General features: G+C 37.4%; 2 protein-coding genes across 3 annotated transcripts; both read left to right on the top strand.

Annotated features, from left to right (window-relative positions):
* The first annotated feature begins 19006 nt into the window (after nt 1-19006).
* On the top strand, nt 19007-23214 carry LOC132037781 (uncharacterized). Of its 2 annotated transcripts, none has more exons than XM_059428395.1 (3): nt 19007-19163; nt 21638-21835; nt 22666-23214. In XM_059428395.1, the coding sequence occupies exons 2-3, from the start codon at nt 21654-21656 to the stop codon at nt 22850-22852; spliced, it is 369 nt and encodes a 122-aa protein (XP_059284378.1). In that variant the 5' UTR covers nt 19007-19163; nt 21638-21653; the 3' UTR covers nt 22853-23214. The 2 variants fall into 2 exon arrangements, with proteins under 2 accessions (XP_059284378.1, XP_059284379.1); XM_059428396.1 differs by lacking the exon at nt 19007-19163 and adding an exon at nt 19182-19291.
* A 16723-nt stretch (nt 23215-39937) lies between these two features.
* LOC132037785 (probable phospholipase A2 homolog 1) lies at nt 39938-45648 on the top strand. Its single transcript, XM_059428402.1, has 4 exons — nt 39938-40118; nt 40190-40229; nt 40313-40432; nt 45254-45648. The coding sequence occupies exons 1-4, from the start codon at nt 40020-40022 to the stop codon at nt 45430-45432; spliced, it is 438 nt and encodes a 145-aa protein (XP_059284385.1). The 5' UTR covers nt 39938-40019; the 3' UTR covers nt 45433-45648.
* The last annotated feature ends 26441 nt before the right edge of the window (nt 45649-72089 follow it).

Raw genomic sequence — 72089 nt, forward strand, 5'->3', positions numbered from 1 at the left:
GGTTAGCCTTACATACCTTTTTGTCGCACTATTCTATGCTCGTACGACTCCTTCCGATGATAGCGTTTAAACCTTCATTAATATCATAACAATGGCCATTAGTCATACACATTATGCTCTCTATCTAGGTTTCTCAATTTGCTTCTAATCTACCCATAATCATGGTCATAATGCCCAACTTCATCCATTCATCTAAAGTGTCTAGTTCATGTTCTTAACACCATTTATAACACATTTATATCACAACCCAACAACATTCATGATTCAATTCCAACTATGCCTCAAAAACGTCACTATTCATCATTCACAACCCAATTTGCTATTCTCTTATAATGACCAAGTATTTCAACTCCCAAATACCTTAAACAACATATAAATATCATGAATCTTACCTTAGATGCTTTAGGAATAAGCCTTGGTTGCTAATACTCCTCTTTGAGCAAAACCCTAGTTTTTCTCCATTTGGATTTCTTGGCTTGGGTGATCTTTGATGATTTCCTTTACTCTTGCTCCACTTATTTAGTGTTGTTGATCCTCAAATATCCTTGAAAACTTGTATAATAAATGTAGAGAGAGATTCTAGAGAGAAGTAGTGAAATGATGAAAATGAAATAAACAAGTCTTGGTCCTTATATTTAATGACTTGAAAATCTGTGCTGGGGGAAACAGTGGTCGTCCATGGAGGTTTACGGTCCGTATTCCACTTTACGGACCGTCCCTCGTGGTCGTCTTTAAGCTTAAGCTGAAACAGAAACCTTGGCAACATGCATGGTGATTTACGACCATGGTTTACGGGCCGTAAATCACTTCACGGTCCGTCCACCAGGTCGTATTTAACCATTTCTCGGCTGGGCAAGTTGAAGTTTTTCATGGCGGTTTACGACCTCCCGGTTTACGGACCGTATACCGCTTACGGTCCGTATTTGCACTTTACGACCACCGGGCGATTTCAAACCCGCAACTTTTCATTTTTCCAAGACTTTTCGTTCTAATCGTCCTCATCCATTTTCATGCATTACTAGCTCATTTACTTACATTGCCCATGAAACATTATACACTCGCACTCCTCGCACTCATCACTAGTTCGTCCGCTTGCGTACCAACGGGAAATTTTCCGAGGTGTAACATTCTACCCCCTTAGGAACATTCGTCCTCGAATGTTGAGAACACTCGGGGTTTTACAAAAATTTTGCCAGAGTTTCCCCTATAATATGGTACTATCAACCCGTCACAACAGACCCAAAATATCGATGCCACACGGGGCTACAACATAATAGCATTACGAATTGGCCACTCACGACCCAAAAGCATAAAAAGAAAGTACACATACCTTGTGATCTTGACGTTTCATCTTGCCCTCGTCCAAGGGCTGAAATAAATGCGGGTATTTGGATCGCATATTATCCTCCGCTTCCCATGTCATTTCCTCTCGACCGTCATTCCTCCACGAACTTTAACCGAGACTACCTTTTTGTTTCTAAGCCTCCGTACTTGCCTATCTAATATGGCAATGGGTATTTCATCATAAGTTAACCTTTCGTCACTTGAACATCATTTATCGGGACGATCCTCATAGGATCTCCAACACATTTTCGAAGCATTGAGACATGGAAAACTCGGATGAACCGACTCCAAATCAAGGTAGATTTAATTCATAGGCCACTTTGCCCACTTTGCGCACAATCTCATAAGGCCCTATATACCGGGGACTAAGCTTCCCCTTCTTTCCAAATCTCATGACGCCCTTCATTGGAGACACTTTCAAGAACACCCAATCTTTTACCTCGAACTCCAAGTCTCTTCGGCGATTATCCGCATAGGACTTTTGACGACTTTGAGCCGCTAGCAATCGATCTCTTATAAGCTTGACCTTTTCCACGGCTTGTTGGACCAAGTCTGGCCCCATTAATTTAGCTTCTCCAATTTCAAACCACCCTATTGGGGATCTACATTTCCGGCCATATAAAGCTTCATACGGAGCCATCTGAATGCTAGAATGGTAACTATTATTGTAAGCAAATTCAATGAGTGGCAAATGATCATCCCAATTTCCTCCAAAATCTATCATACATGCCCGTAACATATCTTCAAGAGTCTGGATAGTGCGTTCAGCCTGCCCATCCGTCTGTGGGTGAAACGCCGTGCTAAGGCTCACTTGGGTCCCTAGACCCTCCTGAAAAGATGTCCGTAAAATTTGCCGTAAACTGAGTTCCTCTATCTGAGATAATAGATACCGGAACACCATGGAGTCTCACTATCTCTTTAACATAGAGCCTAGCGTAATCTTCCGCCACATAAGTCGTTCTGACAGGTAAGAAATGGGCTGACTTGGTGAGTCTATCAACAATTACCCATATAGAATCAAACTTACGTCGAGTACGGGGTAAACCGGTAATGAAATCCATATTAATCACTTCCCACTTCCAAGTCGGGATCTCTATAGCTTGTAGCAATCCGCCCGGCTTTTGGTGCTCTATTTTCACTTGTTGACAGTTGGGGCATTCGGCTACGAATTCTGCTACATCTTTCTTCATCCCATTCCACCAATATAAGGACTTAAGATCATGATACATTTTTGTCGTTCCGGGGTGGATAGAATAACGGGAACAATGAACCTCCTTCAATATTTGTTGGCGTAGATCTGCCACATCGGGAACACATAGTCTACTCCGATATCGGAGAGCTCCGTCTCCTGAAATGCCAAATGATGATCCCCCTTTCTGAGCAAGCGTGTCTCTGCACTGCAGTAGCATGGGATCCTCATACTGTCGCTCTTTTACTTCCGCTACTAGCGATGAGACTGCTGAATTCTGAATAGTAGCTCCGCTGCTACCTGAGTCCACTACTCGGACTCCTAGGCTAGCTAACTGCTGAAGCTCACGGGCCATCCCTTTCTTTTCTGGCCGTACTTCACATAAGCTCCCCATAGATCTCGGCTAAGAGCATCGGCCACCACGTTAGCCTTTCCGGGGTGATACAAGATATCAACATCATAATCCTTCAAAGAACTCCAACCACCGTCGTTGCCGCAAATTCAACTCCTTCGCTTGAAGATGTATTGAAGACTCTTATGGTCGGTATAAATATCCACGTGGACACCATATAAGTAATGTCGCCATATCTTTAACGCATGGACCACCGCGGCCAATTCTAAATCATGGGTTGGATAATTCCGTTCGTGTTTCCGTAAATCGCCTTGAAGCATACGCAATCACCCTACCATGCCGCATTAATACACATCCTAGCCCAACGCCCGAAGCATCACAATATACGACATATCCCTCCAATCCCTCTCGGAAGTGTCAAGACCGGGGCGGAAGTCAATCTATCTTTCATCTCTTGAAAACTACGTTCACATGCATCCGTCCATTGAAACTTAGCCGACTTCGGGTCAACTTTGTGAGCGGTGCGAAATAGAAGAGAAACCCTCAACGAATCTCCCGTAATAACCTGCTAAGCCTAGAAAGCTACGAACCTCCGTAGGAGTCGTGGGCCTTGGCCAAGTCTTTACGGCCTCGATCTTTTGGCTATCCACGCGAATACCATCGGCCGCGACAACATGGCCCAGAAATGATACTGAGTTCAACCAAAACTCACATTTAGAAAATTTAGCATACAACTCTCGGGTTCGGAGAACTCCTAAGACAATGCGCAAATGATCCGCATGCTCGGCCTCGGATCTAGAATACACTAGAATATCGTCGATGAATACAATCACGAACGTATCCGAAAAAGGCCTGAATACATTATTCATTAAATCCATAAACACTGCCGGCGCGTTAGTTAGCCCAAACGACATTACTCGGAACTCGAAATGGCCATATCTCGTTCTGAAAGCTGTCTTAGGGATATCTTTCTCTCTCACTCTTACCTGGTGATATCCGGACCTTAAATCAATCTTTGAGAACCATTTGGCACCTTGCAATTGATCGAATAAATCATCGATCCTCGGAAGAGGATACTTGTTCTTAATCGTCGCTTTATTCAACTGCCGATAATCAATGCACATTCTTAAAGAGCCATCTTTCTTGCGGACAAACAATACGGGTGCTCCCCACGGGGATGAACTAGGCCTGATAAAGCCTTTTTCAAGCAAGTCTTTTAACTGCTCCTTTAACTCTTTCAATTCTGCGGGTGCCATCCTATAGGGAGGAATAGATATGGGCTTAGTGTCTGGCAACACATCAATTGCAAAATCGATCTCCCGCTCGGGAGGAAGGCCTGGGAGCTCTTCCGGGAATACATCCGGAAATTCGTTCACCACTGGAACCGACGGAGAGTCGGCGATTCAGCCTCTACATCTCGAACTCTCACCAAATGATAAATGCACCCTTTCGTGATCATCTTCCTTGCCTTCGATAGAAATAAACCTACCCTTTGGTGATGCCGTATTTCCTTCCCATTCCAAAACTCGGCTCTCCCGGAAATTGGAAACGAACCATTTTCATTCTACAATCAACGTTGGCATAACAAGAAGCCACCAATCCATGCCCATAATGACATCAAAATCTACCATCTCTAGTTCATGCAAGTCGGCTATAGTACGACGGTCACATATCACAACCATACATTCTCTATATACTCGGCTAACTATTACCGATTCACCAACGGGTGTGGACACCTCAAAAGGCTTGATCGATTCCGGCTCAACTATAAATCGACCCGCAATATATGGAGTAACATAAGACAATGTGGAGCCGGATCAAGCAAAGCATATACATCATGAGAGAATACCGATAATATACCCGTAACAACGTCGGAGAAGACTCAAGATCTTGGCGTCCGGCCAATGCATAAATACGGTGCGCCGAGGACCGCTAGAAGTGGAAGCTCTGCCTCTGCCTCTACCATGGACAGCCGGCACATGTGAACCTGGCCCCGTAGGGCGTGTAGATGCTGAAGACCCGGCTATTGACCCTGAGGGCTGGGTCATACCTCTACCATGAACTGAGGGGCACTCACGCATAATATGGCCGGCCGACCACATGAATAGCAAACATCGAACCCGATCGGCATCGACCCCAATGCATCTTCCCACACCGGGAACATCGTGGTACCGGTGGCCTTGACCGGCTTTGAATCATCTCTCGAATTGAGGTCCCGAATAACTCGGACTCGGCCCGAACGAGCGGATCTATCAAATCTCCGGCCCGAAGATCGTGGAGGTGTACGGTCATGGAATAGCCCGAGTGTCTGGGGAACTGCTGCCTGTGTCCACCTCTGAATTCACCCGTCGAACCCGACGATCTAGCTCTTTTGCTATGACCCCTATCCTGCCCATGCTCATTTCTCCGCTGCTGTAGGTGCTCCTCTAATTCCTGAGCATGTGCCTGAATGCGTGCAATATCCATGCCATCCTGTAGGGACGCAGTCAAGCATTTATCCATCAGGTGTGGCCCTAGGCCCTTCACAAACCGGTGCACCCGATCGCCCATATCCGCTACCATGGCGGAAGCATACCTAGCCAAGGAATTGAAGCGGAGACTATACTCTGTAGCACTCATGCTTCCTTGCTTCAAATTTAAGAACTTATCGGCCCTAGCTCGCCGAACTTCTGGAGGCATATAATGACGGAGGAAAGCATCAACAAACTCTTGCCATGCGGTGGCGGGGCATTGGCTCCCCGTGAAGCCACCCAAACCATATACCACTGGATCGAGACACCTCTTAACCTATATGACGCTAGCTCCACCGACTCGGTGTCTGAAGCATGCATCAATCGGAGCGTCCTCAACATACCATCAATAAAGTCCTGAGGGTCCTCCTCCGGCTTTGACCCAAAGAATTCCGGAGGGTTTAAAGCAATGAAGTCACGGGCCCTTGCACTGATAGCCCTATCACCATGCCCTGAACTTTGCCTCTGAGTCTGGGCCGCAACCAACTGGGTCAACAGATTAATGGCCTCTCTCACATCTTGGCCCGAAGCATCTGGTGGAGGAGCTGGAGCTGAGGCTCTCTCGGGCTCCTCAGTAATGGGTACTGATTGAGAGGATTGAGATTGAGCCGCATCCTGGGGCTCGCTTTCCTCTACCACTGTTTGCGGTGCTCTTTCGGCCCGCTTTTCGGCCGCTGTCTTGCCCTTCTGGGCCACTGTAGCCTTTCTCTTTATAGGCATTTCTGAAATACATAACATACGATTTAGGAACGAGAATTTCTTACATCATAGCTCTAGCGCACGATTCTTATAAAGAAAGAAGGTCATTCATTCCTAAGATGTCCGCAGCCTCTCGTTTATAAGTGTGGCGCGCAACACACCCATAACCAAGACTCTACTAGACACGGCTCGTAGACACACCCTAGGACTGAACTGCTTTGATACCACTTTTGTCACGACCCGACTAGGGGGCCGCGACGAGCCCGGTGCTACCCCACCCGGTACCCATCATCATATAATCACATAATACTTAGGTGAGCCATGATCGTTTCAAATATTATAATTATACACCGTAATAGTCCCATTGGACAACAGCCATCATATATCATATCACGGGCATCTGTGGTGCCACAACAACGTACATGGGCCGACGAGGCCAGCAAGATGATATACAAAAATATAGGCCGACAAGGCCAGACATATCTATCCACATACACGTGACTACGAGCCTCTAAGAGTTTGACATATCATATGAGCGGGACAGACCCCGCTATGCCCATAATTATGTACACAAAAGAATAAGTACCCAAAAGCTACGGCTCCGAATGAGATGGAGCTCGCTATGAAATCTCTCGAACAAGCGAGCTATGAGTCCAATCTGTCTCCCCGTGCACTGCGGGGCATGACGCGCGCGCAGCGTCCACAAACAAAAGGACGTCGCACGAAGAATGTACCGAGTATGTAAAGCATGATCAACATCAATATAGCAACATAATAGGCAACGTACGAAATAGCATATGAGGGGAGACAATAACATCATCGTCATATCACTTACCTGCACACATCGTCTTCCGTATCCCATAATGGTAACCGTACCCCTTTTTGTGTTCGTTCTCACATACATGCACTCATCTACATTCCTTTACAAAGTTTTGCACATTCGCATTCATATCACATACATAATCATATCATATACATCGCATTTACATAGCCCTTACTTAGCACTTACATAGCCTTAACATATTCGTACTCTAATTGATGTCATATACTTATAGCTTATTCTTACTCATATAGATATCGCATATATATAGCTTTCATATAGCGTGCCCGACCACGAAGGTTCGGTGTTTCATATCTACTTGGCCAACCAAGGCTCAAGGTGGTATCTACACAGCCCCCTACCGGGCTTCGTGGTTGTATCTACCCGGCCTTACCAAGGCTTCAGGGTTGTCCATACCATCTGCAGAGGCGTGCGTGCGTTTCGTAATCGTATACATACCCTATTCATACATATATTCATATACATATATTCTTATACATATGCTCTTATACACATATTTCTACCCGGCATCGCGAGCTCGGGGACTCATTATAGCCCTTCATAGGCACCCATACATATAATAGCTCGTAGGCATCTTTGACATCATTCTTCCTTTGTCATTATACTAACATCAACACTACCGTTACATCTACATTATAGACTTGCTAGTCATATGAGGAACTTTGGTCAAGCAATAGTACATATCAGGGATCGTGAGCTTATGAGCTCGGAATGTCAACCAAGTAGGCACAACATACTCATATAGAGGAATTAGGAATTTGGCCAAGAACCATGCCTTATGAAAGAAGGGTTAGCCTTACATACCTTTTTGTCGCACTATTCTATGCTCGTACGACTCCTTCCGATGATAGCGTTTAAACCTTCATTAATATCATAACAATGGCCATTAGTCATACACATTATGCTCTCTCTATCTAGGTTTCTCAATTTGCTTCTAATCTACCCATAATCATGGTCATAATGCCCAACTTCATCCATTCATCTAAAGTGTCTAGTTCATGTTCTTAACACCATTTATAACACATTTATATCACAACCCAACAACATTCATGATTCAATTCCAACTATGCCTCAAAAACGTCACTATTCATCATTCACAACCCAATTTGCTATTCTCTTATAATGACCAAGTATTTCAACTCCCAAATACCTTAAACAACATATAAATATCATGAATCTTACCTTAGATGCTTTAGGAATAAGCCTTGGTTGCTAATACTCCTCTTTGAGCAAAACCCTAGTTTTTCTCCATTTGGATTTCTTGGCTTGGGTGATCTTTGATGATTTCCTTTACTCTTGCTCCACTTATTTAGTGTTGTTGATCCTCAAATATCCTTGAAAACTTGTATAATAAATGTAGAGAGAGATTCTAGAGAGAAGTAGTGAAATGATGAAAATGAAATAAACAAGTCTTGGTCCTTATATTTAATGACTTGAAAATCATGGCTTTGGGGGGAACGGTGGTCGTCCATGGAGGTTTACGGTCCGTATTCCACTTTACGGACCGTCCCTCGCGGTCGTCTTTAAGCTTAAGCTGAAACGAAACCTTGGCAACATGCATGGTGATTTACGACCATGGTTTACGGGCCGTAAATCACTTCACGGTCCGTCCACCAGTCGTATTTAACCATTTCTCGGTGGGCGAGAAAGTTGAAGTTTTTCATGGCGCTTTACGACCTCCCGGTTTACGGACCGTATACCGGTTTACGGTCCGTATTTGCACTTTACGACCACTTTGGGCGGCAAACCTGCATTTCAAACCCGCAACTTTTCATTTTTCCAAGACTTTTCGTTCTAATCGTCCTCATCCATTTTCATGCATTACTAGCTCATTTACTTACATTGCCCATGAAACATTATACACTCGCACTCTATGACAATGATGATGATAATTCTATTTTCTTTATGATTTCATTGACGTTACTTCTTGTTATTGTCCTACCTCATGTTATTAGTTCTTCCAAGGTGAGGCATAGCGATGATGATTATTCCATAATGTAATCGGAGGTTCCCGACCTTACGTCACTCTGATAGAGTTACAGTTCTTACTTGAGCTCTTATGCATGCTTCATGTTAGGAATATAATGATGGTTACACCATGCCAAGATGGTCGGGCAGCACCGCTAAGGCGGGCGGCTTACTATACCATGTCTATATGGCATGGGTAGGCACCACTAGTGGGCGGCGTGACATGATTACCCTGGATGTCGGCTAATGATGCATTTGCTTCAGACAGTTTATGCATGTATATGTGATATGTTTTAAAGGTAAAAGTGAGCATGTATGATTCCGCCGCAAGAGGCAAGTAGTTATCTGTTCTTCCTACGCCTTCTATGTTTCCTTATTATGTTATCATATATGCCTTACATACTCAGTACATTATTCGTACTGACATCCTTTCTTTTATGGAAGTTGTGTTCATGCCCAGAGGTAGACAGGGAGACGGTGCAGACTCTTAGGAGCTTATTCAGCAAATCACAGGAGCACCCCACTACTCTGGAGGTGCAGCCCATTGGTATATTCTTTTGTGTACAGATATGGGGCATGGCGTAGTCCTGTCCCATCGCTATCATTCCAGTTTCCAGTTAGAGGCTCGTAGATGCATATGTGTGGGTTGTAAATGCTATGTGATCCCTTCATTGCAGATTTTGTACATCATTTTTGTAGCCTTATGGACCCAAGCTTATATATGTTTTGGGAGATTGTTTCATGATAAGTTTGTGTTGAGAATGATCTATGCCTAGGTTGAGTATGATAGTCAGTATAATAAGTGGTGCTCGGTAGCCAGCTCCGGATACCCGTCATGGCCCCTAGTTGGGTCGTGACAGTTTAGGACCTTGTCTTAAACAATTTAAAAGGTCTAGAGTGTAAATTCAGCTGAGGACTATATTGGATAAAAATATGAGAATGATCAGAGAAGCTTGGATTAAGAAAATCTGCTTCTACTTGTCCATAAGTCTAAAGCCACAAGAAGTTTCCAAAAGCCCAATCTATCTTAGTATATACCCTGTTATCTAGCTGTTGCTTATTACAAAATGTGTAGTGCCACCCCTTTGAAATTGAAGCTTGTCAATTCATTCTTGAAAATCCTTTGTTTCTACAGGGAGCACAGGAGATCCTAATCTGTCATTTGAAGACAGAACAACATTAAAGTCCCCACTCAGCATCTAAGTTTCTTGTACTGTCATATTGCATAGCTCAGACCATAAACCCTTCCTCAACATAGCATCATTATGGGCATAAACCACAGTGAAGAAAGAGGAGAAAGATGCAACCACATTTTCCACATGGCAATGAATGAACTGGTCTTTGGTATCAAGGAGCTGCAAATTTATATTGGACCTCCAAAACAACCATATTCTTCCATTAGGAGCCATGGGGTAATTGCACCAAGTATTACAACCACTAGCTACCTTCCTCAAAATATTTGGAGCCTTTTGTTCTTTTACTCTTGTTTCTATACACCCAAAAACATCCACCTTATTTTTATTTAGAAAGAGCACCAGCTCCTTCTGTTTGAGGGGTTGATTCAGAACCCTCACATTCCATGTCACAATAATCATGGGGGGTCTGGGACAGTCCCAGGGCCCCTGGAAGGTTCAACTCCAGAGTTAAAGGGTCTTTTTTGGCTGCCACAAGTATTAATAGTGTCCCCGGTATTTGGCTGTGATCCCTTAGCCTGAACCTGTGGTCTTGACTGTTGAGTTTCTATTGCGTGCTCACTTGGTGTTCCTTTTGGTACAATGTCACCTACTATAATAGGAACAGTCTCAGCTGGTGGCACAATAGTTTGCACATCTTCCCTAGCAACCCGGCCTTGTCTAATTTGCCTTCTTCTTCTTCTTCTTCTTTGCCTTCTTCTTCTTTTTGGAACATCTTTAAAAGTTTCCTCTTGTCCAGGTTCTTCTTCCCAAACCCAGCATTCCTCTATAATGTGCCCAAATCTCATATAACTTGTACAAAATCTAGGCTTCTAGTCCTAATCTACAGCCTGTGTGAAGTTTCCAGCAGGGGATACTATCTCAATTGATTCCAATAAAGGTTGAATCTACCTCTACCAAGATTCTAGCATATGAAATTTTCTCCATTACAGCTGTAAATTTGTCTGTGTAGAGAGGTCTGCAATCGCACTTGCCAATTTACTCAAGGCCTCAATAGACCAATACCCTATAGGTAATCCAGGGAACAACACCCACAATGGAATTGTGGTAATATGATCAGGGTCGAATTCAAATTCAATTTCCCATGTTTGAATTACAAAGGGTTTGTTGTGAAAAGTATAGGGTCCCCCCATTAAAATTTTATCATAATCCTCAGCTGTGTCAAACCTAAAAATAAAGTTACCTGCATCGTGTGCAAGAATTTGGGGTTTTACAACATGCTTCCAATTATGAGCAACATAACTCTCTATAGAATTTATATATGGTGTATCACCCAGCATTAACCCAATAAGTGCATTTTTCCAGTATTCAACTTGGGGTTTCAGGTCATCTTCCTCAATATTCATAGGATAGAGGTTTACCTTTTTGAGCTAGTTGATTACAATTAGGGTCAGCCTTAACAGCTGGTGTAGGTTGAGCCGACGTCGCCGCCTCTAAAAACTGTAGTCGACGGGTCACCGGTGTAATAGCAGAACCACCATAATTATATAGGTGCACAGACTTGTGCGAATCCGTATCAGAATCCAGTATCTCCTCCTCCTAGGGTATAGATAGAAATTGAGGAGGGAAAAAACTCCCAAATGTGAGCGATGGAAGAGTGTAGCTACTTCCATCCGCCTGCGTTACTTGCTTTCCCACCGTCGATGGTGATTTTCCAGTATGGGTCATGTTTAGTCTACAAGGTGTATGTTAGCAGCCTTACTAACGTGTCACCATAGGGTATGATTTGGCGATGAGTTTCCTGTACTTGTGATGCTATTCATGCACTGTGTCTTGTGGTATTGTTCGACCTCTTACTTAGAAGTTGGACCCCGAGTTGAATGTTGTGTACCCTTGTTGTGCGAAATGGCCTGGTTATCTTGTTAAGTGAGGTAAAAGTGAATACTGTGGAGGGTGGTCATAACTTGAGTAGTAGGTGTGAAATTGTTCTAAAATTGGTCTTAGCATGGTTATTTCTATGGATTACTTAGGTGGTACATGTTACACCCTGTACTTTTAGAGAAGTACTTATTAAGTTTGAACATAAGTATATTGAACTATGGCTAAGTAAAATAACTTTGGACTATAAGGAGCGAAGCATTATTAAGTATATTTTATGAGTGAAGGATACATATAAGGAATTCCGGAAGGTCCTATAAGGAAATGAGTGGAAGAAGCTGAGTTAGTATGACTTTGGAAGAAGATGAGTTCTACTTTGAACGACAAGAATGAGCCAACTTTGGGAAAGAATATCTTTTAGCATATGAAGAGTTTTGAAGTAAAGTAAAAGCCTAAAATGAATTTTATGAAGTCTAGTTTCCAACGCAACAAACCGTGCGTCGATCCGACATCGGAATCAAAAGTTATGAGCATTTTAATACGGACTGCCAGAACAGGGATTAACCTTTCATGAACACGACCAAAGTGGCGCGAACGCGAAGAGAAGCCCTGAGTAACCCTTCACAAACGCGACCAAGGCCCGCGAACGCGAAGAGCAATTTTTCAGTTGATTTTCACCGACTTCCACACACTATATAAAGGTCAAAACCCTCATTTTGGCCCCAAATTATTTCCTAAAAATCTCAGCAACATATAGGAGTGTGTGTGTATCATAAAAGTGAGGAATTGGAGTGATTTCGAGTGGCGGAGTATTAATCGAGGCTCGGATAGCGTATAGTTGTGATTATAGTATCGTATTGCGGTGGATCTTGGCTTGGATTCAAGGTGAATATTGAAGATATTGCAGTTCTAGTAAGAACATGGTATGAATCTCTCCTTATTGTTATTGCTTTAGGTTTACTTACTAAGATAGAACTATTAAATGGTCGTATAATGAATTTGTTGGTTAAGAAATCGGATAAACATCGTGTGGGATATTTATGGAATATTTTGGTATTGATGATGATGTTGTTGATGTCAGTGTTGTTGTTGTTGTTGGTTGTTGGTATTGTGATTTCGGGCTAGGGATATAAACAAGAGAGATGCTACCCGAATTTCAATGAGACTCTAAAAGGATTTAATTCGAAGGCTTAAGATAAGCATATGACAATAAGCCTAATGATCGTATGAATGGTTTTATATGTAGATTACGAGACTACGAATGATCCTATGTAGATTGTAAGACAGGAAGTAGGTTGGAAAGTCGAGAAGTAAGCTCCGGGTATGTTGAGGTAGTCCCTTCTTTCATTTTTGGCATGATCCTATGATATGAACGAACAAGCGAGTAAATGAGCTTCCATATTACTCTACTCTTAGAAGCACTAGGAGTACTTCAGTCTTTGATGATCCCGTACCCTTGTTATTATGTTCCTTCTGTTCATGGGTCTTGAGATTTCATGTATTAGTAATGTTAGCTCAGCAGTTGTCCACCAGAGTTAGTGTGACATCATATTATTCTGAGAGTTTATTATTTCATCTTACATAAGCATTGCATTCTATTCTTTTGTGTACAACATATGTAGCGGCCTAGTTGGCTTGTACTTTTCTTTTAGCATATATATATATATATATAGACGGATTGTATAGAGTTTACGATGTCATCCTTTCATAAGCCAGTATAAGTTCAGTTTGAGTTATTTATGGGCCCTTATTATCCAGATACGAGTATAGGGGTGTTTGGTCACTAGAGATCAGGCACCCGTCACGGCTCATCGATTTGGGTCGTGACAGTACAATTGTGAATCTTGACTTATATTATGTGGTTAGTGGATTGTGGAGTGGAAAGTCGTATCTAGGATTGAGTGTTGTATTATATATCGTGGTAGAACCCCTTTCCCTGTACTGATTATGTGGATTGACTGAGTAATTGCTTACGGTACTTATCTGTTGTTTGCTACTGTTATGATTTTCTAATCGTTGTCGGCCTATGATACTTACCAGTACGAGTGTTATACTAATACTACTCTTGCTACACCCTGTTCGGGGTGTAGAGTTGTCACATGTTGATTTAGTGGATTAGTAGCTTCTGAGGACTCTCCGATGCGTATCTTGAAGACTCTTGTTATTCTATTCCAAAACAAAGGTTGTACTTTTATCAGGACCAAATTTAGCTAAGTCGCGCGGGCACCTACCTTTTCCACCTCGGTAGGCGAACCCTTATTCCAACAATCTCAAATACATGAAACAACAAGTAAATAAGCGGAAGAAATAGAGATATGTAAGTCTGACATAATAATAATAGAATACGCGGAACTACATCAAACCACCCCAGAAATCTGTCTAATCATACAAGAGCAACTAGCTAACATCTAGGAGTCTGGAAATCTCAATAATACATCAAAAGTATGAATATGTCTCGGAATATCAAATAAGACATAAAATAAGGAAAAAATCTCCAAGGCGGCGGATGCACCCTGTAAGACTCTCAGCAGCAACTCTCGCACCGCAATCAGCCACGAGAATCAGAGGTCGACCCTACCTGGAACTTTGCATTCATAAAAGAATGTAGCAAGTGTAAGTCAGTACAAACAACAAGTACTGGTAGGTATCATAGGCCGACTAAGTTTACCTAACACATATTGAGTCAATAAAGTAAGATAAACAGGTAATCAATCAAGGTATAAGTCAAACACAAGCCAAAATCCAAGTACGCGTCATCACCTAAGTTTAGCATCTAAACACAATTGTGCCAAGTCTCTAATTACTCAGTCCAAATCCGAATGTCACAAGTACATCACAATAGAAGCCATAGTGCAATGCAATGCAATAATGTATGGAATGAGAATGCAATGCAATGCTGTGTACACATGTACTCCGGACGAAAATTTTCACGTCTCGGTAGCACAACCCATGGGGGACCCGTGAAGTCCACGTACCTCACGGCTCCGGCACAAACCTCGACAACCACTACCTCACAATTCTGGCAAGAACCTCAGCAATCGCTATGCACAAGCTCGATTCCGGGACAACCATCGAATATCGGTTCTCACGTCACTCTCATCCAACTAGCCCAACTCATAACAGTGTTTCCTCAAGTATCATCAATGTATTAACAGTATATCATGAAGGACGAGAATGCATGCAATGTATGTGTTCAATATCAATAATCAAGTCAATATCACAAGTACCACGCATAGGTACGCCAACAATATCATGAAAAGGCTACACAAGCCATGTAGAACACTATCCTCGTATCAAACGTTGACAAGTTAGATACTACAATATCATGAAAAGGCTACGGAAGCCATATAGAAAACTATCCTTGTATCAAACGTCAACAAGTAAGATACTACAATATTATGATCAAGATATATCAATAGTCTCTAATATCTACTATCTCCACGTGGCATCAAGCCAACAACAATAGAATAAGATAAATCACAACACAACGGGGTGGCTAACCCCAATCACACAATAGGGCCCAACCTAAGACAATATCCAACCCAACTTCATACCCGAAGGTTTACATGCTTTCTCCGACAATATCGTCTAAATATATGTTTCGCTAAACGAAGTCTCACCATAGGGTAAACTGTAACCTACCTGGAAGGCGGAATAACAATTTCACCAACAATCACACCTTAGACTTTCCTTTGAGCCTCGAGATCAAGAATGTCTAAGCATATTCGAATCATGGAATCAGAATCAAGAAGAACATCAAACAAGCCTTACTTCTATTCAAGACCCAAATCCTCAACCTATGGAATAGGGTTTATGAACTAAAAAGGGTGAAATTTAGGAATCTAAAGATCCCAACATGAAATTAAACCTCCAGGTGATCAATTCATATCAATAGCAAGCTAGAATAATCAACAATTCACTCAATTTTGGATTCTAGACAAAACCCCCAAATTTGGGTATAAACCCTAACTTCCAATTCCATAAATTAGCCTCTCATTAGAAAGAAGTCATGAAATAAAGGATTCTAATCATCAATTCAATGTTTAAAGAAGATAACCCAACCAACAAATCATGATTTAGAAGCCTAGAAGAATATTCATTAAACTCACTTTTAATCTTCAATCACTTAGTGAACTATCAAGATAAAGGGATTTTAAGATGATTAGGGATAATGGAATAGCAAAGAGATTAGAAGGACTTACCACCAAGAATCTCCTAGGTTCAACAATCACTCTACAATTGATTTGAATGATAAAGGTTAGAACACTTTTCTCTTGAATTCCCACCCTTTTCGAAAACTAGGGTTTTTAAGATAATTTCATGTTCTTGCTTTCATAAAATTCACCCATGGATTATAATGTATCTAGAATGATATATGAACCCAAAACAACTCTCATAACTATACTAGAACTAATGTTACTTACCTCACGATGACTTCTCAACGATTCTTTTCTTCAACCGTTCTTGAATTGAATTTTCACAATCTATGAAATAGATGAGGATTCTAGTGTTAATCCTTTTTAGATTGAGGTAATAATAATGGGGTTTGAGTAAGAACTTACCGTAGAGATTTTGAGAAAGCCTTAGGTTGTTTTCTCTCAAAAAATCTGGTTTAGAACGAAGTGGGAAAGGTTTTATGAAGTTAGGTTTTTATAAAATTTGAGAAAAGTCGCACCAGGCATAAAATGGCCTAGCGCGGTGCATGGAGCGTCGCAACCCGCGTCGCGTTAGGCACATTTTACTGAGCCTACTGATTTTTCCATATTTCTGAAAATTGTGCCTGGTGCGAGGCGCGGGCCATTGCGGCCTGCGTCGCGCCAGGCCAATTTTTCACTTATTGGCAGCGTTAGGTAAAACAGGCATAATTCTAAGCACAGAGCTTCGATCAACCTGGTCCATATATGGTTGGAAAGGTATTTCAAAGGGCTACTACTTTCATGTTGTAAGTTTTCTCAAATTCCCAGCGAATTTTCACGTATACTGGCTGGAAGTTAGAACTACCGCAAACTTATTCGATTCTATCGAATCTCACGCACCCCACTATTCGTCTTGATCTTAAAACAACTATTTCCACCCAAACTCATCCGATAGGATTTAATATGGATAAAATGTCACACTAATACTCATTTAACACATTCAAACCTAACCCTGAATTTACAGAGTGTTACACTATCTAGCAAGCTACAGCCACGAAGGCCAGGGAGAGACAGAGGGACGAGCAGCTTGACGGTATGAAGGCCCAATCAGACACATTACTTGCTTCAGGGGGGGAGGGTTCTCCTGTATCCCGATGACGCTTGTAACCCCTGTACTTGACCTCCCCGTTCTCAATCTAGTGGTGCGGATGATGATGCGACTCACGTATCAAACACACAACAACATATTTGAATCTTAATGTCATGGTGGATTTGTGGATTGTATAAGTGTTTTGTGGATGTTTGCAAATGGTGAAGTAGTTTAATGTTGTAGACTAACTTAGCCCGTTTTAGTGGAGGGGCGTGCTATTTGTTTACATCCATTAGTTTGCAAGGGATTCAATGCCGTGTGAACTAGTTTAATGTTTTGTGGATGTTTGTGAAGGTTGAAGTAGTTTAATGTCTTTTGTGAATGTTTGAATGACGTTTTGATTCAACTTTGAAGTAGTTCCGAGTTGAATTTGATTTAGTACAGGTTGTAGTATATGTGTTTGTTGAAGTAGTTTAATGTCTTATGTGTTTGTTGTAGTTTGGTGAATCGTTGGCAGCTATTTGAGCCGCTTGAGTACATAATTGTATTCATTTTGGCAGGTAGGCAGCTGCAAAAGCAGCCAAATTCTGCCAGTTTGTTTTGCAGAAAACCGACCTCATGAGGTTGGTTTTTTGCATTTAATTGTCCAGAAATTATAAAAAACCGACCTCATGAGGTTAGTAATGTTACATAAATAAAAAATATTTTGGAGAAACCGACCTCAAGTTAAATAAATAAAAAATATGTTGGAGAAACCGATCTTATGAGGTCGGAAATATTTAAATAAAGAAAAATATATTTTGGATAAACCGACCTCATGAGGTCGGTTTTTTGCGACCTCATGAGGTCGGTAAAATTATCGACCTGTTCCTAACCGGCCTACGCTTGAGGTCGGTTTTTGCCGAAAATCGACCTCATGAGATCGCAAATAGCTATATTTTGAGGTCTGTAAATGCAGTTATTTTAGTAGGGTGTATAGATTTTTAAGTTTATACTTCTTGATATGAGGTACAATCACAAAACACATATCCTAAAATTAGTAAGTTTTAAAAGGGGATACATGTGGCGTGGGAGTGGACATCTGTTAATGGGATAGAGGCCTAATTGGGCTAGTTTGCTAATGATAATGACATTTTTATCCTGTTCCTAATAGTGCAGGGGTTATTTTTATTTTTATTTTCAATAGTTGAGGGGTAATTTTTCCCGTTTTCATTTAACTCCAAACGAACAATACTTCCACAAACAAATAATATTGTAGAATGTAGCACAAACGTAAATTCCAGCAACTAAAACAATATTCTGAAGAACGAATAAAGGTTCGAATTATAAATTGCAAAAAATATAAAATTCAAATGCAACAATAAATGACATTTTTTATTTCTAGTCCTTGTGAAGTTAAGACATCTTCTCGAACCACTCCAATTGTGATTATGGATCTTTCTGTGCTAAAAATATTTCTTTCATTGGTTGCTTGATCAATAAGCTTCTTTTACTATAAAAACCCTACTTCATAATAAGTAGGGTTATTATGGTATATAACTTCTTTTACTAAGGCTATTATTGCCAAAATAGAAATTAAAAACTGCTTTTGCTTCTGCTTTTGGGGAAAAGCTATTTTTTTAGCTTTTAAAAAACTGTTTCTTCTACTCCCCAAAAGTACTTATTTTCCTACAAAAGCTTGACCAAACACATCATGTATTTTAATATAAGCACTTATTAGAAAAAGAAAAAAAAAGTACTTTTGAGAAAAAATAAGCTTGGCCAAATAAGCTATAAATCACAAAGGGTAAGAAAAGGGGGAAAAAGAGAAATAAAGCAAAATCAAGGTAGCTATAACGATTATTTGGTCCATTTCTGGTGCAAAAGGGTAAATAGTGGTAAGTGGAGGAGAAAGGTCATTGTGACATAAGCAAAAGTTTCGGGGATTTAGCAGAAATCTGTCTACCCGAACGAAAACCCAAAGGGGCGCAGCCGTCACAAAACCTGGCCTATCATCTTTCCTTCGCACAGCGCAGACCTAAAGGTGCAATTTTGAGCTCTTTATTTTCTGATTCGATTTCCTTGGCTCCCTCCCTAAATTTTGGATTATTGTTTTTTTATTTCTTTCCGATCTCGTTCCGTAATATTTGTTGATAAGCATATCGTCTACTGGTTAAGTATGTGTGAAGGAGCTTTAACTCTTTTTATTTGGTGGTGGGTTTTTGTTTGACTAAGCAATGGATGATGATTCTCTGTCTGATCTCTGATATTGTGCCTAGTTTGATTTTACTTTTGGGTGCTTCAAGGAAACTGCTTGTTGATTTTCTCCGTAAACAATTAACGATGTTGTTTTGTATTTTGGTGTGCATTTGACTAGGCATGATAATGTTTTGTAGCTTAATGGTAACTGGTAGATCGAGTAGTTTAAATAGTTTTGCGGGTTTCTCATTTCTTTAAGTTTATTGGTGTTGGGCAGTATGGAAAGACGAACATTATTCGGTTATAATTACATTTTTGGACCGCTCAAAAGAATAATAGCCAGAAAATGTATAGGTTCTGTATTATTAAGTATAAATATACATAATCAATGCATACGTTATGTACTTTTTGGCTAGCGCCAATAGTTAATTTCGTCTGATGGGCTAAAAATGAAAAAAATCCCAAAATTATTTTGGGGGTTGTGGAGTTGGATCAACCATCTTTCTTATTCTAAACACATTTAGAGACCATCACTTTTTAGCTCTATTTATGTTAGAAGTTAATCTAAAGCTCCATTTGATCATATTTTTTTGGCCGGCTAAGCTTCATGTTGGTCTTCTGCGTTAGTGATAGGCTAACATCTTATTTCATCAAAAAAAAAAAAAAAATAGCTGACCCAACTTGATTGTGACTGAGGCATAGAGTTGTTTGTTTTGTACGATATACTCCCTCTTTTTCGATTTATGTGAATCTATTTCCTTTTTAAGTCGTTTAAAAAAGAATGACTCTTTTCTAAATTTGGAGGATAATTTAATTTAAACTTCCCAGTTTACACTAATGAGAAGCTTTTATAGCCACACAAAAATTATGGCATGTTTAAGACAACAAGTTTCATATAGCCACATAATAATTGTGGCATGTTTAATACCACTGGTTCAAAAAGTTTGTCTTTCTTTCTTAAACTCCGTGCCTAGTCAAATAGGTTCACATAAATTGGAATTGAGGGAATACTGTGTTCAGTTAGGGTGGAAATAGGAGGGTTGTAGGAGTTTTCATTTCTCTCCTTGATAAGGAAGTAGATGAAGAGGGATGAAAGTGGAGGATTTTAATGCCTTCATGGTGTCAAATCCTTGAACCATTCAAAGTATGGTTGGAAATGAGAAGTATGACACTTTTACTTCCCGTCCAACCACACCAAACAATTGCAAGTTTAATATTTCACCTCCCCATTCCCTTCTAGGAATTAAACTCTAATAGGCATTAGAAACTTGCTTATGCAATGGGTATGTAGATTATTTAAGAAGAAGAAGTCCTTTGGAAAAGGTGATGAAAGAGAAATATGGAATGCAAAATCAATGGTGCACTAAAGAAGTATGGACCAGCAGGGGTTGGATTATGTAAAGATTTAAATGGTTACAGTCATATTTGTTGAAAGAATTTCCTATAGAGTGCGGAATGGGAGGGAAATAAGAATTTGGCACGACAGTTGGCTTGGTCACACTCCAGTAAAATATAGAATTCATCACGGGGTTTTTGGGTTTATTAGAGACATGCAATGCACTGTTGGAGAAAATGGTGATGAACTGAATTGGAAAAATAATAGGAAAGGGTAGTTCACAGTCAAATCTTGCTATGAGTCACTTCTGGAGGAAGTAAGGCTGAAATCCCAGTGGCCATTTAAGCAGATTTTGTTATGTTTAGCCCTACCAAAAGTTGTCGCTTTTGTATGGATTCTAGCTCACAATGCTTGCCTGACCACAAGATAGATTGAAGAAAAGAGGTATTAGCTTGGGCATTAGATGTTATATCTGTGAAAAGGATGAAGAAACTGCTAACCATCTCTTCCTGCAATGCGATGTCACAGCACAATTATGTGTATTAATTTTGAACATAATGAACCTGCACACCTGCACTGGACAATTTCAAGAACAACGGAGGAGATGACCAATTTTGGTCAGTGATCGGAAGGAACGAAGATATACAAAAGATTGTTCTGACAATCCTAGCAAGCATTTGGTGGAGCATATGTGGGAAGAAAGAAAAAAGAGATGTTTTGAAGGAATCTATAGTTCTGTCAGCAAGTTAATCCCAACATGCATTTGGTGGAGCATATGCGAAAGAAATATCATAGTGCTGACTTTTGTTAATGAAAATTTACTTCACCGTTTAACCAAAAAAATGAGCTTAGGAAATGATTGTATATATTTTGGTTGTTGCTCTCGAATTTGGCAGAAAACAATGAAGAGTATATGTCTTCTCTAATTAATTGGTCAGGTGTTTTAGATGTTTAATTTTGACATCCTCTATTGTTGTAGCTAGGAATTTTGGGAAATTGATGGCGTCCAAGATTCAACAACTGCAATCTCAAGCATGCCAAGCTTCAAAATTTGTTGCCAAGCATGGTACTGCCTACTACAAACAGTTGCTGGAGCAGAACAAGCAGTACATTGTGGAGCCAGCCTCTGTTGAAAAGTGCAACGAATTGTCCAAGCAGTTACTCTACACTCGTCTTGCCAGGTTATATTCTCTCCCACTTAAATTGGTCCAAGTTTTTGTAATTAGCAGGGAAAAAGTTGCTTGGATTTGTTGTTTTAATTTGCTTAGGTGCATAATGCAAATTTTGGCGTCTTCCAATCACTGATGGATCATAATTATTTTTTGTATGCTACATAAATACGTTTAAATGAAGGGACATTGATAGTGAGGATTCATATAGCCGATCTAACTAGCTTCGATTGAGCTGTAGTTATTCCAGTATGCTATACAAAAATACATGTCTTTGCTCAAAAGTTAAATAGATGTAGTCCTGAACTTTTTCAATTCATCTAGGACTGATTTTCATTAGTTACAATATTAAAGAGCAAAACTTTTGTGCATTACAGTGGGCAGTGTCAGATAAAATATCCAAGTATAGTAGAAAGATAAAGTTGATCTGTTATTAAATTCTCTTAAGTTGAATGAACATGGTGGATCACTTGCCTTCTATACTATGTAATTGAATCTTGCTCTACCTGACTTATTAGCTCACATGCAATGCAAATCCCTGTTATTTGTGCTTTTTCATATGATCAAATAGAAAGTGGAAAGGTTATATGCTATTCTATTTGGCTTTAAACTTCACCTTCAGCAACTATATGTGATTTTGAATGTCATATTCTTCTACTAGATGCCCCGATGATTAAATTTACGCCCTTGCTGCATAATGTGCTATCTGACATTTCTGTCTGAATCCTCAAATAGCAGCATATGAGCCAAGTGGTGTGCATCTTTACATGACAAATGGTTCCAATAACCAACTGGATACACTGTTCATGATCATTTCTTAAACTTCTTTTTCTGTCCGACAGCATTCCTGGCCGTTACGATGCATTTTGGAAGGAGCTTGACTCTGTCAAGCAAATGTGGAAGAATAGGAAGGAGTTGAAGGTTGAAGATGCTGGAATTGCTGCTTTATTTGGTTTGGAGTGCTTTGCATGGTATTGTGCTGGCGAGATAGTAGGAAGAGGGTTTACATTTACTGGTTACTATCCTTGAAAATATCAGCTATGAAATTCATTGGGCAAATTGACCACTTGTAAGGGCTCGCTCGTTATTAGGATGATTTGAGTGACAGGAAATCCATACAAGATTTTGTTCCCCCCAAACAGTTTTTGAAGCTGCAAAGTCAGTGTTTACAATTATGTCAGCAAATAATCTGCCCATTCTGTCTTCTTTTTCCCACTTCAATGAAGTGGCTTAGATTGAACTTTGTAATAGCGAATTTAAATTTCCTCAGTTCACTGTTACCTGTGACAGTATTCGTTGTTAATTCCTTCGAGCCTGATGTTTTGCATATCCATGATTCAGATTGAAATATCTGTTGGTAATGTGAAAGTTATATTGGTATTTACAGCACACATTATTGATCCGAATTGTGTTTAGGATTATCATTTTTCTTTTTCATTCTTAGTGCATCCTTGCATTTGGACAGATTGAGATAACTTAAGTTATGGATAGCACTATTGATATGTGAGTAATAAAACCTCTCTTTGTTTATAATTTTATGTTTTACAATGTTTATTCACCATAATTAAAGAATAAGTCTAGCCTTGGGATTGAGTCATAGTTCTTTAGCTAGAGAACAGGTCTACAATTTCTTTCCTGTCTAATACAACAACAACAACAACCTAGTGAAATCCCACAACGTGGGAAGCCAGGGAGGAGTAGAGGTGTCACGTGAGACCTTACTTCTACCAAAGAGGGCAAGCTTTTTTAGAAGGATCATAGAAGCTCTTTCATCGTAATAAATTTCCCTAATTTTTCAATTCTCTGTTCACAAAGCATTGGCGATCATGTTTGGAAGACCATTAATTTAGTAAATTGTCGTCGTTAGAACGATAGGAACTGTTCTTGTAGATTAAGATCTGGAATGGTGGTTGAATTAGTGTATTTGGACATGATTAGGTTCAAGTTCGGGAAAAAAGAAATTGAAGTCAAGTTGAAAAAGGATTTATGGAACTATATGTTTCTCGTTTGGAAACTTACAGAGTGACTCAAAATGAAGTTTTATCAGGAGTTGTAAGGCTGTGAGCCTGTGATTGATGTATCCCGTGAGTGGTGGCTGTGGGTTTTCGGCGGACACGCGGTAACGTTCTTTACAATTTCATTGTACGGCTCAATTCAACTTGTAGTGCCTCGGTTCCTAGTTAATTAGCACACCTTTATATCGACCGACTGAATCACTTTTTGGGGTTGCCCATGTTTGTAATTGAATATTTTATTGATTTCCTTTTCTTTTTTTTCTTTTTTTCTTTTTTTTTGGGGATTTTCCCTAATAAGCCATGTGGATCTGTTCCTTCCACCCTTTAAAAAGAGTAAGTTGGGGAAGTGTGGTGACAGAGCTTCAAGCAAGTTTTGTTTAGGAATCTGAACTCCAAGTTTTAATTATTAGGTGGACTCCTTTTAGGATTAGTGTTAAATAAGTGAGACAAGTTAGTTGAGCATCAAAACAAGCTCCCAAGTTTTAAAAAATACATTTTCTTCCAACGATTTAAAAAATATAAAAAAATAAAATAAAAATTATTATAACTATTTCAAGCTTTCAAACCAACCCTAAGTTTTAAAAATACACTTTTGTCTGAATCAATTTATTAATAATTTCCCCAAAATAACAAAAATTTCAATTGCCCCAACTACTTCTTCTTCACGACTGCCGCCATTAATTCCCTTCCCCTAGCTCGTTCCTAATTGTAAAATTGCTAATATATAGCCCTGCCCCTTCGTCTTGATTGGATTCATCGCCCTCAGCTCCCTTTATTCATCCTGCTCGGATACCTCCATTTTTGTTCCGGTAATTTTCATTCAAATCATCAAAATCGGTCACCAATTTATAAGTTCAATTGCTTGTGCATTAATCGCAATAGTTGTAGTCGTCTATACTTGCACCCAGTAAGTAGTAGAATCCGTTGTTGCATTTGTGAGGATTTGATTTTGTGGTTCTGCAGATCTCTACAACTTTTGTTTTAATAAACATTTAATTTTTTTTATTTCCTATTTATTTCTTGTACAAGTTTATTTGATCGGCTTTAGGCAGTACAAGATTTATTGATTGAAGTTATTTTAGACGAGCTGTTATTTTATTAGTCTAGTTGAAGTTATTTTGGACTAGTTGTTCTTTTATTATTCTAGTTTAGTTGTTATGGAGGATGGTATTGTAGTAGGCGGAGAATATTATGGTGAATGGGTAGAGACTTCAGATTGCTAGATTTGGCATTCCAGAACAAAGTTGACAACCAATTGAAATTCAAAGGTCATGTACATATAATCAGTTGGTTGAAAGCGTCATTGAAAGTGGTCAGCTGAAATGCTCGGCTATCGACCTGACGATTAATTATACGATTAGTGTTGCGCTAGGGAAAAAATAGCTCCTGCATTCATAAAGATGGATTATCATGTCCGTCTGTATCTTCTTGATATTGCTTGTGATGGTTCTAGGCCCATTCTAAGGATAAATGTGGCTGAGAGTTCTGTTGGATGTTCAAGTGCCACGGCGGCAACATCACCCCCACCACCACTATCATTATTGGTTGAAGAATCTAGGAATAAACCTTGTCAAGAAAATTATGAGGATTTTGCCATTTGTTTCAACAAATATGGCTCATCAGAGTATGCTACAACACAGCCTAACCAATGCCTTATCGAGGATACTAGTTTTTTCCGTGGGGAAACATCAATGATCACAAAGGCGTTTGTAAATGCATTGATGCTAGCTTTCATGAAAATAAATCGTCGATCGCGAAAAAGGTGTCGAAGCCACACTATGGATACCGGGGAAGCATCTATATCTAGGAAAAGGAGATATAAATGCTCAATGTGCAAAAATATGTCCACAAGAAGACGAGTTGCCCAAAAGCTTTGTGACGAAATAAAGACTGATTTGTTTTCCTTCAAGTTGTAATAATTGTCTATGTTGTGTTCTATTTTTTTTTTTTTAGTTTGAACTTCTTGAATTTGTTGTGTTGTGAACTTGGAACTTCTATTGTATTGTCAAGACATTTAATTAACTGGACTATTTAGTGTTCCTGATACATATTAGAATCGATGATATTAGAACTTCTTTACGGATATTAGAACTCAGATATTTAGATTTCAAACTGGATGATAGGGCAACTGATCACTAGACCGCCTTTACGCTTATTAGAAATGCAGATATTCAATATTTAGAATTAAAACTGGACCAATTGACGAGTTGTAATGTCTAGTTTAGGATTTGAACATGGAGAAAATAAATTTGTACTGAAAAATGGAAATAATACGAAATAGAAATAGACATTAACATCATTAGCATTAATATAATATGAATGATTACATTCGGGGAGAATAGTAAATATGCTATATAAAAAAAAAAACTAACTAGGCATTATGAGGGGGTGAATTGGTAGGGTTGTTGAAGTCTGCATTAGGAGGGGGAGAATTCGGAGGACTGTTGAATTCTGCAAGAGCCAGTCCCCTTTCCTCGAGAAGTACAGTGAGTATCCTCTCTATTCTTCTAACGGCCTCGTAGAGTTCTTCAAACCGTCCCTTGTAACCCCCAATGTTTAGTATTGCAGAGATTGATTTCATAATTTAGATCCCTTATGTCAGTTTCGAGACCTCCAAAATCCCCTAACAAGTGGCTTATCATTCGTTGTACATAACCATTTTCTTGTTCATTTGGTATACCATTTGGTAGTCCATTTGGTCCACCGTTTGGTAAGTCGTTTTCTTGATCCATAATGATTCTGTCATCTGGTCATTTAGGTAATGAAATTGAATTATGAATGTCATTGAATTTGTGAAGCAGGGTATTTATAGACCCGAAAGGCGAAAAGGCGCCTTGAAAGACGAGAAGGCACCTTGAAAGGTGAAAAGGCACCTTCAAGTAAGGCGGCACCTTTTCATGTGCCTTAGAATCTATACGTATCATATACCTTAAAATGATATTGTAATTAACTATCCGTTCTAATTTTTCCCTTACAAGACACCTTTACGTGAAGCAGCACCTTATCAGGAGAGATTTCATAAGTCTGTCTTCTAATAGACTGTATTTGGATTCTATTATACCATAAGGACCATTGCTATTCTTATACGCCATTTGGACCCTTCTAATTTTCCCCTTACAAGGAACCTTTACGTGAAGCAGCACCTTATCGGAAAAGGTTTCATAACTGTGTCTTTTAATAGACTGTATTTGGATTCTACTACACCATAAGGACCATTGCTATTCTAATACACTATCAGGACCCTTCTAATTTTCCCCTTATAAGGCACCTTTACATGAAGCAACACCTTATTAGGAGAGGCTTCATAAGTTTGTCTTCTCCTAGATTGTATTTGGATTCTACTACACTATAAGGACCACTGCTATTCTAATACACTATCAAGACCCTTCTAATTTTCCTCTTACAAGGCACCTTTACGTGAAGCGACACCTTATCAGGAGAGGTTTCATAAGTGTCTTCTAGTAGACTGTATTTAGATTCTACCACACCATAAGGACCATTGCTATTCTAATTTTCCCCCAAAAAATCCAATTATGTATTAATTATGGTATTTCAAAATAAGCTTATTCTACGGATAATTATGATATTTATCTTTTAAGCTTATCAAGATTTGGGAATCGGTAATAGTTAAAACTACTTAATGAGGTGCTTTGGGACTGAGAAAGGCGTGTACTCATATTAATATATGCAATGATTATTTAGAATAGGCGTGTAAGTGAATTTATTGTATCCAGATGAACAGTTTAGTAGAATAGTCAAGATCACAAACACAAAACCCCAAATTAATACAGAAATTGTCTTTTTTAATTCAAAACACATGATTATCAAAATATTAATCTCATGGCATTTTGTTTACACATGACAAAAAACATCATTATTGTTGAAATATTACAACAACAAAAAAATCATTATTGGTGAAATATTACAAAAAAGATCAATATTAATATCAACATTACAAGTTTGTAAAGAGTAATCCTTAGATAATGTAAAGTTTGAAATGTAATTTATGTTGTAGTTAATGTGTAATTACACATTATTTCTAATAATTAATACATCAAGTCACCAATTTCATGAAGTTAACGTATTTTTAGTCACCATTTTAAGTTTTTTCAAATTTAAGTGTTATTGTATAGGAGTATTTTATTATATTATAATTATAATAATATGCTACATTAATATCCTAGAAACGATTATTAATAGACTCCAGCTGTTCATCTTCCAATCGTCAAATCAACTCATAAAATGAAGTGATTGAATGGTTCACTGCACCAATCGATGCAATGGAGAAACCACCTTTGTCCCCTTTTCACTATCAACTTCAACACCACACTTCTTCCGGCTAACTCGATGTATCAACGAGGATGGTGAGCGCCAGGAGATGAACATTGGGCGCATTGCTCGCATGCTGAGGGCCCTATGTCTTTTGGCCGGGATTGACATGGATGATTTCATAATCCCCCCCAAACTCCCCTCCTCATATTTAACTTTTATGTATTTTGAACAGATGTATGTTATGTTTAGATATATGAATATTTAAGTGATGTTATGTTTTGTTCCAGTTGAGTGTTCTTGTTTGCATTTGTTAGGCGAATTTACAGAAATTTCTTTAGGAAAATTTATAACTAGTTTGTTAGGCAAATTTACAGGAATATTTCACCACTAGACTCAGTAGACAAAACATCCGTTATAATAACTGGTTCGTTAGGCAAATTTACAAGAATATTTCACCACTAGACCACTACACAAAACATCCGTTATAATAACTGGTTCATTAGGCAAATTCACAGGAATATTTCACTTCTAGACCACTACACAAAACATCCGTTATTATAACTGGTTTCGTTAGGCAAATTTACAGTAATATTTCACCACTAGATCACTACACAAAACATTCGTTATAATAACCGTTTAATGGTGACCAATGAAAATTGTGAAATTAAAAGTATAAAAAAAAATTAATATTTGCAATTAATGAATTAGTTCACTGATAAATAAACTAATTTTGAAATAAAATAAATAAATAAATAATGATAATCGAATTAGCAAAAACATGCTTCTGCCTTAGGCAAATTTGTTTCTCCACTAGACCAGTAGACAAAACATCCGTTATAATAATTGTTTTGTTAGACAAATTTACAGGAATATTTCACCACTAGACCACTACACAAAACACCCGTTATAATAACCGGTTAATGGTGACTAGTGAAAATTGTGAAATTTTAAGTATAAAAAAACATATTTGCAATTAATAAATTAGTTCACTGATAAACACTAGATAAAACATCCGTTATAATAACTGGTTCGTTAGGCAAATTTACAGGAATATTTGCACTTATACAAAAAAGTAACTTAAATAATTGTTCAAAAAATAAACCTAAATAATTGTTCCAAAATAATTGTTCAAACAACTTCTTCATTGGCAGTCCCATAGCTATTTTGCAACATCTCCAACCTCGCCATTTAGCTTTTCTAAGACATCAACTATTCTTCAATCAGGTGATCCATCTTCACTAGAAATAACAGAATCAACAACCTCACCAACAACATCACCAAGAAGAGCGGAATCAGCAAGAAGACCCAGTGGATCATCATCATGATCAGGCTAAGGAATAGAAGGGCCATCAGCATTGGGGACATGGGCAAGATCACTTAAAGGAGAACAAGGAAGAGTTTTGCAATTAGGATCATCAACATGATCAAGTAGAGGACTAGAAGAGCCATCAGCATCGGTGACATGGGCAGGATCATTGAAAGAAGAACCAGCAAGAGCATTCACTGGGTCAAAATTAACAGAGGTGAGTACCACATAAATTGACAATAGACCATAAAAGTTTCTACTAACTAACTTGAATGTCACAGAAGTTGACATTACCTTTGGTCTTCTTAGCATTGACACATTGCAATGCCTTCCTGATCCTCTTCCTACTGGACCTAAGTGAAGGAGAAACACATTTAAAATGCCTTCTTGGTTTTCCCTCGACCAATTTGCGAATGCAAACTAGTTCTTCCTCAATTGATGTTAATCTATTTGCAATGACACTCGGCCCATGACCACAATGTACGTCTCTTTACCCACTCCTCCAAGATCTCGATCTTGAACTTGATCTTCATCATGATTATGTTTGTGCCCAGAACCAGATGCAAGTTCCTTTTTTACGCGAAATTGGCAAGTATTCCCAATCTCCCTCTTTAGGGCATTAATATTTGGGTCCGGTACTTCATCGTCATAATCTACAAGATTTTTAATGTAGTCGTTCCTCTTCTCCGCTTCATCGGGGTGTAGAATAGGTCTCACCACCTTAAGTTAACAAAAACAACAACAGATTAAATCAGAATAGACAACCACCAACCTAAGTTCTAATGCATTAATAGGTTCGTATCATTACCGCACGATTATCAATTGCATTTTTGAAAGGATCAACAGCTTCGGGCTTCTCCTTCGTTCGCCATCTCAAAATCCTTAGAATCGGCAAAGGACTTTGTTTATTTAGGGCAGCAGTTTTTCCAACAAATGACATATCTTCGTATGCCCATGCCTATAGTAAACAGGAATAGACAAATAAGTAGAATAAGCAGTAAGATAGCAATCACTAATCTATAATAATATAATCTCCATATTGGTTCATAATAAAATACTTACAACGAAGGCCCAGGGGTAGTCATAAAGAGCATATTGTGGTGGTTGCTTTTGTTCACAAGATAGTTTATACATCTTCAGAATGTCCACCTTCTTCAAATATTCAAAGGTTAGCTCGAAGCATTCCTTGCCCCATGGATATCTCTCAAAGAAATTAATACTATCCGCCATGGTGATCCACTTCTTATCAACTTTTTTCGATGCATCATGAGCTAACATGATGGTATGGACAAATACAACAATTACAGTCTTAAACTTCTCTAAATTGGTCAATTTACCTTTTCTTGAATCAATTTCAGTAGCTCAGCAGTGGTCAACCCCATGGGTCTGGTAAGCTTTTTTAGTTTATTATATTCCAAAAAGACAAACCTTTTGAGAAGATAATACTCTTCGTTTCCTCACCGGGAAAAGCTCTGCAATTCAAACCTGTGACCGTACAAACTCCCTCAACCCAAAACAATAGGGCACTCCTCCACTATGAACCACAACTCATGCTTCTTCTCATTCTTTGTAACTTGACGAAGAAGAAGAGAATGAACTAATCTTCCATTGAATCCATTCCATAAAGTTGTCAATGACATGAAGTGGCCAGAACAAGAGTGTCCAAAATATTTAGTAAGTTCTTGAGCATTAATAATTTTTAGCAATTCGAAAAGAATTGACATCCGAGACCTTACTGAGATCTTGCCAGGAAAAGTACCACCAAACTTGGCCCTTCACGTGGTTAATCCATAACTTGCGAGGTCTATGATCACCTCATCAGCATTGTTTTCTTTTTCTTTTTCTTTTTCTTTTTCTTTTTCTTGTTCTTCATCCTTTTCTTCCTCCTCCTCTTCTTCTTCCTCTTCTTCTTCTTCTTCTTCTTCTTCTTCTTCTTCTTCTTCTTCTTCTTCTTCTTCTTCTCGTCTTCCTTTTATCCTCCTCCTCCTCCTCTTCTTCTTCTTCTTCTTCTTCTTCTCCTCCCCATTCTTCTCCTCCTCTCCCTTCTTCTTCTGCTTCTCCTTCTTCTTCTGCTTCTACTTCTCCTTCTCCTCCTTCTCCTTCTGTTTCTCCTTCTTCTCCTTCTCCTTCTGTTTCTCCTTCTCCTCCTTCTCCTCTTCCTCCTCCTCCTTCCTCTTCTTCCTCTTCTTCTTCTTCTTCTTCTTCTTCTTCTTCTTCTTCTTCTTCTTCTTCTTCTTCTTCTTCTTCTTCTTCTTCTTCTTCTTCTTCTTCTTCTTCTTCTTCTTCTTCTTCTTCTTCTTCTTCTTCCTCCTCCCTCCTCCTCTTCCTTCGTCTTCTTCTTCCTCTTCTTCTTCTTATTCTTCTTCTTCTTCTTCTTCTTCTTCTTCTTCAACACGATTATCATCATCATTTTCCCCTTCATTTTGAACACTATTTTCCACTTCTTCTTCTTCTTCATGAACATCATCATTCTTTCCCTTTTCAACAGTTTCTTCTTCCTAAACATCACCATTCTTTTCTTTTTCTACTCGTTTATTAGAATCCTTTTTTCGTTTATCCATGTAATTAAGCAGCACAAAGTCTTCATCTACTTCCTCCTCCACTCTCAACCTTTTTTGACCTTGCCTGTTATTTCCAGCGAACTCCACCGCCGATTTACCTTTCCCAATAGATACTTTACTTTTTGATTCATCTTTCTCGAATTTTTTTTCGATACATTTTTCGTCCTAGCCATGAATATAATGAAAATTCGAAGAGACAAACTGTGAACAAAAATAGGAAATATTACAAACCGATATCCCAAAAATAAATAAATAAAAAAAGGATAAAATTAGGGCTCCATACCTATATCTTCAAGATAAAGTAAATCCTGAAATCACAGCTTTCAAGGAAGTTGAAGAAGGAGATATTCAAGAACTTAGAATAACTGCTAATGTATCTAGGATTTCCTTAAGTTTTTGTAGTTTGGAGAAGCGGGAAGATCAAACAATGGATATAGGGGGAAGATGACGATGAAGATCGATCAGTTGGAGCCTAAATTTTAAGTTTTTTGTTAGTTTAAAACTAAACCTCAAAGTTTTTTAAAATACAAAAAGGCCCTTGCGTCTTTGCTAATCAGGTCATTAGTAATTTCTGGACCAAAAATAAATGACAGAGAAAATGGGGGCCCTGCAACTTAGAAAAAAACTTTTGAGGTCCTGCCACCTCAATCTTCCGAGTAACTACACCAAAAATTTTAGAAAGAAATTAACGTTGACCGAGTCACATCCACATCACGACACATTAACGTGGAATAGAAGTTTAGTTAGATATGTTTATTATACCAGAATGACATTTGCATCAAGATTAATCCACGTGCAATAGAAATCAGCTAGATATGTTCACTACATCGGATCGCGCACCTGTATTTTAAAAAAACTAGCTAGCATGTTCAGTGCACCATTTCAATAGATCAAGCTATGTATTTAGGCATAAATTTTTTAGAACATTGGAATCATTTCGATAGAGCTATGTATTTAGGAATAATTTTTTTAGCACAATGAGATGGTTAAGCCTATTGAACGGTTATGTTGTATCCTCGTATAAATAGCACGTTCCCTACAATTATGGATATAGTCCTATCAACATACACCCACCATTCAACTTTAATTCAATTATAAGTTATCTTTCAATGATTTACCCATACAACCATACTATTTACAAAAAATTTAGGTAGCTTCTAAGTTCTACTCTGGCAAAATGTTAGCCTAAGTTCATTCTCTACTTACAAATCTTTTGTTTCATGACTCGTTAGACAAGATATTTATCTGAGCAAGCCTCCGAACTTATATCAACGGAGAAGAAGAGGGTATTTCTGCACGTCAATTGTCTAAAAAAAAAAAAAAAAAAAATTGCACTCCATTGTATTGCTTCTAATTATGCCCAGTCCAAACTCTCATAATACCACACTATCTAACTTTTACTTATAAGTAGTACTCACTCTGTACTCTTTTACTTGTCCACTATACAAAAAAAAATATTTTCACTTTGTCACTTTTAGCATATCAAGAGAAAAATATATTTCTTTTTTATGTTTTACCCTTAGCATTAATTACTTATTTCCCAAATCATTTTTCAAAACTTATGACTAAACATCAATTAATATGGTATTGTGATAAAATACGCCAATGGATTATTATTTCCTAAAAAAATGTGCAAACTCCAAATTGAACAATTAAAATATTATAGGCGATGCGTGCTTGATAAATGACAAGCAGGCATACTTGCCAGATCGATCGTCCTTGTAACTCCTGTCGCGTCTTCCAGATGTACATGCAATTTATTGCTAAAATTAATATCATGAGTTGAATTAGTAATGGTCTCCTAATCAATGTTTTGTTATTAGTTGGCCTTACTGTTGAGAAAAATGCGCGCGCACACAACACAACGCCCCTTGTGGGGCTAGCCGGCTAGGGTATCGAGTACTCTCAGTGTTTCAATTTGTTTGTCTGATTTGATTTGACAAGGAATATAAAAAAAAAAAAAACTTTTGAATCTTATTGTCTTAAAGTAAAAATATATAAAATGTACTAAAATGACCTTTAATTTTGTGGTCCTAAACATATCATGTGATAGTTGGAATCAAAGAGTTGCTAAAAAAGGAAATATGTATTCTTTTTTAAACGACTAAAAAGGAAAGTATGACAAACAAATTGAAACAGAAAGAGTATATTTATTTATTATTTTTTCTTCTATACCATTTTATATGATGCATTTTTTTTTCAAATTTGTAAAAAACATCTTTTTTTATATTTAAATAAATATAACTTTAAACTTTTTTATTAAATTTAATAAGATAATTTATAGTCACACAACTAACTACAACTTATTTAAATCATAATTTCAAAAGACTTATTTTCCATAGTAGACGTTTGGACATGGACACAAATCATTGATTGAGTAGAGGTTGATTTGAAGTTAAAATTTTGTTTGAACATGTAATTTGCATTTCAAAAGTTGTATTTTTTCTTATCTATATATCTATATATATAAAATAGGAGAGGTACAAGTAACGTGGTTAAGCCAAGTGGCAGGCTAATAACAAGCCACTTGGCAATTTTAAGGCAATGTTTTTCTTTCTGTAATAACATATAATAAAAACTAAAATTTAGAAGATTTGAAATTTGAAATTTGAAATTGGAAGATAAAATCTTTTAAATTTAAATTAAACGATAAGGTAGAATCCATAGCCATTAAACGATAAAGTAGATTTGAAAATGACATTTCTTATTGCGGTAAGTTATCAACCGTAGCTTCTTTATTATTTATTTATATAAAATTAAGCTTATCAAGAAAATATAAAACATGCATTTTCCGGATAAACAAAATTTAACGTGAGAAAAACTTGATGTGTAACAGAATTAATTAAATTTTCTCTTTTAATAAATATAATAAAAAGTACATGTTTTAACTTTCCATGATAATTGAAGAAAAAAAAATCAAATTTGAACTTAAAGTTAATTATTAAAAACAAATATTATATATATAAGATCCACTAGATAATAATCATAAAAGTGATCATAGTAATCATCTACTAAACTCACGTGACATTCAAGAATAATAATCATAATCCGAAATGTAAATAATATATATGTTGCATTTTTTTTTGGATAATTGTTATGATATTGTTGGGAAAAAATAATGAACTATTAATGATATTTTACATATACAGTAAGGGAAAAAAAGGTAAAGACAAAAATAAATAGAGTGGAGAAAATTCACCACTTCATAGTTATGTTGGTTTTTGAAGTTCAAACAGAAAGACATAATTAATATAATAGATAGAATTCATAAATAATTAATGATTAAGTACTTATAGTATTAATCTAACATTATCTCTTTGATGTGATAACAAAAAAAAAATAGAGTATTACTCTATCGGGGATTTTTTGAATTTGAATCTATCTTATCTTGAATATCTATCCATATTTCCATACATCTATATAAAGTTAGCTAGAGTTAAGATGATTTGTACTTTCAAAAGTTAAACAGTAACTTATTTATTTTTTCGTTTTTTTCTTTCTGATTCTTTTTATTTAACCATTGCTTAAAAGCCCACCTTTTGTAGAGCTGTTTTCTATTCCGAAAATCTCTAATTTATTGTTGATTGATGTTGTAGAAGCTGAACAAGACTTCTTCAAGAGGCCTATTTGCCAACATAGCTATAGAAATGGAGAAATAAAATCATTATGGAAGATTAGAATAAAGAAACTGAACAGGGTAAGCCTACAACACATATGAAAGCAAAAAAAATTTAAGTAATTTACTTTGATTTGTACAATCAAAACTGACCTGTTTTTCTTTTTTACTGAGGGTTTATAGTTTTCTTGCCACATTTGAAGGTGCTTTATCTTTTGGAGCAAGAATGAAATATGCAAGCCCGATCAATGTGTTAGTGATTTTTTTTATTTCTCTACATGAGTTCTACTTTAAGATTGAATTATTATTTTAATTCTATGCGACAAATTTTTCGTTATTTCCTTATTTTTTGAAATACTCGACAAACATATACTTCAAGCGCACTATTAAATGAATCAATGAAACTTGAATTAGATGGAGGAGGTATGAAACAAATCGAGAATTTTGACTCTTATCTCCTTCTTAGGGGAAGAAGTCAAGGAGATCAGGTTAACTTCTAACTTTTCGTACATACGGTCTTTTTGCAGTATTATTTGTTTTTCAAAATCTTTGGATATATAAAATATTTGCAACATCAAAATTTCCTTTCTTGGATCACGAAATTTTAGTCATTACTTCAACTCTTTAATTCAAAATCTTGATACGATATTAACATGACAATAAGTTGGATTACCTACATTTTAGACGATTAAAATGATAAAGATAAGATTAAGAATAAATTTAAAATGAATGAAACCTTATACTTTTTATCTTTATTTATTAAAATATACAATTTAATTAGATATTAAAAGGTAGTAATCGATACAAAATAAGATCTGTGCTAGCCTCTTAATTCCATGTTAAAGTGGAATACTTCACCCCTTTTTTTCATTAAATTTATTTTTATGGATTCGTGTATACTTGCTAATCTTATCCGATATAGATATATGGAAATTTAGCACATATTTCAGTTTATATTAAATTAGATATTTACAACATATTAAATTAATTAGAATTCTCATAGAATTAAGACAGAAATAATGAATGGCTTATGAATGAATAACAGAACATATCATGCTTGCTGTACTTAAAACTTATCCGCAATTTGAGGTGAAAAATAATTTTTGAGACTTTAAGTTGAAGATAAACATATTTCTAATTCTCTCTGATTATCATATTTATCTGCAATTTGAATTCGAATTTAAAATAAACCTTTTATGAACTTAAATTGAATATATATTTTTTTGAAGTCTTTTTATCATTATTTTACTTTTCTGCAATTAGAATTGAGTTAAAAAATAAATTATTTTGAATTAAATTGAAGATAAGTACTTTTTGTTTCATTATAATTATCGTTCTTATCAACAATTTGAATATCTGTTGAATATTAAATCTTATATGAATTTAAATTGATGATAACTATTTTTTAAAATTCTGTACCATTATCCTACTTATAAGCAATTTGATTTTACTTAAATAAATAAATTATCTATTAATTAAATTGAAGATAAATATCCTTTTTAATTCTTTATCATTGTCCTGCACTTTTGTGGTTTCATTAATTAGATGACAATTCTTACAGCAAATTGAATACCCAATTAAAATCCTTTTATGTTTAGACTTCATTTTTGGTAATTTTTTGCTACCAAGTAACAATATGCACAAGCACATACTGAAGCTGGATATATGCTTCAGAATGATATATTCTCCGTTCTTTTATTCGTGTTCATATTTTTATTAATAAACCCCTTTTTTCCTGTAAAAGTTCCTTTAATATAGATTACTGACTCTTACTTTTATTTTATTTTTTAAAATAGATATGTTTGAAGTATAATATTTTTAAAATAATTAAAGTGCATGCGTAAATGTATCATGAACTATAATTAGTATTCAACTAAAGAGTAGGAGAGTTTAACTTTAAATTTTCCTACTCTGCAGTAATATGCTATAATTTAACAAAACTCAGTAATTAGTAAGTATATACTAGAGATGTGTATTATTATATGGTTTAAAAACAAATAAAATCAATTGTGATATGTACAAGAATAACTTAAAAGGAGGTTACATACTTAATATTTTTAAGAATAAATAATTTTCAAGCATGCAAAGAATTTATCCAAATGCAAGATTTACTATGTGGTTAACACTCATAAAAATAGTTGTTATCTCACATTAAATAAATGGGGTTTAAGTTGATTTTTGTTGTTCACTCTTTCCTTTTTAATAGAATAGAAGTATCTATCAATTTATCTGTACATTGGTTGAAAGAGTCATCGTTTGTTTCAAGTTATTTTTTGGTTTTCATCGTATTTCATATTACAAAAATGTCATGACAAAGGACAGAGACATGACTTTTCTGTGAGAGTCGAATGAAGAATTTTGTATGGTTCCTGTACAAATGAATGATTGAATGTGGCTATCTCATGTGATGAAATATTTTTTGCTCTAATTTGTGTTATTTTCTCCATCATTTTGTTACATAGGTTAATTAACAGTCTTGAACTTTTCATAGATATCTCCAGATAAATCATATAGTAAGTTCTCTTTTTTGTAAATCTTCTATTCAATTTACAATGCAAGTCATATTGCTTAGTTATTTTTCCAGTTATACTGGCGGGAAAGAAAAATAAACATTGATAATAATATTCCATTTCAGTGTACAGGTCATAATCTTCTATTTTTTGTTAAACTTTGATGCAGACTTTTTGGATCCTTAGAAGTATTCGATAACACTTTAGACTACAGTAAGAAAGAAGCATTAGATAATTATGCATAGTTTAGAATTGAAAGTTCCAAAACTTACAGATGTAGGAAAAAATTAATAACTTAGTCTAAAATTATAGAATTATTATAGAACTTATTGAATTGAATAATGAAACAATTCCAAGTAATAGAGTAAAATTTTAAAATATAATTAAATACATATGAGATTTTAATTAATTAAAATAAACGTTTATATTGAAAGTAAAATGGAAAGCAATGTCAAGCTGCATATTTGGGTAAAAACTTACGGTAATTTATCTGGGGAAGTGATATAAAATAAAATACACTACTATTCGTTGGTCCATTGTTATAATGGAATAAGTAAATAGTACTGAAACGTTGGGAGATCATGCAAATTGGAGGTGATTAGATGATGTTATTTATTGAGAAAATGGTAAAAAAAAAAACGAGGGAATAAATTATTGCCATACTTCACTCAAAATGTTTGCCTTAGTACTTTTAAGAAGTAACTTATCAAAGTTAGTACTTTTAAAAAGTAACTTATCAGAGTATAAGATTTATTAGCATTTGAAATTAAAAATATCTTAAATTATATTATAATAAAATTATATTTTCAATATAGAACCAAAATTTAAAATATTGGATATAAATAAATTTGCTTACCACATTAAAAATTATATTCTTTTGTAATGATATGAACTTTTATATGTCATAAATCAATAATTAATCTGGATTGTTTGATGAACAAGGTTAACATAAAAAGATTTGGAGTTTTGTTAAATTAATATAATCGAATATGTTCAAATAAATAAAATTATAATTTAATATTTCACAAATTTATTTAAATATGTTAATGATATATAATAATTTTTTTATTATGTCAAAAAAATAAGATAATAATTTTCTATGATTAGTTTCATTTGATACCTGCCACGCATCGCGCGGGTACGAATACTAGTAAATATGAAAACCATACAATTTGTGAAAACTATCAAAACTTCCCAACACTAAAATAATCTTATCAAATGAGTAAATTATAGCTCATAAATAAGGCATCGAAATATCCTAATGGTGCTGCATTAATAAAATGCTTGTCATTAGACATTATTACAAACTTTCAAATACACAATATTACAAAGATCCACTAGTTCAATAATTAGCTATTAATCTTTAATGTAATCCTCCCATATAATACAAACAATCTTTCCACGCGAGCATGACCTTTTCTGCAAAATTCAAAAATGGGTCTTTTATTTGTAAATTATAAACTTATGAGTTAAGTTTTAATTTTTAAATAATTAAAATCAAAAAATTAGAATTGAAATTTACCGTTTAGGTAAATTTGGATTTGAAAACAAAATTTCAAATTGAAATTGAAATTTGTGCAAATGTCATAAACAAACACAAAAATTTCAAATTTAAAGTCTAAATTGCATGGCCAAAAGGGCCTTTCGACTCCGTGCCATGTCACGTAAATTGGAATTAAAAAATAAAAAACTATATTTTCAACCAGTAAGGACCAGTCGAAAATTTGAATCAAATTGATCCATACGTGCTGGTCCCACAAGACATGGATCGACCAATGATAGAAAGGCTGCTACGTCAATAGGTTCCCAAGTCTCTAACTTTTCCCGCAAGGAGAAGACAAGAAAAACAAAGAGAAAGCCTTTAACTCTAATTGACATTAATTATCAGAAGATACAAAAAAGGCGACAATTCTCTCATGGAGAAGCGCGTCGCCTCATCATTACTCCTTATTACCACGTTATTATTATTACTCTTCTTCTCTCTTCCCATTGCTCATTCCACCAACAATTCTCAGGTAATTCTTACTTTCCCTTTTCAACCTCAATGCATTTTCATTTCTTCTCATGAATTGATTATTGTTGACAGGTTCGATGTAGCAAAACATGTGTGGCTGACAACTGTAATTGTACGTTCAGCTTTTTCCTCATTTAATTTTTTATTAACATGCATTGTTAATTTGATTTTTTCTTTTCCTTGAAATTTGAATAGCAATTGGAATTAGATACGGGAAATATTGTGGAGTCGGATGGAGTGGATGTCCAGGGGAGAAACCTTGTGATGATCTAGATGGCTGCTGTAAGATCCACGACGAATGTGTAGAGAAAAATGGTATTTATTTTCTCCCTCCTTTTAATTGTTGTTACAATTTTTCATTTTAAATTTCATAAAGTTTGTTTCATTATGTTCTTTTTTTTTTGTTTATGCCCTTTCTTGGAGTTTTGGTTACTACTTTGAGCTTGGATACAGCTTGTCTGTTTTCATTTCCTTGGGGGTAGTTTGGTTGCTAGTTAGAGTTATGCAAGGTTTAGTTATTCATTATTAGTTATTCTATTTTCTATCGTGCATAAAAAAAAATACATAAATTCCCTCATAACTTATACATGTATTAGTTATGGGGATTCCCTCATACAAACTTTGGTTTTATGAGCTGATCTAGACCTCTAAAATGATTTGCTTGGGATTCATCATTGGTTGATGTGTCAATTTAACAGAGGCGAAGGAAGTTTATGGGTTCAAGATTATAGCCCTTTTAAGTTAATGGGTTCTAATTAATAAATTGTACATATTAAATAGATTTCATAAGACAAATACAAAGTTTGAATCAAAGTTAATGGGTTCAGTGTTTTCAAGAACCTTAGGATAAAATCAGTTGTCCTACTTGGAACTACGTAAATTTTATCTGATTGACATATTGTAGTTAATACGAATACCAATTGAAGTTGGATTACTTCAACGAATAGCTAAAGTGATAATCGATTAATTCAAGAATAGGATAATAGGAGAACTGCAGAATGCAAGTCTCTGGTATTTCAAACTAATGATATGTGGCTCATAAGATTGGCATTTTTTGATAGACTTGGTAGAAGTCATTTTGGACTCCTTACTAGTAGATAGTCAAAGAAAGGAATTTTATCTTTACGTCTTCGAAATGCATATGAACCTAGCAGATCTTTGGTTTCGGTAAATCTGAAGTCAAGAAAATCCCATTTAAAGGATTAACAGTTGATTTAAAGTGTCAAGTATTGCATAAAATGCACCTTTTTTACTCGTCTAAGACAAGAAACTGTCAGCATGTATTTCTGCTGTAACTTAAAAATATGATAGGCCTATTATGTACTGAGAGGATATAGAGGCTTACTTGGTGTTAAGCCTTCAATCTTTGACATGATGGTGAAAATCACATCTTAAAAGTCCGGTTACACCAACCTGAATTTTGATCTGAGTATACTAATTTGATGTGAAATGAATCAGTTTCAAGTCCTGTATTTTGTAGTCCATAGAGCTATATACACACCATTCAAATTACACCCCCAAAGAGAATGTCGATATACCTTTAGAAGATCCTAACATTGTTTATGTACTTTGTCGAAATAGTAGAAGAGCACCAATATGATATTACCTTTAAGGTGAAAATGGAGTAATATCTAATGGCCATTTATCTATCATCACTACTATATTCTGACCACTTAGGATGTAGTTAAGCTATTACAAATCGGACAACAAGGAATCTCAAATCAATCTGACTGCGTAAGAAAATAAAAATACAAAGAATACAAACAAGGAAACACTGCTGTTTTCGTTTTCCTTTTGTCCTCTCCTGAGATGATTGCCTGAAGAACAGCGTTTGCATACTACTCTTGATACATATATCAAATACATTACTTTTATTTCTCATCTGCAATTTTCTAGCCATTGCCAGTTCACTTTCTGATACCCTAGACTCTAGAGGTCCGCTATCACCTGCAACTTAACCTGTGATTCTCAGTATATATATATATATATATATATATATATATATATATATATATATATATATATATATTTGTTTCTTTAATTTTTTTTTTTTTTACAATTCCAGCATCTTTTCTGGCTACAGTTATTTTTCGGCGACCTTCAGTCAAGCTTCCTCCAGAATTCTGCCTTTCTGAATACTTTTACAAATTATCTGATCCTTGGAGGCTCAATCGAGGCTTGCGACTTTAGCCCAAATTTTTTCTGAATTTCCCGGTGATATATTGTATGTCTTTGGCGAATAGATTATTCCTGCAACCTTTTCGTGCTTGAATATCCTATACGATCATAATGCGTTCCTTAGGCGTAATAGTCTCTATAAGTAGCTTCCGTCACTCCAACTATAATCCTGTTTAGTAAACTATGATCGGCGATCATATTAGCAAATAAATCTTTTACTGAATTAATGCTCACTCTTTGATGTGTATTACTATCTGTTGCGCATTTGGCTTTGTGTCTTGCTATTTTGCTGTCATATTTATTGTATCTGCTTCGAATTCTTTTTCTTTTTTTTTCCTTCTCTTTTGAGCCGAGGGTATTTCGGAAACAGCCTCTCTGCCCCACAAAGGTAGGGCTAAGGTCTGCGTACATCCTACCCTCCCCAGACCCCACTTATGGGATTACACTGGGTATGTTGTTGTTGTTTACTGAATTAATGCTCACAAACAATAAGGGATTAGCTTAAGGAAAACTAAAGAAAGCACTAATGGCAATGGTAAGTAGACTCCTAATCCCTTGATATTATGCTGTAATTTGGCTTTCCATATGTTAAACATGGAAACCTGGACAAAGACCCCAGAATTCATGAGCATGGTGCTTCTAGAATATCTCCTCTATGTAATTCTTAAATGCTTAGGAAATATGGTCACAGGAATAACACATGTTAGTTTCTTGTTGCACGAAGTTTCACCTATGCCTACGTTTGTGGTTCTTCAGGTTATTAAAAAAAAAATGGTATGTGGTTCTGGGCAAATGGAGTTTTGCCATGGAACAATCTGTACGAAAGAGTAAAAAGAATAATGACTTCCATTTTTTTTCAGATTATTGTGCACCAGATAACCTTTCTTATTAGGGGTGGCTGTCGGATTAGATATGAAAACTTTGGAAATTGCATTTTGGGTCTTGGGATTCAAGAAGTTGGAATCCAAATCCAATCCAAATAAGTTCGGATAAGATCAGTTTTTAAAGTTCGGATTAGGATTAATCAGTTTGGTTATTTTGGATTTTTTATTTTTAGCCTACAAGTTGAGTTTCTTCCTACAAAACTGAACATCCAAGTAAAGTATTCATGTCAAATTGCCTTAATAATTCCTCATGCCTACCACATTCATCCAAATAAAGTAGAGTTAATGGTCAAAAACACACCTAAATTATCACCTTTTCGTGAATTTCATACCTCAACTATCTATTGTTCCATCTAACTACCTAAACTCTCACACAACTCGATGTAGAGTTGGCCTTCACGCGCCTGTTGTCTATTAATTTCAAATATTTGGCCAACTAAGCATCAAGGTGTGTTTTAATACAAAGGGAGTGATAGTTTAGGTAGGTAAAGGGAATAATGGATACTTGAGGTATGAAACTCGGGAAAAAGTGATAGTTTAGGTGTTTTCTTACCATTAACTCAATAAAGTATTCATGCAAGCATTGAAACCATTATCAAGGAAATTCCTCGCAACAAGCATTGAGGCCTGAGATTTAACAAGCCAAACATAGTAAAACCCATGTCCAAATAGAAAGCATTTTAACAGCCGATTAAAAATTTCGTATTCAAATACTTCAAAAATCTGAAGTCCCAAATCAGCAATGCAATTTAAAATCCAACCAAAAATTCAGATTTCGGATTTGCCCAAATTATGCCCATCTCTATTTCTGATACATTAGGCTCGTGATTCTCATCATTGATAAACATGAGATTTTCATAATGATGCATTGCTATGTTGCTCGGACTCTTCAAAAATGTCAACGGGTGACCGGCAAGGGTGGCTCAGCTGGTTGAGCATGGGGCTTCCATAATGGAGGTCGCAGGTTCGAAACCCCTGCCTACGACAGCAGGAGATTTTGCCTTCTGGGTCGAGCTCGTCGCACGGGGATTGCCTGGTGCGGATTATCTCTCTTGTTTGGTTTGAGGGCTATTGCACAGGAGCGGGGTTTACCTTGTGCGCACTCGAAGGGTATCGGCTGCAGGTTCCCTTGTCATAAATAAAAATGTCAACGGATGCATGCCGGATTCTCCAAAAGTAGTGTATTTTTGGAGAATCCGACACGGTTATGGAGAATCCACCACGGGTGCGGCATTGAACGTGAAAAGTCTGCACAATTTAGATGTAGAGTACTCAGTCATTCTTCTAGAACTTGTTCTACTGCATTTCAATTGAGACCTAAGTTGCGCGGACTCTTCACTTTCCATGCCGCACCCATGTCGGATTCTCCAAAAATACACTACTTTTGGAGAATCCGACACGCACCCATTGACATTTTTGAAGAGTTCGAGCAACATAGATTGAGACATAAAATGCATTCTTGGTTTAACGTCTAAAATGAGGCACTAGCTCTTATGCATAAAGTTAGGAGTAGATGACCTCCCTTTCAGCAGCCTATGGTGCTACAGTCAACAAAACTCATGCCTTTTGGTTTTTAAAATTCTTAGTTGTTTGTCTGTCTGGTGCGACATAGCACTACAGGATGGGGATGGGGCTTGGTTCTTGGTGTAGAATCACACATGCTTTGAATCTTTACGCATCTAGTTTCTACATTTTACTGGAGAAGTGATTTTGTTGATTTAACTGAACTATAAAATGAGTCGCAGTCATTCACTTTTGTTAAAATCGTTCTGATGAGGAAGCACCAAGAATTTTTTGATAAAGAAAGAGCAATAAACTCAATGGGGAGCCTGTTAAGTGGTAGTTTCTTTTTATAGCATGTATTTCCATGTGAAGCTGTAAGCTTCCAACTTATGCCTGCCTACCTTCCTGTCCCACAATATTCGCAAAATTGATCGTTTGTTCGCAAAATGCCTTTTTACATCCTAATTTTGGTAGTTACACCTGTTAAATAGAGGAAGAACTTGCAACAGAATATGGTTTGTTCGTCGAACTTCATAGCTCAGTGTTTGATTCAGCTGCTTCCAACTTCCAGGTATGACCAATGTTAAATGCCATGAGAAGTTCAAGAGGTGCATAAAGAAAGTGCAGAAGTCTGGGAAGGTCGGGTTTTCTAGAGACTGCCCCTATGATGTAGCTGTCCCAACGATGGTACAGGGAATGGACATGGCTATTATGTTTAGCCAACTCGGAAACTCCAAGCTTGAACTTTGATCAATTCATCTGGCTAGCAGGACACAGTATACTTGCAATACTTGTATTAACCATTGCTTGTTGATTCAATTGTACGACAAGAATGTTATTCGTCTCTTTTTAGGAGCTTTTCCTTCTTCAGTAGTCCATTTTGTATCAGCACCAAGACGTAGCTATTCAATTGTAAAGGTTTATCAGTGGAGGTTTCTGTATGATTCGAATTGGTTTCACTTTGTATCATCTGTTTAGTGAGTTTTGAATAGGAAGAGGGAATAGTTTATATTTAACCTCTGTTACACTTTACAAACAAAAACATCCCCACGGTTAAGAATGTTGTTAAAAATACCCTTATTTTTAACGGAAGCCCATTGTGACAATGACCCAAATTCTAAAATCTCAGGTGGCCTAACATTTTGGATGAGGTGGATGCCACATGGCATGACGGCTCACTACTGTAGCCCTATTTTACCCCCTCCCACAATACCTTCTCTTCCTCTTCCATCAACATCTAAAGCTACCAACACCGCCAACACCGATACCAAAAACCTAGGGATCAAAGTTCATGCTTCAATTAATAATAATCTACGTCCCTTTTCACCCATTCTTATTCTCAACGTCTTAAATCCCTCCTTATATCCCAGATTATTCTAAGCTATAGAATGTGTAGTTAGTTGCTTTTTAACAGTGATTTTTTAATTTTTATTTTTTTTAAAAAGGAAAAGGACAAAAGCTTCTTGGGAAAGCTAAAAGAGAAAGATGTCTGTGCCCTTTTCTTTCCCTACCTAAGTTGACTAATAGAAGTAGGGATGGATATGGTACGGTATTAAAAATTTCGGTTCGGTAATTTTGCTTTTCTGTTTTTAAAAATACTATACCCTTAGCGTACCACATTAATTCCGTGTTTTTAAGTTTGATTTCAGTATTTGCGGATCGGTAATCATAGTTTGTTCGACTTCGACTTACATATACTCTTATAATCGAGAATTATGACTTCGACATTTCAAGAAACGTCTTATATCATACTAACACCTTATATATGTAGAACTATTCAAAAGAAAGTACAAACAATTCCCTTCGTTAATCAATTACACAAAAAGGACATTTCATTCAAGTTAGAGTAGTCAAAGTTCCAACATCTAAACAATTAGTTTTGAACTAATACTAGATTATATATTTGTTAGTATTATAATAATATACATGAATTCTATATGTAATTATATTCTTTGATATGATATTCGGTACTCTTGTTATAACTAGTCTCTGATCACGTGCGTTGCACGTGTAAACCATATCGATTTTACATAATGCATATAAAAAAGAGTTATTAGTTGCTAAAATACATACACATTCTAAAAGCATTTGAAGGGTCAGTTATAAATTATCAATTTAAAAAATACAAAAAGTTAGCATTGTTGCAAACAATCAAATAATGCAGGAAAGTTACTAGCCAGGTTGAATGATGCACTGTGGATATGAAATTGTCCTCTTTTTTATGTATTGCTCCGACAGTAAAAGCAGACATAAAAATAGCATAAAAATGTAATAATGAAGCAAGATAGAAAATCTATCAGGAAAATACTACCACGAAAATAATTGAAAAAAGTGCTTTTGGAAGAGAGCAACGTACCCAACAAATCCACAGCCGAATGTCACTCGAAGGTGAAAAGGTTGGGACAATTATGTTCTAGATCATATAAGGATCATAAAAGTCCCCAAATATCATTGATGTTAAAGGGGCTTGGTTGATACTTGATACGCAGATATCTTGATGAATTTGAAATAAAAATGTTGAATTCGGGTGGAGCAAAGACTAAAGAATGTTATACGGTAGAATGTACAGAAAGAGCAACGAAGCTGAAGAAATAGAAGGGTTGGGTTATAACAAAATATACATTAAATTCTTTTGATCATTGTAAGCATTAGTAACTGTTGAGTCATTCCTATACATTGTATCTGTGTTTAATGCGGCCGTTTCACCAGTCCGTATTCTTTTTTAATTAGCTGCTTCTTTGTAAAATTTATATATAATTGAGTAGTATTATAATTATATATTTAAAGTGCGATTACTCTTTTATACTCAACATTAAGAGAATAATACTTATATGATTAGAGGGCAAAATGGTCGTTCAACATATAATGGGCATTATCGTAATTCAACTTTTTGACTTAGGGACTTCCAATTTTAGTATTATATATGATTATCGGATACCAAAAAAATTAAAGATGCATACTAAAGATCATAATATTGAAACCGAAGTGTTAAAAAGTTCAATTTCAGTATGGTAATACACCACTCTGTGCAGACACAGTCTCGTTGGGAGTGTACTTTCCTACGGACCTTCCTCCAACAGAATCAATGACATCGGATCTAACTCCACTCTCTCTCTTTTCTGCTTAGCCTACTGCTCCGTGGGCTAGTATCAACTTCGGTCGTGCTTCCGTTCATGTCTTATTTGAAATAGCTCCTAAGGCAGGGAGTCTTCTCAAAAGCAGTCTAAGTCTTGTAAGGCTCCCATATCTATATATAGAGAGGTCATGGTATGGAGGGAGGATTTCGTAGTGCAACATCGTAGTTGGTGCATTCCTTCTTCTTTTAAAAGAAGAAGATCTTACATCGAATAAAGCCCAATTTTCCAAAATAAATAGTCTTTCAAATGGGAGACTAATATTTAGATACAGTTATAGTACATTAAACCTATATATTATGCTAAGTGGTCATTACCTTCTCGTCGGCGATCACCGTTGCCAAGAATGACATAGTCGTAAAGCTTCATCTTGTCATACACCCTTTCAGTAGCTATCCACACAAGCATATTGTTACACCTTGGAAAAATTTCGCATTATAAGTAAACTAACGTAAGCCTAAAGTGGAAATGAAGCCCTTACAAGGTTAAGGAGGATATCTAACAAATTCTAAGTATGTACCTTAAGGTTTCGGAGTTAAATGAATCGGCGGAAGCAAGTTTGTGAAGGCTAGAATTGGTGTCATATTTTTGGAAGGTTTTGCATCATTTGTGCTATACATTGTTTAGCATTAGCCTGAGAGGGATTTGTATGGATCCTTAGATGGTTAATGAAGGTTTACATAAGTGTCAAGAAGGTATCATAAGGATTAGAGCTCAAACGAATCGAAAAGAACGCATTTATGCAAAAATTGGAGTTTGTGGGCAGTTTTCGGCCGCATACTGAGTTTGCTGTGCAGCATATGGGCCGCAAACTCCCATTTTTGGGGGAAATTACTGCCCATCACCACCCATATTGTGGAGGGAGTATGCGGCCGCAAATCCCCACTTGCTGGGCCGCATCTCCCTCGCAACACGGGGCGGTGGGGTAGTTTCAAGCCCTTTTTAATCTCCAAGAGATCCCATTTTTATATCCACTTTCCACACTTCTCTCTCCATATTATTATAGTGTTCTTGGAGGTTCTCCATCTTTTCAAAACCTTCCAAACCATCCAAAGAGAAGATCAAACTCCAAAACCCAAGCTAACTCATGGAAGATGATTGTTCTTGATTCTATTTGAAATTGTGGTGAATTTGGTCTTGGAAGAAGTTGAGTGAGGTGAAGTTCTTCTAGTAAAAGGTATGTTCTTCATCTTATTTCTTATGATTGAGTTGACTTAAAGGTTTAACAAGTCTTGAAGAGGAAAGGAATCATAGTAGAGAGGTCCCAAGGCATCAAGTTGAAGTGGATGACTATGGGTTGATTTTAAAAGGGGATTTTGGATTGATTTAAGTTTAATTTGAATGAAATCTCTTGATTATGGTATTGTTGATGTTGTTATTGTTGTTTGAGAATTGTTTTGGAATTTGGTGGAAATAGATGGAATAGGGGAAGTATTGCCCAATTTTTGTTAGCTCACTAATTACTCTAGTTTGACCTTATGAGAGCTTTCAAGGCTTAACTCTAGTATGAATTGTCTTGATTGTAGATTTACAAGCTTGGGAGGATAAGCGTTAAGTGGTTAAGGAGACGACAACGTATGTTAAGGCTAACCCTTTCTTTCTTATGGCATGATCACCTTGATATGAATATATGTTTATGCAAATGTCCCCCCATAATGACTCTATTTCTAGAAATACTAAAAAGCTTATGGCTTATGATGTTCCTATGATATTATTTATCTTTGTTTCATGGTTATTGATCTTGTTCATTGTTGTTGATCTCACCTTATGATTATTGTTCCTTCAAGGTGAGATATAGCGACGATGATGATTCCATAATGGTAATCGGAGGTTCACCGACCTTATGTCACTCCGATAGAGTTGTAACGTCTTCTTTGGACTCTCATGCATGCTTTATATTTATGTAGCTATTTTCTCACACCGAGCTGCGCTATAGTCGGCCGGGTACGGCACCTATTGTGCACACCACTGCAGTGGGTACGTTATGATGTTACCCCGGACGCGAGATGTCCCGGACGCGGGATGATGATAACACCGAGCCTATATGGACAGGTACGGTGCTATATATATGTATGTATGAAAAATGTTTTTTTTTAAAAAGAAGCTAAGCATGCATGACATCCCCCTTAAGAGGCATTCAGATGTACATGTTATTTCTCTTATCTCATATTTCTTTTATATCCTTATTATGTTGTTATTCATGCCTTACATACTCAGTACATTACTCGTACTGACGTCCTTTTGTTGTGGATGCTGCGTTCATGCCCGCAGGTAGACAGGGAGACGGACCAGACCCCTAGGCTGCTTCATCAGCGATTATGCAGGAGCGCTCCGCTTGTTTCGGAGATGCAGTTCAGCTGGTACTATTCTTTTGTGTATATATGGGCATGGCAGGGTCCTGTCCTGTCCTTATGATGTTATGCACTCCATGTAGAGGCTCGTAGACAGATGTATATAGTTAGATGTTCTATGACCTCTTCGGTTGATATTTTGTATATCATTTTTGGCAGCCTTATTGGCTTGTACGTATGGGCATAGTTTGATAGTGAGTATATAGACGTGCATATATCTCTTGGACTCGTGTCCCTTAAAGATTATGATATTTATGAGTTAGTTTTGTGGTCCACTTAGATATAGATTATGAAATGTAAGTCAGGAGGTGCTCAGTAGGTTAGCTCCGGGTGCCCATCACGGCGCTCCGGTTGGGTCGTGCCAAAAGTGGTATCAGTGCAGTTCGTCCTAGGGTTTATCTACGAGCCATGTCCAGTAGAGTCTTATTTATGGGTGTGAAGCGTGTTACACTTATTAACAGGAGGCTGCGGGGCATTTAGGAATGATTGACCTTTCCTTTTTATCTTAGATCGTGCAATAGAGCCATGTTATAAGGGTTATCTTTTTCTAACAATATGCTATGATTTCAGCGATGCCTGTGAAGAGAAAAACTACAGCAGCTCACAAGGGCAAGTCAGTAGCAGGTAGGAGAACTGGATGGGTGCCGCTTACAGATGTAGAGGAGGGCGAGTCCCAAAATGAGGTTTCATCTCAGTCCTCTCACACTCCACTCGCTCCAGAGGAGTATAGGAGCTCCAGCTCCAGCACCCCCAGTTCCTCCACCGGATGCCTCAGCCCAAGAGATGAGAGAGGGTATTCAGTTATTGACCCAGTTAGTAGCCGCTCAGGCCCAGCGACAGGGTACGAGTCATGGTGATAGGGCTGTTAGTGCCAGAGTTAGTGATTTCATTAATTTAGACCCTCCAGAATTCTTTGGGTCGAAATCAGATGAGGATCCGCAGAACTTTATAGATAGGATGTTGAGGACATTGCGGGTGATTCATGCTTCAGATATTGAGTCGGTAGAGTTAGCCTCTTACATATTACGAGATGTGGCTGCTCATTGGTATAATACCTGGGTGTCTTCTAGTGGGGTTAATGCACCTCCACCCGTGTGGCAAGAGTTTGTAGATGCTTTCCTTCGACATTATTTGCTGCCAGAGATTCGACGGGCCAGAGCTGATAGGTTCCTAAACCTTAGACAGGGGAACATGAGTGCTCGGGAGTATAGTCTTCGTTTTAATTCATTGGCTAGGTATGCTCCAGCTATGGTAGCTGATATGGGAGATCGTGTTTACCGATTTGTGAGTGGATTGGGACCACATTTGATTGATGATTGTTTGACGACCTCACTTCAGCCAGGTATGGATATTTCCCGCATTCAGGCCCACGCTCAGAATCTTGAGGAGCGTCAACAGCAGCGAAGGGTTAAGCGTGAGCATGATAGGGGTTATAGTAAGAGAGCCAGATCCTCAGGTTCTGTTAGTGAGTTCAGAGGGGGTCAGAGGCAGCAGTATTCTAGGCACTCAGGCCATTCAGCGGCTAGTACACCTCCACGATTTGCAGGTCAGAGATTTGATTAACCTATGTATTCAGGACCAAGTCAGAGTTCCAGAGCCTCGAGTTCTCAGTATAGGGGTGATTCAGGCCAGATGAGGCCACCTTTACCGTGATATACCTAGTATGGTAAGCTGCATTTTGGACAATGCCCCTTGGGTTCAGATGCTTATTATGCCTGCGATCAGCCAGGCCATATTATGCGTGACTGTCCATCGAGAGGTGGTAGGGGTATAGTTCAGCCCACAGGATTAGCAACTTGTTCTTCATCATCTGTACGCCCTCTGGGGCAAAGCTCACAGATATCATCAGGCCGTGGTAGAGGTAGAGGGGGGAGCGTCCAGTTCAAGCGGTCCTCAGAACCGTATCTATGCACTGGCTGGACGATAGGATCTTGAGTCTTTACCTGATATTGTTACAGGTATATTATCAGTATCTTCTCATGATGTGTATGCATTGATTGATCTAGGTTCTAAATTATCGTATGTTATTCCTTATATTACTGGTCGGTTCGGGGTGAAACCCGAGTCAATTAAACCTTTCGAAGTGTCTACACCTGTTGGTGACCCAGTAATAGATAGACGGGTGTATAGAAATTGTGTGGTTATAGTCTGTGATCGTCATACTATGACAAATTTGATTGAGTTAGATATGACAGACTTTGATATAATTATGGGTATGGATTGGTTGGCTTCTTGTTATGCTTTGGTTGGCTTCTTGTTATGCTAATGTTGATTGTAGAACGAAGGTGGTTCGATTTCAGTTTCCAGGAGAACCAGTTCTAGAGTGGAAGGGTAATACAACATCGCCAAAAGGTAGGTTTATTTCCTATCTCAAGGCAAGGAAGATGATCGCTAAGGGTTGCATTTACCATTTAGTCCGGGTTCAGGATACAGAAGCAAAGCCACCAACCCTTCAGTCTGTTCCAGTAGTTAATGAGTTTTTGGATGTATTCCCGGACGAGCTTCCAGGCCTTCCACCAGAACGGGAGATTGATTTTTCCATTGATGTGTTACCGGATACTAAGACAATATCCATTCCTCCTTATAGAATGGCACTGCGCAGAATTGAGAGAATTAACGGATCAACTTAAGGATTTGCTGGAGAAAGGCTTTATCTGGCCCAGTACGTCACCGTGGGGAGTGCCAGTGTTATTTATGAGAAAGAAAGATAGCTCCTTGTGGATGTGTATCGACTATAAGCAGCTAAATAAGGTTACAATAAAGAATAAATATCCACTTCCAAGGATTGATGATTTATTTGATCAGTTGTAGGGTGCTAGATGGTTCTCGAAGATAGATTTAAGATCCGGGTATCACCAGGTGAGAGTTAGAGAGAAAGACATTTTGAAGACAGCTTTCAGAACCAGCTATGGCCATTTTGAATTTCGTGTAATGTCGTTTGGGTTAACAAATGCACCGGCGGTATTTATGGACTTGATGAACAGTGTATTCAGGTCTTTCCTAGATTTTTTTGTGATCGTATTTATTGATGATATTCTAGTATATTCTCGATCTGAGGCAGAGCATGCAGATCATTTACGTATTATCCTTAGAGTTCTTCAGGCTCGGAAGTTATATGCAAAGTTCTCAAATGTGAGTTCTGGTTGAATTCTGTGACTTTTCTGGGGCACATTATTTCAGCTGATGGTATTGGGGTGGATACCCAGAAGATTGAAGCTGTGAAGACTTGGCCAAGACCTACAACACCCACAGAAGTTCATAGTTTTCTGGGTTTTGCAAGTTATTACAGAAGATTTGTAGAAGGTTTTTTTTCTATTTCTGCACCACTGATGAAGCTGACTCACAAATCGGCTAAATTCCAATGGACGGATGCTTGTGAGCACAGTTTCTAGGAGTTGAAGAACAGATTGACTTCGGCCCCTATTCTGACACTTCCAGAAGGATCGGAAGGCTATGTTATCTATTGTGATGCTTCAGGTGTTAAACTAGGTTGTGTATTGATGCAGCACGGTAAATTTATTGCTTATGCTTCAAGGCAGTTGCGGAAACACGAGAAAAACTACTTGACCCATGATCTAGAATTGGCTGCGGTGATTTATGCATTGAAGATATGCAGGCATTATTTGTATGGTGTCCATATTGATATTTATACGGACCATAAGAGCCTCCAGTATATTTTCAAGTAGAAGGAGTTGAATTTACGAAAAAAGCGATGGTTGGAGCTATTGAAAGACTATGATGTCAGCATTTTATATCATCTCGGGAAGAACGTAGTAGCCGATGCCCTTAGCCGTAGATCCATGGGTAGCTTATGTGATGTTCCGCTAGAGAAAAGGGAGTTAGCTCGTGAGCTTCAGTAGTTAGCTAACTTAGGAGTCTGATAATTAGGCTCGGGCAATACGAGAATCACTATTTATCACGACCCAGACTGGAGGACCATGACGGGCACCTGACCATACTAGTCAAGCACCACCTGACATGCATCTGTAATATCAACATAAACATAGGTGGGCCGATAGGGCCATCATATGACTCTTGATAAACTCATAAGGAACATGCATGTATCAACTAATCTGAAAGACTCATCCGTATGAATATGCTGAACATATCGCATAAGCCGATAAGGCTATCATAACCACCTGTGACAACATGTGAAACCACAAGTCTGGACCTCATCTGACAATACATAACTATCTACAAGCCTCTACTGGAAAACATAACACAACGTGGCTGGGACAGGGACCCGCCATACCCATACACATATGCATACATAGATATATCTATATATACATGAGACCATGCTGACTCCTGGCATCTCCAGAACAAATGGAGTGCATCAACCTCATCCGCTGTGCTGACATCCTAATAGATGGATCACCAACCTGTATCTTAGAACCTGCGGGCATGAAACGCAGCCCCCCCAAATAATAGGGGGGTCAGTACGAATAATGTACCGAGTATGTAAGGCATGGAAACAACATATACGTAAGAATCATGAAAGGAATCTGAGACATAAGAGTTAATCTATGTATATGAATGTATCTGTGTGACTGTATATCTGGAAGTGTCTGTATAACTCTATATAACTGTAAGTACCTCTGAGGGCGTATGATATGCATGCTTTCTTTCAAAAATCATATACATATATCATAGTATAACTGTTAGTGATGTGGAATGTACAGCCCGATCCATAAGTGCTAGTGCTGCGGAACATGCAGTCCGATCCATAAATATTAGGTCTGTGAAACGTGCAGTCCGATCCATATATCATATCATCCCACGTCCGGGGTAACCTCATAACGTACCCACTGCAGTGGTGTGCACATCTACGTGCCGTACCCTGCTGACTATAGCACGGCTTGGTGCAAGAAAATAGCTTTACATATATATAAATGCATGAATGACTCATAGGAATAACTTCAGGCTTTTCGGAGTGACGTAGGTTCGGTAATCTCCGAATATTATTATGGGCTGACATCATCACTATATCTTACCTTTACTGGATCAATGATCGCAAGAACAATTCAAGAATCATAAAAAATGAAGTAATAACATTATCAGAAATCCAAAGAGACATAAGCTTTCTAGCATTCTAAGAATGGAATCATTATGGATAACGTTCGTTCGTTCGTTCGTTCATTCATTTCGTTCTTCTCATATGATTCATGCCAAAAAGAAGGAAAGGGATAGCCTTAACATACCTTTACTTTCGATCCTTTGCCGAGAACGATGGAACCGACCTTCCTTCAAGCAAATCTTAATTGTTGGAACTACCAACTCTTTGCTTGAACTTTCCAAAAACAATACTATCTTCTTAATGATCTTTATGAAGGAAATGAAGAGATTAAGAGAACTTTACTAGGTCTAATGGAGTCACGGTATAAATTGATTGGCACATTTTAGGAGAAACATGCTTGAGAAAAGTAAAAAAAAACATTTTTGTCTCCAATAAATGAAGAAAAACGTTACTGCATATTCAAGAATGTTTCAAAGATATCCTTTTCTTAAGAAAATCATCTAATCTCCTTATAATGGACATGGGGTCCACTTTCACAATTTCCTTCAACAATACCAACCTCTCTTATAAAGATGCCACCAAATATTTGTATAGCATGAGTCATTAGTGCTGCCACCACGTGGATGGTGTCTCATTGATATATATTTATACATATATATAAAAAATTACACACACAACTAATATAAATAAATCAAAAAAAAATATCTTATAATTATTTACACATATACCAACATTTCATAAATATTGAAATATTTAGAAAATATATTTCATCACATTTTAATCTTCTAATCTACTATCAAAAGTATAAATTTTTGTACTATAAATTCTCGAAATGGGCAAAGATAATTTTTATTATGAAAAAAATAATAATTTATCCTTATAATAAAAACATCATTTAAAAGGGAATAATATACCACCTCAAAAATCATCTTGTCTTTGAACTTATGTCGATTCACTTACGACAAATTCAACATACAAAAGTACGGAATGTAACATCCTTCCCTCCTTTAGAAACATTCGTCATCGAATGTTAACTCTTAGAGACTTGCGAAAATTTTGACAGAGGCTCTGCTGTAAACTTAACTAAAATCCAACCTGTACGCAGCCAGAAAACACACAATATATGTCACACGCAAATATCCATAAATAGCAACACTTGGTTTCACTTGACCGCAATAAGACCTCTCCTCAAGATCTACTGGCTTGTGCCGAATTTCTGAACTCGAGTATCATCTAGTCATAAGACATGGTATATGACTGAACTACAATCCTATGGTATCCTTATATTGGCGATCCCATTGGGATACGATTGCATACTGACGAAAACTTGATTCACTCGGCTTGAAACTGTTTGAAGATCTAACTATATAAGAACGGAAGGCTTCATTTCGTATTTCTTTATCTTAGTGTAGCTCACATCATGGTAAAAGGTACAATCCCTACTCTGGATCTTATAATTCTCGTTTTACATTTCTGAAGCTTAGTTATTGATCTTTGGCTTCAGTTGTTGTAACATTCATATTTAACCTCCTGTCGCGCCTTGTATAAGATATCCATATATTTCTACTTCTATAAGGAGCAAATGAGTTAGGACGGGTTTCAACTCTTCAATCTCATATTCTATGTCACTCTCGTCAAATTTGAGCTTAACTTGCCATCTTAGTCCATACTTCTGTGATAATTCGCCCATTTTTACTTAGCATAGCTTGTCCTAATGGACGCTTTCGGATAGGGCATAGGCGATCTGGATATTCGTTCGTCCATGTTATATTCGATGTCCCTCTATCATCTCCAGACCGGTGATTACTCCATCTATCTAAATAATCGAGAACGAGTCCTTTCCTTATTAATGACTCCCTGTCGCTAGCTTGCTTCTTTATCTTGCTTACATCTTTATCTATCCTGTGTACTTCCCATCTTCTGCTGAGTTACTTATTCAAAGACTTACCTCTTCTTCTTCTTACTACCTGCATTGCTATATCTCCTGGTACTTTTTCGTTAAGCTTGTCTAGTATGAGGTCTTTAATACGTTAGCTGTCTTCGTTAACCACTCACTTGACACCTCGCGAATATCCTTTCAAAAGATACACGTAAGTCTCTCTTCTGGTATGGCCCTTCGTGATACCTGAACTCGTCAATCCTTGTTCATACTTAATTATTCGAGATACCTTTTGTCCTTATCATTTACTTCTCCCCCTAATCTTAATCTTATAATCATTGCCTCTATATCCCCATTACGAAATCATTCCTATGAACCCTTTGTTGTATGGGGATACTATCTCATTTTCATTTATCTTATGCCTGAATCGTGCCATAATACTCACATGATTTGTCATCTTAAGGGGTTTTAAATTCTATGATAACCATACCCCGCAATAGGCCTTGTAAGAGTACCCTTTTTAGTAACTACTTGTATCCACATATTGAATCCGCACCAATATAGGTAATCTTCTTTGTACCGCACCTATCATCATCTTAAGGTTAATACAACTTTTCCATCATATGCCCATCCTTTAACTCTGTCTCATAATCTACCTTATTGTTGTACAACTACCATGTTGGACTTTCCGCCCCTCTTCCGTTCTACGGCCCATATCTTGTAATATCTCATCCTTACATCTCCGCTTGCCACATTGCCTCGGAATGTCGAAGATTAATTATTTGATTGCCCTTTGATTGTCGTCTAATTGCTACAACCATTAAACCATGAGGAATTTCCTTTATCCTAATGCTTCTTTCCATGATTCTATTAAGACCCATAGATCGTCTTACGTATTAGTCATTTTCATCGATATAGCTCGTAACTAACCTATGTTCCCTGTACCGCATCGTCCACAAATTTGCCATCTCTTGACTTACCTTTTCTTAATAATCTTTCCTTAGGACATTGCCGCATAACTCACCGGGGATGCGATTCCATTTGTTGCTATCTTGACATACATATAAAGTCAGTCCACCGATCATTCACAATCAGACCTTGCTTCTTCTTTTGTCTCACTTCTCATCTTTTTGCTCAAATGATTTTTTTCATAGTACAATAATCCTAAGCATATTCTAGAATACCATTGACTTCCTTTTGGTAAAACTATAACTTAAGGTTCAATGTCAATCATTCTATACTCTTCTCTGACCGGTTCACACTGTCATAGGAGCATTGTCCTCTGCTGTCTCAATATATTAGTAACAGGGTAATATGTGATCCTTTTGGAATCCTTTGGAGAGATGTTGTGCGTAAAGTCACTCTTTATGCATAAGATACTTTACTCAACAAATAATCCCATATCCCTCGTCATAATCTAATTAGTCACACATTACTTATAATACAATCTGAAACTCTAATCATTTCATAACATCTATTAATATTCTCACTTAGTACTGGGATATCCACAAAGTTTGATTCTCTCTCGTACTCTGTTCTTCGGGTTACTGCTCTAGTAGACATTCCTTTTCTTTGCCTCACTTCTACCTTTCCTTTTCTGCCTCTAACATGTTTTTTCTTCTTTTTCTTATCACATACATCACACATACTGGACATTTGTCACCTATTGTTCTTTTGTTTCGTCGATCAACCTTACCTCATTTTTCATTATCATAGTCTGAATCTCTTCCTTTCTGCATCCCTCACTTTTTTCATATCAGTAATAACATACTCTTATCGTGTAACCGTTTGGGTAAGTTCCAGGATAAATAATCTGAACTGTAACACAGAACGCAACTGCAATCATAAGATCAACTAATTACCAGGCAAGGAGGTTTAGTAAACATATCCCTTTCGATCTATTATCTCGAGGTATCACTAAGGTCAATAGGGCTGGCCCATAGTGACTTAAAAGTTTTCCCGCTACAATCATCAAGTGAAATCTAACTTAATAATCTGAATCGGTATTACATGCATAGGCCTATACATATGTATCAAGTTCATTTCATAATTCAATCTTCCAAAAACATAAAAGGGCTAGTCAAATTCTTCTAGCTTGCAAACTTCTTCTGGAATGCTTATCTCTTTAATTCTCCTTGGTATATAAAACTTCTTTCTACTCCAAGCACATCGTTTTCCCTTCGTATGTTTCTTATCCTATCCTGACCTATATCACGACCCAACCAGAGGGCCATGACGGGCACCCGGAGTTAACACACCGAGCACCTCTAAACATACATCTCATAATTATTTTCGGGTGGACCACAAAGATAGCTCATGGATAGCATAATCTGTAAGGACATATATCACAACATAACAGCACATTTCTGCATAATCGTCAATAACTATGCCGATCGTCACAAGCCGACAAGGCTACCACAATATTACACAACACTATGAACTGATAAGGCTATAAAACGTCTAACTGTATACACATGTCTACGAGCCTCTACATAGAGTACAAGTCACCATAAGGACCAATACCAAGAGACTGCAGCTCCGAAGAAAATGGAGCACTCCTGAGATTCCGCTGATGAAGCTCCTATGGGTCAGATCCGTCTACCTGTCTACCTACGGGCATGAACGCAGCGTCCACAAGAAGGGACGTCAGTACGAGCAATGTACTAAGTATGTAAGGCATAAATAGTAACATGATAAAACCAAGAAGAATAGCGTAAGATAAAAGAACCGTTTATACCTCATGATACCTTTTAAGACATTCATCATGCTTACCTAACCTTTTTCTAAAAGAAACATTTCATATATCCACATACGTACCCATACAATACAATATAATACAGTACCACACAATACCTTACCCGAGCATATAGGCTCGGTATTATCCGTACCCGACCATAGTAAGGTTCGGTAGTATCCGTACCCGAACATAGTAAGGCTCGGTAATATCTGTACCCGGCCCTTTTGGGACTCTATCATATCCGTACCCCACCCTTTCGGGACTCGGTCATATCCGTACCTGGCCCTTTCGGGACTCGGTCACACATGACTATATATATACATACATAAGAGTACATAAATAAAAGCACATCATCATCATCATTATCATTATCACCATATCTTTCCTTAGAGGATCAACTATCGTAAGATGAGATCAATAGTGTCATGAGAGTATCAAGAACGATGAACTTGGATAACATTAGAAATGGAATTATCATCATCGCTATATCTCACCTCGAAGGAACAAGTATTATGAGGTGAGATCAACAACAATGGATAAAATCAAGGAAATTATGAAATAAGCTCAATAATCTCATAGTAGCATCAAATCCATAAGCTTTGGAATCTCCAAGAATGGAATCATCATCATCATCATTATCATCATAGAACACATTTATCTTTGGCATCATAAGAACTTTGAGAATCATGAACTTTTAGCTTTTTAGGAATAAGGATGTTATGGAAAACATGAATATGTTCATAAGAAAGGAATCATGCCTTTAGAAAGAAAGGAACTAGCCTTAACATACCTTATCGGTCGCCTTAACTTTAACTACTTAACGCTTGTCCTCCCAAGCTCGTAAATCTACATTCAAGAGAGTTCATACCACTGTTAGGCTTATCGTCAAATGCTTATCTTAAGTATTCAAATTAATTCCTTTTAAAATCTGTCGAAATTCGGGCAGCATCTCCCCTGTGTATATCCCTTGCCCTAAATCACAATACCAACAAAATAAAAGCAATAGAAATATAATATCAACAACATCATCATCAACACCAATATACTCCATAAAACATCCCACACGATGTTTTTCCCAATTTCTCAACCAACCATAACAATATCCACAATACCATAATCAAAGAATTATATTCAATTTAATCTCAAATTAATCCAAAATCTCCTTTCAAATTCATTCCGTAGTCATCATCTTCACTTTAATACTTTGCAACTTCTCTACCATGATTCTCTTCTTTTATAGGACTTGCTAAACATTCAAATCAACTTAATCATGAGAAATAGGATGGAGAACATACCTTACACTAGAAGAACTTCACCCCACTCAACTTCTTCCAAGACCAAATTCATCACAACATTAATTAGAGACAAGAACAATCCTTCTCCATGAATTAGCTTGGGGTTTTGGAGTTTGATCCTCTTTTGTGATGGTATAGAATGTTTTGGAATGGTGGAGAACCTTCAAGAACACTTTTATAATGGAGAAAGAAGTGTGGGAGATTCTAGAGGGGTGTGGAGATGTTAGGAGATTTCTAGAGGGTTGTGGAGTTGAAGAAAAATGAATAAAATGAAGTGTAAAGGCCCTTTTATAGGTGCCAAACTCGGATTGGGCTGGGTCACCACATAAGTGGGCTTTTAAGGGAGCTTTTCGGATTTTTCGCCCAGGTTCGGATTCCTGCGTTGTCCGTTTTAAAACGCCCATAATTCCCTACTCCAATGTCGTATTGACGAACGAGTTTGTTGTGAACTAGACTTGAAGAACTTCATTTTAGGCTCTTGAAACACCTTCAAACTCCTGATATACCTGGAGATATACCTCTAAAGTTGACCCAAAATTACGTCCAAAATTTCGCCAACTTTTTCCAAATTTTTGACAAACTTATTTTCTTCGATTTGCTTGGTACCGGAATCTTCCGAAACTCTCCATACATGATATTTATCATTAATCATACTTGATAATAGTCATGTCCTTCGGTTCTAAGGTTGTCCTTCCCGGTTACGACTTAAGAGATCGTAATTCATTCTGTACTTCATTGCTACGTACTTCCCATGGCTTGTACCTTTCAAAACTTCAAGGGACGTCTCTGATACTCCATTAATACGGTGAAGTACGTGGTATGCTCATGCTCTGAAAGTGTAAGGTGTAACAACCTATCATCATTCCTTCTAGCTTAATACGTACTTGCTACATTTATCCCACAATTGACTACTAACTTCATCTCTAATCACTCGCTACTAGGACCTTTCTTTCTTCTCGCCATAATCCTACTTAAAAGTTTCCACAATTCCTCTTAGATTCTCGAGAAATTTTGGCAGAGTTTTCTCTATAAATATAACAATCCCAAACCTGCACACAACCTAGAAAACACATCTCATGCCTTAGAAAGCCACCTATACAAGCACATATGATATACAACTCAACCACACAGGGCTGACTACTATAAAAGAATGTAAAGTAATAAAGCTCGTCTCATAATTTGTATCTGAACACTCTTTCTAGAATTCCATCTTTTTCCTTCCAAACATTTCATCAATCAACTCCCTTTACGGAAGTTTATGTACTCGTAAATCATATTTTCCCCTTATTTTCCTCTTCTTTAACACCTTATAAGTGAATCTGGATTTACTACTACAATTAATACTCATATTACATGACTTACCTGTAACATCCCAAAATCACTGAACGATAAACTTTACTTCCTTATATAAGCATTGACGTCTTGAAGTTCCAACAACGGAAATCCTTACCTTGGCCCCACTCGAGAACTCTGATCCGGTACAATTCGGTCCAATGGGAGTTGGGGGAGTTCTTCATCTTGTTGCTCTTCCACCGGTTGTTCTGTGACACCCACACCGTCTACAAATGTACCAATTATATTGGCCCTCCCAGATTTACCACTGTTCTCATTTGACCCTCGTTTTGCGGATTCCATCACTCTGGGATTACATAAATGGTCATCTCCTAATACTTGTCTATCCCTTACCTGTTTAGTGGGCTCCTCCTAGATCTCGAACGGATCCGTCTCCCATGGAGGACATGACTTAGACGGATCCGTCTCTCGATAGAGGGCACATTCTCCAATGGGTCTGTATCATAAGAATGGCTGACTCTGGAAGCCCTTGGACTATCAGCCTTCTTGCCCATACAAGCCATCTCACAACTACAAAACAATCAAGGTTAGGGTTGGAAATATTTTATCCTGTGACTTAGCTCTATCGCACGATCTAGGATAGAAAGGAAGGTAACCATCCTAAATGCCCTGCAGCCTCCTGTTTATAAGTGTGGTGCGCAACACACCCATAAACAAGACTATACTAGACACGGCTTGTAGACAACCCTAGGATAGAACTGCTCTGATACCACTTTTATCACGACCTAAACTGGAGGACCATGACGGGAACCTGACCATACTAGTCAAGCACCACCTGACATGCATCTGTAACATCAACATAAACATAGGTGGGCCGGTAGGGCCATCATATGACTCTCGATAAACTTACAAGGAACATGCATGTATCAACTAATTTGAAAGACTCATCTATATGAATATGCTGAACATACCGCATAAGCCGATAGGGCTATCATAACCACCTGTGACAACATGCGAAACCACAAGTCTGGACCTCATCTGACAATACATAACTGTCTACAAGCCTCTACTGGAAAACGTAACAAAACGTGGCCGGGACATGGCCCCGCCATACCCATACACATGTGCATACATAGATATATATATATATATACATGAGACCATGCTGACTCCTGGCATCTCCGAAACAAATGGAGTGCATCAACCTCATCCGCTGAGCTGACATCCTAATAGATGGATCACCAACCTGTATCTCAGAACCTGCGAGCATGAAACGCAGCCCCCCCAAACAATAGGGGGGTCAGTACAAATAATGTACCGAGTATGTAAGGCATGGAAACAAAGATATACGTAATAATCATGAAAGGAATCTGAGACATAAGAGTTAAACTATATATATGAATGTATCTGTGTGATTGTATATCTAGAAATGTCTGTATAACTCTATATAACTGAAAGTGCCTCTAAGGGCGTATGATATGCATGCTTTCTTTCAAAAATCATATACATATATCATAGTTTAACTGTTAGTGTTGTGGAATGTACAGCCCGATCCATAAGTGTTAGTGCTGCGGAATGTGCAGTCCGATCCATAAATGTTAGTGCTGCGGAACGTGCAGTCCGATCCATATATCATATGATCCCGCGTCCGGGGTAATCTCATAACGTACCCACTGCAGTGGTATGCACATCTACGTGTCGTACCCCGCCGACTATAGCGCGGCTCGGTGTGAGAAAATAGTTGTACATATATATAAATGCATGAATGACTCATAAGAATAACTTCTGGCGTTTCGGAGTGACGTAGGGTCGGTAATCTCCGGATATCATTATGGGCTAACATCATCACTATATCTTACCTTTACTGGATCAATGATCGCAAGAACAATTCAAGAATCATAAAAAATGATGTAATAACATTATCAGGAATCCAAAGAAACATAAGCTTTCTAGCATTCTAAGAATGGAATCATTATGGATAACGTTCGTTCGTTCGTTCGTTTCGTTCTTCTGATATGATTCATGACAAAAAGACGGAAAGGGATAGTCTTAACATACCTTTACTTTCGATCCTTTGCCGAGAACGATGGAACTAACCTTCCTTCAAGCAAATCTTAATTGTTGGAACTACCAACTCTTTACTTGAACTTGCCAAAAACAAAACTATCTTCTTAATGATCTTTATGAAGGAAATGAAGAGATTAAGAGAACTTCACTAGGTCTAATGGAGTCGCGGTATACATTGATTGGCACGTTTTAGAAGAAACATGCTTGAAAAAAGAAAAAAAAAACATTTTTGTCTCCAATAAATGAAGAAAAACGTTACTGCATATTCAAGATCAGCATATCCTTTTCTTAAGAAAATCATCTAATCTCCTTATAATGGACATGGGGTCCACTTTCACAATTTCCTTCAACAATACCAACCTCTCTTATAAAGATGCCACCAAATATTTGTATAGCATGAGTCATTAGTGCTGCCACCACGTGGATGGTGTCTCATTGATACATATTTATACATATATATCAAAAATTACACACACAACTAATATAAATAAATCAAAAAAATATCTTATAATTATTTACACATATACCAACATTCCATAAATATTGAGATATTTAGAAAATATATTTCATCACATTTTAATCTTCCAATCTACTATCAAAAGTATAAATTTTTGTACTATAAATTCTCAAAATGGGCAAAGATAATTTTTATTATGAAAAAAAAAATTATCCTTATAATAAAAACATCATTTAAAAGAGAATAATATACCACCTCAAAAATCATCTTGTCTTTGAACTTATTTCGATTCACTTACGACAAATCCAACGTACAAAAGTACGGGATGTAACACTATTCATAATGCGGCAGTTCCAATTTTTAGTAGCTGAGGTGAAAAAGCGCCAATATGAGGATCCCATGTTAGTTCATTACAGAGATACATCTCCCAGAAGAAAAAGTCACCATTCGAGATTTCTGCTGATGGAGTTCTTAGATATCGTGGCAGACTATGTGTTCCTGATGTTGCAAGATTACGTCGCCAGATCTTGGGGAAGGCCCATTGTTCCCGTTATTCTGTTCATCCGGGAGCGACAAAGATGTATCATGATATTAAGTCAATTTATTAGTGGGATGGAATGAAGAAAGACATAGCAGAGTTTGTAGCTCAATGTCCTAACTGTCAGTAGGTAAAGATTGAGCATTAGAAGCCTGGTGGATTATTGCAAGCTATTAAGATTCCGACTTGGAAATGAGAAGTAATTACATGGATTTCATTACAGGCTTGCCTCGTTCTCAGTGTAAGTTTGATTCCATATGGGTGATTGTTGATAGACTTACAAAATCAGCTCATTTTCTACCTGTCCGAACTACATACTCAGCTGAAGATTATGCAAAGCTTTATATCAAGGAGATAGTACGACTCCATGTTGTTCCGGTATCCATTATCTCCGACAAAGGTACGCAGTTTACAGCTAATTCCTGGATGTCCTTCCAGCAGGGTTTGGGGACTCAGGTGAGTCTTAGCTCAGCATTTCACCCCCAGACTGATGGACAAGTTGAGCTTATCATTCAGACTCTTGAGGATATGCTACGAGCATATGTATTGGACTTCAGAGGTAACTGAGATGATCATTTGCCGCTCATTGAGTTCGCATATAACAATAGTTATCATTCCAGTATTCAAATGGCCCCGTATGAGGATTTATATGGGTAGAAGTGTAGATTACCAATTGGATGGTTCGAAGTGGGGGAGACTAAGTTAGTAGGGTCAGATTTGATCCAACAGGGCGCGAAGAAGGTCAAGCTCATTCAGGATCGATTATTGGAAGCCCAGAGTCGTCAGAAGTCTTATGCAGACAATCGCCGACGAGACTTAGAGTCCCAAGTTGATGACTGGGTATTTTTGAAGGTGTAGCCCATGAAAGGAGTTATGAGATTTGGCAAAAAGGGTAAGCTTAGTCCTCGGTACATTGGGCCTTACAGGATTGTACGCAGAGTGGGCCAGGTGGCCTATGAATTGGATCTACCTTCAGACTTGGAGTCAGTCCATCCGATTTTCCATGTGTCAATGCTTCGCAAATGTATTGGAGATCCTTCCAGAGTTATACCCATAGATGATGTTCAAGTTACCGAGCAATTATCTTATGAAGAGGTCCCCAATGCTATCCTAGATAGGCAGGTTCGGAGATTGAGAAATAAGGATGTAGCTTCAGTTAAAGTTCTCTGGAGAAACAGTAATAAGGAAGAAATGAATTGGGAAGCCAAAAAAGATATGAGATCCAGGTATCCATACTTGTTTCCACTCCCAGAGGAGGTTCAGACAGAGACACCATTGTCTTCAGGTACGTAATGCATTCTTTTTATGATTTCTTAGTCGTATGGGGCCATTATTGTTATTGTTGTTGTGGCCCTGTGAGGCGTTGTATATTTTGGGTTGTTGTGACAGGATGGTAGTGGTATAGTTACAGGGGAAACTCTGCCAAAATTTTTGTAAGACCCCTAAGAGTCTAACATTCGAGGACGAATGTTCCTAAGGGGGGAAGGATGTTACACCTTGGAAAATTTTTGCATCCTTCGCATTATAAGTAAAATAACGTAAGCCCAAAGTGGACATGAATACCTTACAAGGTTAAGAAGGATATCTAACACATTCTGAGTATGTACCTTAAGGTTTCGGAGTTGAATGAATCGGCGGAAGCAAGTTCGTGAAGGCTAGAATTGGTGTCATGTTTTCGGAAGGTTTTGCATTATTTGTGCTATAAATTGTTTAGCATTAGATTGAGAGGGATTTTTAGGCCTCCTTAGATGGTTGATGAAGGTTTAGATAAGTGTCAAGAAGGTATCATAAGGATTGGAGGTCAAACGAATCGAAAAGAACGCATTTTCGCGAAAATTGGAGTTTGTGGCCGCATACTGAGTTTACTATGAAGCATATGGGCAGAAAACTCCAATTTTTGGGGGAAATTACTGCCCATCACCTCCCCATATTGTGGATGGATTATGTGGCCGCAAGTCCCCATTTGCTGGGCCGCATCTCCCCCGCAACACGGGGCGGTGGGGCGGTTTTAAGCCCTTTTTAAACTCCAAGAGATCCCATTTTTTATATCCACTTTCCACACTTATCTCTCGATATTATTAGATTTTTCTTGGAGGTTCTCCATCTTTCCAAAACCTTCCAAACCATCCAAAGAGAAGATCAAACTCCAAAACCCAAGCTAACTCATGGAAGATGATTGTTCTTGATTCTATTTGAAATTGTGGTGAATTTAGTCTTGGAAGAAGCTGAGTGAGGTGAAGTTATTCTAGTAAAAGGTATGTTCTTCATCTTATTTCTTATGATTGATTTGACTTAAAGGTTTAACAAGTCTTGAAGAGGAAATGAATCATAGTAGAGAGGTCACAAGGTATCAAGTTGAAGTGGATGACTATGAGTTGATTTTAATAGGGGATTTTGGATTGATTTAAGTTTAATTTGAATGAAATCTATTGATTATGGTATTTTTGATGTTGTTATTGTTGTTTGGGAATTGTTTTGGAATTTGGTGGAAGTAGATGAAATAGGGGAAGTGCTGCCCAATTTTCGTTAGCTCACTAATTACTCTAGTTTGACCTTATGAGAGCTTTCAAGGCTTAACTCTAGTATGAATTGTCTTGATTGTAGATTTACAAGCTTGGGAGGATAAGCGTTAAGTGGTTAAGAAGACGAAAAGATATGTTAAGGCTAATCCTTTCCTTCTTATGGCATGATCACCTTGATATGAATATATGTTTATGCAAATGTCCCCCCATAAAGACACTATTTCTAGAAATACTAAAAAGCTTATGGTTCATGATGTTATTGATCTTTGTTTCATGGTTATTGATCTTGTTCATTGTTGTTGATATCACCTTATGATTATTGTTCCTTCATGGTGAGATATAGCGATGATGATGATTCCATAATGGTAATCGGAGGTTCACCGACCTTTTGTCACTCTGATAGAGTTGTAACGTTTTCTTTGGACTCTCATGCATGCTTTATATATATATATCTATGTTCTTACACCGAGCCACGCTATAGTCGGCCGGGTACGGCACCTATTGTGCACACCACTGCAGTGGTACGTTATGATGTTATCCCGGACGCAGGATGCCACGGACGTGGGATGTTGATGATATGATGATAACACCGAGCCTATATGGCCGGGTACGGTACTATATATATGTATGTATGAAAAATGTTTTTTTTTTTTTTTAAAGCTAAGCATCATGACATCCGCCTTAAGAGGTATTCAGATGTACAAGTTATTTCTCTTATCTCATGTTTCTTTCATATCCTTATTATGTTGTTATTCATGCCTTACACACTCAGTACATTGCTCGTACTGATGTCCTTTTGTTGTGGACGTTGCGTTCATGCCCGCAGGTAGACAGGGAGACAAACCAGACCCCTAGGCTGCTTCATCAGCGATTGTACAGGAGTGCTCCGCTTATTCCGGAGCTGCAGTTCAGCTGGTACTATTCTGTTGTGTATTTATGGGCATAGCGGGGTACTGTCTCTTCCTTATGATGTTATGCACTCCATGTAGAGGCTCGTAGACAGATGTATATAGTTAGATGTTCTATGACATCTTCGGTTCATATTTTGTATATCATTTTTTGCAGCCTTGTCGGCTTGTACATATGGGCATAGTTTGATGGTGAGTATATAGATGTGCATATATCTCTTGGACTCGTGTCCCTTACATATTATGGTATTTATGAGTTATTTTTGTGGTCCACTTAGATATAGATTATGAAATGTAAGTTAGGAGGTTCTTGGTAGGTTAGCTCCGGGAGCCCGTCACGGCCCTACGGTTGGGTCGTGACACATATAATGCTTAAGTGAGGATAGAGGCCTAGAACTCCAAAATCTGAGGGGTTAGACCCTTCGTAAACGTCACAACCGATGACCTATAGCCTTTGTTATAGAAACTATATGGTAAGAGCAATGACCCATAGAGGAAAATCGCATTGTCTATATGCCAGTAGGGAACAATATCCCAACGTGCTAAATATCATCTCAATGCATCTATTGGGCCAAAATGTCATCACTCTGTTTGGAACCAAATCTCATCGAACCACAATCTAATCATGACTCCTCTCGGAATCAGATCTTGTCGGGCCATAACCGTATAAATCATCACAGAATATAAGAATGGATGTCATAAACTGTCACACCCTAAATCCTGATAGGGCATGATGGGCACCCGACCCTTACTTAGAGCCGAGCGAACCCGCTGGTTCTCGTTATACTCATGATCTCACTGGACTCACTGGACTCTTAAATCATGAAATGAAATGCATAATGAAAGCTTTTCAAAAATATTTTTTTCGTCTTTCTCAAATCAAGTGAAATTGTAAAGTAATGCATAATGATACATCGGCTTATATAGCCGCTTACGAGACTGACATACTGTATACATGACTCTGTCTGCAAAAGTCTCTAACGTAAGATATGATATCAAAACCTAAGTTGGTATAGGGCCCCAACATACCCATAATGCATATGACTCAACTCATAAGGACATACTCCGACGCGGCATCACTCCGAACAGAGTGGAGTTTACAATCCAAAGAGATAGCCCGACATCCCCTGTAGTCAAACTCCCGTATAACTTTTCGCAAAGCAATATGGGGCAGTGTGGCATAAAACACTGCGCCCCCAGCAAAGAGACGTCAGTACGAACAATGTACCGAGTATGTAAGGCAGCAGTAATCATAAAGAATGAGATATAAGTCATAATGAAAGTACGAGAAACAACCTGTAATATGAATAGCCCCGAAGGCAGAGAATAACAATGTAAGTAGCCCCGAAGGCAATGACTAGAAATGTAAATAGCCCCGAAGGCAAGAATCATGCATGCTTTCATGTAAAACCATTTATCAATGCATAAGTATCCATAGGCCTTTATCGCCATCATATCTATATAACGTACCCGGACCTAGTGGGACTCGGTGTGTATAACGTACCCGGCCTGTATCAGGACCCGGTGTGAATAGCCAACTGATCAAAGGTTGCATATCTACGTGTCGTACCCGGCCGACTATAGCGCGGCTCGGTGTCAGTAACATAATGAATACATATATACATATATAGATGAATGCAATGCATGAGTATAATCTTACACGCTAATATTATCAATGTATGAAACCTCAGGACCCATGAACAGAAGGAACAATCATAACAAGGGGTATAGGATCATCAAAGACTGTGGTGCTCCTAATGCTGCTAAGAGTAGAGTAATATGGAAGCTCGCTTAAACGTTCATTCGTTCATATCATAAGATCATGTCAAAATGAATGAAAGGGATAGCCTTAACATACCTGGAAGTCTGTCTAAATGTCCAACGTCTACTTCTCGAGCTCGTAAGTCTACAATTAAGATAACATAGGTCACAATTAGATCATCTACATCACTTACTATCCAATCCAAGTACGAATGAAACTTAACGAAATTTGGGCAGCATTTCCCCTATAATTCTTACTCCAATCCATTTCCAAAATATCTCACAATATATACAACATCATCATCAACAACAACAACACAATATCCACGAGCTATATTTCAAGAATTTCTAGCTACAACACAACTTAGGATATTACCAAACAGTCGATACAACAACAATGACGTTAAAATATGATTTCCCGCTATTAACTCCATATTTCTCATCCCACAATTTAGCTATGGCTCGGACGAACTTAAATATATCAATAATAGGAGAATTCTTACCTTATATGCCAAGGAATACTCTTCTTCCACCTTACTTCTCTTTGAAGAAATTTCCGATTTGCTAGGATCCGAAGGAAACCAACAACGCAATCTCATAACTGACGAAGACGTAGCCTCCAAGTTGTTCTTGATATATTTTACTCCTTGTTGTTACTAACAAATAGATCACTTTAATTCCTATTGCTCCGTGAAATTATGGTTGCTGCATATATAAATATTGTGAACTATTTCCATGAACATGAGTTCATTAAAAGTGGTTTTATTCCATTTTTTTTTTGGACCATTCCAACGTGATGCAGCAATCTTAAGTGGTAAGATTCAAGATTAGTTGCTCCCACTTGCCACGTGTAATTATTGCACCTTATGTGCTTTTTGAGTCATCAAGTCTCTTACTTAATACCATTGATAAAATGATTGCCACTTGGCAGCTTGTAAGTCTAATATTATGCTCATTACATAAGAACAAAATTTTTTGTTGTCCACGTAATATTTATCCAATAATCTTAATTTCCATAATTAATTCCGTACTCTCCCACTTTATTCCAACATTTAACTAATTACTCACATAATTAATCCTTGATGTCAAATCACTTGAATATGATCATTTTTAACACACTTCCGATACTCAATATCATAATCATGTGGTACAACTCTAGTCCATAGCCTCTTTATACATACACCAAATATTATTCTCAATCATCGTCGTCACACTTGTTAAACCTTAAATTATTTTGTAACTCCAATCTTTTATATACTGAGCTCTTGATCCACATACATGAGTATGACAAACATCCCATACGGTCCATATAACTTGTTCAACATTCCGAACCTCAACGAAATTTATTTTCTCCGATTCGTTTAACCATTAGTTCTTATGACACTTCCTTATCACTTGTGAAACATAGCATAAATCCTTATAACTTCAAAAATAATCTTGTCCTTGAA

This window comes from Lycium ferocissimum, chromosome 11 (assembly GCF_029784015.1).
Source record: "Lycium ferocissimum isolate CSIRO_LF1 chromosome 11, AGI_CSIRO_Lferr_CH_V1, whole genome shotgun sequence".
NCBI classification, from domain to species: Eukaryota; Viridiplantae; Streptophyta; class Magnoliopsida; order Solanales; family Solanaceae; genus Lycium; species Lycium ferocissimum.

What these genes read in the sequence shown, in the direction of transcription:
- LOC132037785 (XM_059428402.1), top strand. Translation starts at nt 40,020, where the DNA reads ATGGAGAAGCGCGTCGCCTCATCATTACTCCTTATTACCACGTTATTA. An exon ending in ATTCCACCAACAATTCTCAG is followed by an intron (nt 40,119 to 40,189) that starts GTAATTCTTACT and finishes TATTGTTGACAG; the next exon opens with GTTCGATGTAGCAAAACATG. An exon ending in TGTGGCTGACAACTGTAATT is followed by an intron (nt 40,230 to 40,312) that starts GTACGTTCAGCT and finishes AAATTTGAATAG; the next exon opens with CAATTGGAATTAGATACGGG.
- LOC132037781 (XM_059428395.1), top strand. Translation starts at nt 21,654, where the DNA reads ATGGCGTCCAAGATTCAACAACTGCAATCTCAAGCATGCCAAGCTTCA. An exon ending in CTCTACACTCGTCTTGCCAG is followed by an intron (nt 21,836 to 22,665) that starts GTTATATTCTCT and finishes TCTGTCCGACAG; the next exon opens with CATTCCTGGCCGTTACGATG.